Source organism: Lathamus discolor, chromosome 1 (assembly GCF_037157495.1).
Source record: "Lathamus discolor isolate bLatDis1 chromosome 1, bLatDis1.hap1, whole genome shotgun sequence".
NCBI lineage: Eukaryota > Metazoa > Chordata > Aves > Psittaciformes > Psittacidae > Lathamus > Lathamus discolor.
The window spans coordinates 18,308,807-18,380,895 of record NC_088884.1 but is presented as its reverse complement, the minus strand read 5'-3'; the positions used below and the strand labels follow the sequence as shown (position 1 = coordinate 18,380,895).

Here is a 72,089-nt window from a genome sequence, read left to right as displayed (position 1 = left end):
TCACATTCTATCACTGCTTTTTCCTTGTAGCTAGAAATGCAATGGATTTATGAACAGATCACAGGTAATTTAAAATTTTAACAATCACCAATGTTTCATCCTGATTACTCTTTTTAAGCCATACAACTCACATTTTAATGACAACTAAAATTGTGTGCCCAGGTTTTTGCCAACCAGTTTTATCTCCTTGCCTCGTAAGGTGAAAGAACAGATTCCATATGTCAAAATATATGGGAAATAGGGAGGTAATTAAAGAGCCACGTGGCTTCATCAAGGGCAAATCATGACTGACTAATCAAATGGCCTTCTACAGTTTCACCAGTAGACAAGGTAAGAACTACAGATGTCATCTACCTAGATTCCTGCAAGGTTTCTGGTAAGGTTCCTGATGACATTTTTGCTTCTAAATTGGAGAGATATATTTTAACATTTTTGCTGTTAAGTTGGAGAGATATAGGTTTGATGGATGGACTATAAGATAAATAAGGAATTGGCTGAATGACTTCATACAAAGAGCCATAGTCAATTGCTCAATGTCCAAGTGGAAACCCATAATTAGTGGTGTGCCTCAAGGGTCTCTAGTGGGAGCAATGTGATTTAATGCACAGTACAAGACTTGGACTTGTTACAGTGTTACAGAATTCCAGAAGAGGGCCACAAAAGCGTTCAGAGGACTAGAACACTTTTCATATGAAGAAAGGCTGAGAGAGTTGGGGTTGTTCAGCCTGGAAAAGAGAAGGCTCTGGAGAGACCTTATTGCAGCCTTTTATAGTATATAGAGGGCTTATAAGAAAGATGGAGAAAGACTTTTTGCCAGGGCCTGTAGTCACAGGACAAGGAACAATGGTTTTAAACTGAAAGAGGTTTAGATTGGACATAAGGAAGAAATTTTTTTACAAAGAGAGTGGTGGGACACTGGCACAGGTTACCCAAAGAGTTTGTCAATGCCCCATCACTGGAAGCGTTCAAGGTTAAGTTGAACAAGACTTTGTGCAACCTGGTCTAGGGGAAGATGTCCTTACTCATGGCAGGAGGGTTGGACTAGATGATCTTTAAAGGTCCTTTCTAAGTTAAACAGTTTTATTATTTTGTTTCTATATTAAATTTCCACAATCCTACACCCAGCCAGAAGATAACTCAGACCTCTTTTGCAGTGAGAAACCCACTGAGTTCAGGTGAGAATTTTGTTTCACTCTTCCTGTGCTCTGACACTTATTCCAGGCATATCTGTCTTATGTTTGCTCAAAAACCTCCAGGTTGGCATTCTGCTAGATTCTTGGTATAATAATAATAATTAATAATAATAATAATAATAGCAAAGCTTATTTCTGCATATAATTGAGTAGAATGCTAACTTGGATGCAGACTAAATGGATCAGAATGTGATGCAAGTACAAATGAAACCAAATGTGCTGGTATTTTAGCATGTAATTTTTGACACTGCATTTCACTTTCAGTGAAAGAGTGATACCCAGTCTAATTATCTTGGCTTATATTGTCTCAGCCTAAGATTGCTCAGGAGACCTTGAGAACTGTTGAAAGCAATTCAGAAATGAAACATCTATGGTCATATTTCAGTAATAAAAGACTTCAAGCTGCTGAGCAAAAAGGAGGAATTTGTATGTTAGAGAAGCATATATGTCTTTCATTATGCAAAGCACATGTCACCCAACCAGTTACAAAAAAGTCAATATCCCATTTATTTTTTACTTCAAAGCATTTGAAACCTGAAATCATCAGTTTCATCTATGATAAAAATTTGCAATTGATGGCAAGCATCTTCTTACCATTACTTTCCCTTGCAAATCAAGGACAAAACAATAAAATTGCTTCATTCATGTGAATGTCATTTTCTTATTTAGACATCATAATAAATTGCCTTTTTAGTACAAAATGAAAAGTGGGAATGATTATTTAATGAAGACTAATATCCACAAAACAACGTAAGCATATCTTTTCATGATCATTTTCATATTGCTTTTTCAGAGTAATTTCCTTAATTTTCAAACACATTTTCTTCAATTTATCTTCCCCCAGTGTTGCTTAAAAGGTGATAACACCACAGTCAAGGATATTCATTTCTTGAAATAATATATTTAAAAAAGCAGTAATATTAGAGAGAAGATGAACATCTTGGCTTTAGTATCTGACAAAAAATAAAATCAGAGAAAATAAGCAATACTTAGAGTGCCATCTCTTCTTAGATTTGATCTCATAAGATATGACTTTTTTATTGTTAGGAGTTGTCTTAGCCTTTTGTGTTTTGCCAGTGAATGACAACTGCTGGCCTTCAGACACTTAACTTATATGAAAATACACTGAGCATTTTATACTGAAAGCTGCTTACTTTTATTTACTGGCCTTCAGTAACACCAAGAAAACTCAGAACCTTTTAAGAATAATTAAAACTTTCAGAACTTAATATAAGCAAATGTTATAGGACTGTTTTATTAGTTTGCCAAGTCCCACTACCTTCTAGAAGAATAGACAATGAATGTAGTAACATTTTCTTTGCTTTAACTGAGCATCTCAGAAGCATTAAACCAGATTAAAAGTATAAACAGATCCTGATGAAAAAAAAAAACATAGTGTGATGTAAAATATTCGAAATCGTGTTTAATATTTGAAATCGTGTTTAATATAGCTTCTGTGTAAATACTCAGAATGCTTCCTAGAAAATTAGAAGTCTTACAATCTAAAAACAAGCCTGAAAGGACTTATAAATAGAAAGCAATATATAAGTTAAAAGATTCAGCATTAAATCATGATTCAGACACTTCTAATCTTTGAACTTCTGCTCATCACTGAGTTTTATAAATTCACTAAATTATTATTTTTTTAACATAAACGATCCTTTATCCTTACAATTTTCAACTGTATCAACACAAACAACAGTTTCACCTGTCCAGCTACATGTATCTCCAAATTAAACCCTACTGGCATCCAGGAGCTAAAGAAAATAAGTACACAAGCCATGTAGTTCACATGTAGATACTTACAAGCAGACATAAACATCTATATGCTTTAATATGTAAGTTAAATCTTAGTCCAAGTGATATTGTTGCACCAACCACAATTAGCAAAGTCCTAAATAGAAAATCTGCAAGCAAAGATGTTTTTAAACTATGCCTTTTTCATCAAGAAGGTAACAAATTTAATAGGTTTGGGGAATATTAGTTTGTTTTCCATGAGAGGGGAGAGGGAGGGAATAATACCTTGAAACACCAGGCAGGAAGTTCAACCACAACAAGTGCAAGGTCCTACACCTGGGTTGGAGCAATCCCAGGCACAGCTACAGACTGGGCAAAGAAGAGATTCAGAGCGGCCCTGCAGAGAAGGACTTGGAGGTGCTGGTCAATGAGAAAATGAACATGAGCCGGCTTCAGTGTGCGCTCGCAGCCCAGAAAGCCAACTGTATCCTGGGCTGCATCAAAAGGAGCGTGACCAGCAGGTCGAAGGAGGTGATCCTGCCCCTCTACTCTGCTTTTGTGAGACCTCACCTGGAGTATTGTGTGCAGTTCTGGTGTCCTCAACATAAAAAGGACATGGAACTGTTGGGACAAGTCCAGAGGAGGGCCACGAGGATGATCAGGGGGCTGGAGCACCTCCCGTATGAAGACACGCTGAGAAAGTTGTGGCTGTTCAGCCTGGAGAAGATAAGGCTGTGTGGAGACCTCATAGCAGCCTTCCAGTACCTGAAGGGGGCATATAGGGATGCTGGGGAGGGTCTCTTCATCAGGGACTGTAGTGACAGGACAAGGGGTAACGGGTTAAAACTTAAACAGGGGAAGTTTAGATTTGATATAAGGAGGAAGTTCTTTCTTGTTGGTGTGGTGAGGCGCTGGAATCAGTTGTCCAGGGAGGTTGTGAGTGCTCCATCACTGGCGGTGTTCAAGGTCAGGTCGGATGTGTGTGATGGTTTAGTGTGTGGTGTCCCTGCCCATGGCAGGGGGGTTGGAACTAGATGATCTTGAGGTCCTTTCCAACCCTAACTATTCTATGATTCTATGACTTTTAATCTCCTCAACATATACTCTAAGCAGACAATAAGAAAGAAATGCTAAACAGACTTACTGTAGAAAGCATTTAATTTTAAGAATAATAAGTTTTCAATTGAGCAACATTCTAAGATAAATAAGTTTCTTTCATCATGACATGTTTTCTCGTACAAAACTATGGAAGAGCAATATAGGAACATTTATTATTTAATACTTGTATTACAGTAACAGCTAGGACCTGAAAATGAGGAATGAAGACCCCACTGAGCAATCATATAATAACAAAAGTTCCTCCTTACAAAGTTTAGAGACCAGAAGCCAGTAGTAAAATCATATTTTCTGTCAGACTTAGGAAAGCTTCTTATACAAGTCAGGATATCCATCCAACAGTTAATACTTTAGGGTTCTTTCTAAATTCAGGAGCAAAAGTCAAATTATATATATACATGCGCCTAGCAGAGAAGTTTTTTTAACAGAAAGCAGAGCTTTTTTATCTTCTACTAAAATCAAGTATACTAGCATTCTAAGTTAGCTATATTTTACTTAGATTTGCTGATCCATACTTTCAGAATTTATAATTCATGATTCCTTCCCCCTTTTTTTCCTAGCAACTTATCTTGCAGATCAGAATATATATACACCAAGTTCTTATGTAACAGCATGTCTTCCCAAACAATGCTTGTATTGTAAACACAGCTGAGGTTCAGTTATATGTGTAAAATTGTAGTAATACCAAATATTTTTGCAAGTTATCTACTACCTTATTTTGAAATAAAGAATTTTAGTTGTCAGTTTTCATGTAGGTAGACCTTTCAATGTCTTTGGCTACATGTTCCTAAATGTAATTATATTTGTAAGAAATATTTCAAAACCCAGCTATCACTCAGCTGAACACTTTAAGAGGTATCACAGAAGGCAAATTTTTAATTATAAATGTAGAGAATTTTTATTGAATTCTTTACATACACAGGATGTCACTACAAAAATAAGTGCATAACAAAAGAGAATTTTTTTTACCTTGTTTCAAAATCTCAGAACTACATTTTCTAAAACATCTAGAAAATTTTATGTTGCAGAATCTGAATGCTTAATCTGAGATAACTTTAGGTGTGCACACATAAAGACAAGGATGAACTCAAGCCCTTGAAACTTGTTCTTCAGGTTAGACACCCAGAAGCCAGCGCTCAAAGTCAATAATCATTTCTTCTAATTTTTTATTAGCTACTATATCTAACTTATCGATTTACAGAAGTGAAATGTAAATTTCATTCAATCCATAAGAGAAGAAAAGAAAAAGTGTTGAAAGACTGTGTCATGAACTATGGACTTTTATTGCACTAATACAGAAAGAAGGGTACATTGCTTCTGTAGACACTTCAGGATTCTGTTGTATAATGATGAAATATAATTGAAGATGTGTTAACGAAACAAATCTACCAAACACTTTCATTGTTAGTTGAACTTCTGAAGACAGCAATAATATTTCAAAATAATCATCTTAAAACATGCTGCACCTCAATAAAGAGGTTTCCACAGGCAGGATGAAATCCTGATACATTCAGACTCATTAAGCTGCAGTCCTCTGTATCAGTTGTCTCTGGATATGATGGTTTAGGACATTAAGAATTAGAAAATAAAACTATAAACTCACAACCTATAAAAGCTCACACTCTACTTTTAACTATAGGTAAGCAAACCAAATAAAAGCTAATGGTAGCTCTCACAAAAGTCAGAAGGCAAAATTTGGCTTAGAACTGTGAATGAAATATCTTTATGATAATTGCCTAATAAAAAAGCTTGAAATAATGTTAGAAAAAAATAATAACATTAACAAAGGTCTTAAGGTCATTTCTAACCCTAACTATTCTATGATTTATGATTCTATGGTATTATCAGGGCTAGCTTAATAGCGAAATCTTTTCTCTTTATACTAGCATAATATTTCTCAAAACTAATCGCCAAGGAATATTTCAGGACTAATAATCACCAAGTGCTGATTAATAGCCTATTTAGCTCCGACTGAACATAATGTAGCTTCCAGTCATCCAAGTAGTTTCCAGTACGTTCCAAGCTTCACAATAATGTTAACTGACTGACACTGTAAGAGAGATCATCAAATCAGATGGCAATGATTCCTATAGGTCATGTTTCTGAAAATGAGTTCCCACAAGTATATAAACATTAAATATCAGAAGAACAACAGTAGCAGCCAATACTTGGCTTCAAGAAGAAGAGAAACACATAACTGTCTGTATAAAATTTTGCATTCTAATTCTTAAGAATTCATATGAAAATCTTTATCCTTTACTTAACTTCTCATGTGGACCGTAACTTTTCTGGAGTAGATGCTTTTACTGATTTGTAAGCAGCAAAACTGTGCAGGTTTCTCTTGCTTGGTTTCGTTTGGTTTGGTTTTTTTTGGCCTTGTTTGGTTGGTTGGTTGGTTGGTTTGGTTTTGGTGGAGTTTTTTTTTTTTGTGTTTTGTTTTTTGTTCTGTTTTTCTCATACCTATCAGCTTTTATTAACTATAAGAACATTAAAAATGCATTTTGGATACCATCAGTAAAATTTGTCTCCTTGGGCTGATCCTGTGAACTTCAGGAAGCTCAACACAACATACTAGAAACTAAGTTTAAGATCTTTTTCCAGAAACAGACAAAATTTTCAAGAAGTCTGTCAGCTTGAATTTTCAATAAAATCTCTCACTTATCCTATAAAAAGGACTTCATTGTATAAAAGTTTCATTGTATAAAACTGATTTGATTTATTTGACTGGAACATCACTGTTATTATTATCATCATTATTGTTGCTACATTTTTAGTTGTTCTTCAAATATTTTGTTAAAATTGAAAATTGGAAATTAAACAAAATATTTCTATTTATTATTAAATAAAATGATATTTTTAAACAAGTAGGTTGTTTGAAACTGTTATTTCAGTACTACTAAATCTACATTTTAACTTAAAAATTTACATGAAAATTTTACCTATGTCTAATACCACTTTAACAGAAGAAAATATATGTTGACTTAATAAATGCAGCCAAGCAGTTTTGAACACAGTGTGAGCCAAAGAAGAATTGAGCCTTTTAGGTAAAGGTTGTTCTTGTAGTCAGAAGAAGTGTTTGTCTTTGGTGGCAAGTCAGACATAAGCAATGGGACTGTATAGCAGGGTTGGAGCCTAGAAGTCTCCAAGAGAACAAGTAGAACTCCTGAAAAGTAGGTTTTGCTGCTAAAACAAAATATTTCTGTACCAGTTTGCAATGATAGTGCAATTAGCTGTGGGCTCATACATTTAGAAATATTATCTTCAGCTAGGTAGCAGCTACTGCAAAGTTGGCTGTTCTTAATATTCTAAAGCAACCCCTCAAAATAGCAGATTGTTATCTGAAAGAAGTACACTTTTAGAATACTTTAGTGTGGATGTAGTATATATTTATTAATAGATTTGATAGTATTTATCCAATCATTCAGACACATAGATACCACCCACAGCTTTTCTGAAATAACTGAAATGTTTGCAGTGAATCTGACTTTTTTTTTTTTTTAGTCTTGGTGGGTGATTTGTTGTTGCTGTGCTTATAGCTTAAGGAATTAGAACATCATAAGACAAGCTACCTGGAAATTTTCAAGTAAAAGTAAGCAACTTTTAAGTTTTAAAATTTACTGTCTTTTTCTTTTTTTCTTAAATAATATTTTTTCTATAACCTTCCAAATGCATCACAGGGAATAAAAAAGAAACACGGCAAACTTCAGTTACTACAGTGAGCTTTTCAGAGTGATAAACCAACAACAGCCAGAGACAAAATGGAAGTTGCAACAGAATCTGAACTTTGGTGCTTGTGATTTAACACTGTGACAAGCTCATTCCAAATTCTTTCATTCATTAAGTGGAGATCTAAAATTCAAAATAGCAACAAAGAAAATGTCCTGGGTTTACCAGGAGCCGTTTTGCTCCTTCTTAGTAACTGGTGCAAGCTCTGTGTTTTGACTTCCAGCCTGGGCAGAGAGCAGATAACACCAATTGTTTTTAATTGTTGCTAAGTAATGTTTATTCTGGCCAAGGACTTTGTGAGTCTCATGCGCTGTTAGAGACGAGGGGAGGCCGGGAGGAAGCAGGGACAGGACACCTGACCCAAACTAGCCAAAGAGGTATTCCATACCACAGCACGTCATGCCCAGGGAGGTAACTGGGAGTTACCCGGAAGGACACACTCTCTCTTCGGGGGGGTCGAACTCGTTCAGCGGTGGTATCGTATTCTCTTGTTATTTTCTCTTATCAATATTATCATTGGTGGTAGCAGCAGTGATTTGTGTTATACCTTAGTTACTGGGCTGTTCTTATCTCAACCCGTGGGAGTTACATTCTCTCGATTTTCCTCCCCATCCCTCCAGGAGCGGGGAGGGTCGGGGGGGGGGGGGGGGTAGGCGAGCTGTGTGGATCGGTTTAAACCACGACAGAAAAAAAAAAAAACAGACAACCAGCTATTCTGGAACCCTTTTAAGCTAATTTGTATCATGAGACCATTAGAATATTCTAGGTATGAAACCATGATTTTACAACTCAGAAAGCAAATTGGACTTTTTCTGACAAGCTGAAACAATTTCAAACACCTACTAAATTATAGCACTACATAGAAATGCTACGGTGTTTTCTCATTGATTTTAAGTAGAGGTGCAGCTTTTTTAACTAGACTGTTTATATAAAATACAAACCATCATATACCTAAAATTTATGTATTTCTACAAAAAGCAAAATTCTTGTAGCAGTGGTTTGATTAGCACTTTAGAACTATTGACAATGCTATCATAATCTCCAGTGTTTGTAATGTGCCTACCTCCATTTTTTCTCAGGCATAGTTGGATCAAAAATAAACAGGTTATCTTATCTTACTTTTTTTCATATTCCACCAGCAAGAATATAATTTGTTCCATCAGTCAGACACATGGCTGCTTTAAATATAAATTTAAATATAAATTTAAATATAAATTTAGACTCAGACACTGTTTTAGAAATACTTAGGCTTTAAGACATGATGTGAATATCATCACCTACAAGAATACCTCTAGGCTACGACTTTATATCACTTCTTTAAACATCTCCTCTCATTTCCTGTCTCCATTCATTATAATTAGAGAAACACACCTGGTAATTAATGTGATACTAAAGTCAATGCATTGGTCTACAGAAAGTAAACATAACGTTAAGTTGTTCCAAACAAGAGAAGTGTCTTATGCTTCATTTGGAGGCAGTATGTACTTTAGTCCATTATGGAAAGACCTAACTTCTGCAATATATCACCACATGGACACTCGTTCAATAGCTGGACAGTAATTTCCAGTTTGATTTTGTAAGGCCAGTGGCATCCTAAATTTCCAAGCTGATGAGAATTGAGTATTGACCATCAGGTCACATGGCCTGAACATCAGGCAGCACTAAACAATAGTTTAATTTTACAGTTTAAGTGAAGGCTAACTGCATAACAAAAGGAGCAGCTGAACAACCCATACAAGATTATTCATCAGCACAGTCACAAAAGAAGAAACTAGAGTCAGATGTCCTTGTTGTCTTACCCCATACTATTGCATCTAGATAACATCCTCTGCCTTTTTGTCTATAAGGAGATCAAATTCACTTGGGCTTCACACTAGTCAAATTTCTGATGTCAAAGGACCTAAATCTAATCCTTTAATAGTTGAAAATCTGCTGGTGAGCTACAGCTGTCTAATACATGCAGAAGATGTTTGCTAAGGTGTCAACACCTGGCCAGCATGGCTCTGAATGTGTATTGTCTGCACAAGACTTGTATTTAGAGCACTCAAGACATACAGTCATACATATTCCCTCTAGGAGGAAGCTGAGAGGTGGATTATTGTATTCTTGAAATTATTTGCTTCTATTTTTTTGCTTCTTCATATTCAGAATACTATAATTCTTCTTTTACTAGTGCTTCAGTGATCTATCTTCCCTCATGAGCTCTCACATGCATATGCTTCTTATTTTTAACTATTTTATTTTTTACTGCCTGTTCTCTGGTGGCCTTTGAAAAACTCATAGACAAAAGTAAAGAGATAATCATAACTTCTTAGAGGAAAGGAAGAGCTCAAACACAGAAATATGGCAGGCTCAATATAGTGGTTTACCTTCTGCTTCTTATGATTCTTCATAGGCTTCAGCCTACTTCAGTTTTTTGCTTCCTGCTGATCTTGTCTTGCCTTTTCTTTTCCACAAAGACAGTCTTGCACTCCTTCTTCTTCCCCTAATCTCCCAATCTTTGTTCTACTTATCCCTAAGAAGGTGGTTCTGTAATCAAAATTGGGTTGGAAATGGAATAATTTTTAAATATACGTTTTGTATATGTATATGGACGTTTTGTAGCCCAAAAGTACCCAGGACATGTACTTATATGACATGCAGTTAGGAGCTGCTTCTTCAGAAAATCTCTGTATAGCCAAACAACAGAGAAAGGCACTTTGAGAGCCCATCAGTGATGTGATGCACTCTCCGGAGTTACTTCATTTTCGTTTACCATAGGAATAACAGTGAGTTTCATTGTGTGCTTTGATTGTGCAGTAGCATAGTGCTTCTGGCAATGTCTTAGCAAGCTAAGCGTTTTTCAAAACAGTATCTTGTTTCTGACACCCTCACTGTTTCCCTGAAAAATGATAGCAGAATTTTTATAGGTCAATTTATTCAGCTGAGCAGAAATTTGCCTGGGTATGTTCAAAGTGTGCTTGCTTCCCTCATGCCCTCCACCTGTATGGAATAAAGCCAGCTCTAAAAGGCATTAAAATCTGTCCTTCTTCAGAAATACGAGCTGACAAATCATGTTTGTTTTTCATTACCGAATACAGAGATTAAAGTAGAAAAAAAAAGTACTTGGGTACTTTTCAAATACAACTGCACAACAAGAGTAGCAACCATATAGCATTTCTTCAGAGACTGAACTCTTGCCTGCATTCTAATGGAGAGCCTGTAAGAACATGTGTAACATTGCCATCTAGTGGTTTCAGCTGTAGCAACGCATTTTAACAAATGGAAGTATGCGCAGCCACCTCCAGTAATAATAAACTATTTCCTCTTTCCTGATCTTCACGATTTATTATTTGGCACTCATATTTATTATACCTTGTCCCACATTTAAATTGGAATTGCATAAGAACCTTTTGAAAGGGCATCTCACACAGTTTAAAGGACTGACAGTAAATAAATGAGGCCATTACTGGAGGAGGCTAGGAATAAGCTCACACTGCATGTAAAAAAAAATGAAAAAGTTTCTTCTTCTTAAATTATTATTTGGCTGCATACTGCTACATTTTTAAAGGTGTTTTCACTAAAAGTGAAAGACGGCTTCTGGGGAGCTTTTCGGTCACATAAAGCAACCCACTTAAGAGAAGGAAAAATTCATGACTCAAGTGGACTTGAATATTAGGCAGTAGTGGCACTGACATTTGACATGAACAAGCTGAAAAGGGGGTATGCAACCATTTAATACAAATGGCAATCCATCTCTTGAATAACAGTTCATAGCGCGCTTAAAATTCAATTGGTCTTCGGATAAATGTAGGTTGTATAAGATCAAGCACATCCTCTATCATCTGCTAGACCACCTTAGGATAGATGCCTAATTTTAGATAAATTTGGATCAGCTGATTTCCACCCAGGAAATTGTATTGATGTAAGCATTCAGAAAACTCAACAGATATGATCTGGAAAAAGAGAAAGATAGAAAACATGTATGATTGTCTGCACAGTGTCAGAAGGGTATACACATGTTCTTAACTTTTCTTGCTTCCTTGATGTTCCAGCTCAGCACTCAATTTATCCAGATGTTTCGATGGCTTCCTTATTTTCCAGAAGTAGAGGGCTCTCCAGACTAGAAAGGATTACACTATAGCTCAACTTCCCACACACACCTCAGCAGTATGCACTTTCTACATAGTAAATTAAGAGTGGATATGTGCCATGAAGACATAATTGATATATCTACGCCTTCAGAATTACACATACTGTCTTGTGGTACATTAAAATAGACTAGAAAAAAATGAAAATATTAAGGTAATTTGTTAATGTATCCACTGATTTTGTAGGTCCCTATTGCAGAAACGATGCATGAAGGTGAAGATATTTCTTCTACATCAGACAATTAAGAAAAATCCTCAGATTTTGACGGCACATTACTTATGTGCTGAAGCGAAGATTGCTCTGAGTAATTTCAAGTAATTTGGGCTTTTTTTGCTTGGATTAGCATTTACTTATCTTTTAATTTATTCCTTCTTCCTTAATGCTCTGGAAAACACTAAAAATTCTTGGTGCTTGGACTTTTTCTTATCTCTATTCTGAATAATTTTTTGACTGAACTGCAGAACCTGATACAGTATCTCCAGGAAGCAACAAACTTTTATAATCTGTCACTGCTTTAAACGTACAGTGTGAGTACATTTAAGGCACTCAAAAATCTTTCTCAGAATACCAGAATGCTACTTAAAGGGCTTTCATTCTACTTTTAAAGAAGCATTTTATATAAAATTGTATGGTTTCATAAGGCACAATAGTTTTGAGTAGCTACAAATTTGAACACTTTGCAATTAAGAATTGTAGTACCTGGAAGGTTAAATAAAAAAAAACATATTTTTTTGATTATGACTTATAATAACACTTTACAGAAGCTATTCAAAATTGTCAGTTAAACTTGCACTTCTATAGGAAGAGATAAACATTTCCTTTTAACTGATTTTCTGTTGGCTTTAAGGCTTTCAAAAAAAAAATCACTAGAATAGATCTTGAACCTTTATATTTATTTTTCTCCATCAGCAGTTGTACCACCTGCTAAAACACAAGCACAAATACAAAATTGTGCCTTATAAATATCTAGAATTTACTTAATCACAAAAAAATTTACATCTGCTTAGGTGATAGTTATAGTACATGGTGTTTTGCCACATAAATGAATAAAGTGAAATTCAAACAATTTGATAATACAAGGTGCAAAAAATGCAAATTAACATTTCTCTGTAATCTTTCATGAAGAATGCATCTGGCCCCATTTAAGGTAATGATAACTTCTAGCTAAAGCAGCCAGTTTATATTCAGACAATGTTATCATTATTCAAGGGAAAGTATTATATATTTTGGGAATTGAGTGCATGAACAAAATTTGACAGTGAGGTAAATTATCAAGCCAGTGCCCAGAGGGAGCATGATGTAAATAGGAATCATGTCTTTAATTCAGTGTTCGCTGGTATGATAGCCTGCCTCTAAACCAGCTGAAATCAGAAATTTCTTAGAACCAAATGAAAGGTTTAACCCTAGTCTGCAACAAATGCTTGTTCATCCTCCACAATTCAGAGCAGTGTGCACTTACCTATCTCCAAGACATAAGCCTTTAGTGGATGAATCACAAAAGTGAAGAACCAGTGTCAGAATCTTCCCAGGGAAATTCCTTTAAGCCTCTCTCCTGCCTTGCCTTGGGATAACCTTCCCCATCCAACAGCTATTTTCATCTACATGAACAGTTTTTTCTCTTCCTATCACTTTCCTTTTCTTCTAATGCATTCACTAGGCTTCCTTTCATCTGTGAGGTGGCTATTTTGTCACAGTCTCATGAGGATGGCTGAGGATCTGTGGAGTATATATAGCACTCCATGGAGGTGTTTTCATCTGCTGACCATGACTAATGGAGAATTCAAAAGGTGGGGAAAATACAAAGAGCATAGAAATCTATGAGTAGAAGCAATAATTTTCCTTAATGATGTCCTGGATTCATCTCAGGATGCATTTAACAATTGAACAACTATTTATCTTTATTGTTCATTTACTGCAGAACCCTCTAAGACCTCAGTCAAACCCAAGCCCTGCTCATGTTGATAATGATAGCAATAAATGCTGTGGATGTACAAAGAGCTCCAACAGACTAAGGAAAAGAAGAGCTACTAAAAATACTTCACAGAAATGAAACTGAAAACTGAAGTGCCTTGGTCAAGGTCTGTAGGATCACTTCTTCATTAAGAGCATTTTCACTGTGAAATAACTGCAATGTTGTAAACAATCAGCTGACTACACATTTCTAGATGTTCAATGAACTTTTTAGAAGGGTGTTAGAGTAACACCTCTTCTTAAATAAACAGTGATAATGTAAAAAGGAAGTTTTTTTTCATCTGTATATGAAACATTAATAATTTCGTAGTCCCAAGCTGGGACTACTGCACCCAGGCTGGGTGCAGACTGGACTGAGAGTAAGCTAGAGGTGAAGGATTTGGGAGTGCTGGTTGACAGAAAGCTCAACATGAGCTGGCAGTGTGCTCTCGCAGCCCAGAAAGCCAACCATATCCTGGGCTGCATCAAAAGGAGCATGACCAGCAGGTCGAAGGAGGTGATCCTGCCCCTCTGCTCTCATGAGACCCCACCTGGTGTACCGCATTCAGCTCTGAGGCCCCCAGCACAAGAAGGATGTGGACCTGCTTGAGTGAGTCCAGAGGAGAGACATGATGATGGTCAGACAGCTGAAGCACCTCTCCTGTGAAGACAGGTGGAGAGATTTGGGCTTGTTCAGCCTGGAGAAGAGAAGGCTCCAGGAAGAACTTAGAGCAGCAGTATCTAAAGGGGGCCTAAAAGAAAGCTGGAGAGAAACTTTTTACAAGGGTATGTAAGGATAAAACAAGGGGGAATGGCTTTAAACTGAAAGAGGGTGAATTTAGATTAGATATAAGAAGTTCTTTACTGTGAGGGTGATCAAACACTGGAATGGGCTGCTCAAAGAAGCTGTGGCTGTTCCATCCCTGGAACTCTTCAAGGCCAGGTAGAATGGGTCTTTGAGCAGCCTGGTTTAGCGGAAGGTGTCTCTGCCCATGTCAGGAGGTTGGAAACAGATGATCTTAAAGATGCCTTCTTTGAAGGGACCATCTGTCAGGGTCCAACTGGAGAAAACCCCAGTGTTGGAAATATTTCGTTTGTGATCCCCAGAGTGAAATTAAGATGCAAGCAAGGTCAAGTACCATAATTAATCAGTTTCTTTTAAAAAGTTGATTATTAAAAAAATATAATTATTATTAAAAATATAGCAATAGGATAGATTGGAAAGAATATACAAATTAAGTAAGCCTTCAACAGTACAGAGAGAGACAGTCACCACCATGAATCCAGTGGTTTCCCGAGGGTCCTTAGTCATTGTCTTCAGTGGTGGGAGTCCCCCAGGATCCATAGTCTTCATCAGTGGAGGGTGTCCACCACGGTGATTACCCTTTTCCCCTTTTAGACTGTGCTGTGGTAGTACTTCTGTTCTTAATGTCACATACTGCACATATCTGGTAGACCAATTTTGCTGGCCTTGCAGCCAGGTCTTGGACTGCACATGTCTGTAGGAATCTTTGAGATAATAGGAAGCAATTCCTCACATCAGTCCTTGAGACAATTGATGGAAGAGTCTTATCTCAGCTCCTCCCACCCATCTCTCAGACAATGGGTGATGGAGTTCTATCTCAGCTTCTCATACCAATCTTTGAGACAATGGACAGTGGAGTCTGCCTTCAGTTCAGTCTCTTACACCATCATATGATGCTAGGAAGTGTAAATAGAAAAACTAGAAGAAAAAAATAAGTGTTTACTTCAAGTAATGAATACTTTAATTAAAAAAAAAGACATGTACATAAATCTTTCTGCAAAATTTCTAATGTTCACTGGATATTAAGTTTTGTTTCAAGCCAGTGCTATACATGTTACTGCAATAAATATGCACAATAATGATTATCATTCTGTAGTTTTAACGATCCAGCAGAAAATATGCATTGGTATTGCAGTGTTATTACTATAACTCAAATATAAACCCAGGCATCATAAATAATGTTTTTGAAAGAATATGACTTTAGAAATGTTACTAATTACGTCAAGATCTTGTATTGCTCAGAATAAAAGATTGTTGTGAAGTAAATTATCCTGAAGGAGGAAACTTAATGCCTTAAAAATGCAGTGAATGCAAAGACAGAAAAAGAGACTGTTATTCTTCAAAGTTACAGTATCCAGAGTAGAGAAGAAAAAATATATTTTTGTTTACTATTTGGATCTGCAGACTGACATGCAAAATCAGAGCAAACAGACTCTATGGATTATTAATTTTCTAGTGTTATGTGTATTGGCTTTTCACTTTTCAAAGGGATGGACTGGTAAACAGGAAATATTATTGAGTGCTCTTCTGGCTGCCTGACATACTCTGATGGATAAGCAAATTACACCGACACTTGAGAGATTGTCTTAAAAATCAAAAAGAAAATTATCAGGTGAGAATCTGAACATTTTAAGCTTATTTTCATACCTTTACTTAAACAACCATACTCATCTAGAAGTTACTGCTTTTTTATAATACAAGTATTCTGAGCTTTTACTTGTTTTCCATAACATGTTTTTTCTTTTATTCGTATAAATATTTTAATGTCCTGTTATTTCCCCTTATTCAGTGAAAGCTATTATTGCATTTATCAGAGTTTAAAAATATCACTATGTGGTGCCTTGGCCAAATCACAAATTGAACTTTGACAATTCCAATTGTTTTCAATTGGAAATGAAGAAACTAGAATAATATTGAAAGGAAAATAGATATTAATCCTGTTCTTGGCTCCTGTTATTATAAATCTGACAAAAGGATGGGAAAAATGGATAAATCAATTCATCTGGCAGAAAAAAAAAAAAATTATTTTAACAGTACTCAAGGATTGTTGGAAAAAAGCTCTTGAAATTTTAGGTGCAAAATACTTACCTTTAGTTCCTAAGGCAAAAAATGTTATTTCTCAGGTTATCTAGTATAAAGGATTACTCCCAATCAGTCCACTCAAAAGCTCTGTTGCAGAGGAAACTCATCATCATCAGTGACTATATTCAAGGCACCCAGGGCTGTCTACTTGTTTGATGCACATCCTCAGTCCAAGAAAGGCTTCCCAGCTGTAGAAAATAGTTTGATGACATAAATGCCAGGCTGCAGGTCCTGGTATCCTTCAAATTAGAGTTACAAAATGCAGCAGGGAGTTTTCACGTAATCAAATTGATGTCTCTGTGGTTTGTTATACTAGAGACTTCATCTGCTGAAGCAGCCTTGTGTGATTCTGTGGGGGTTTGTGTTTTACTCATGCACACACACTCCATATAAAACAAACTTTGTAAAAATGAAAAACAGAATACATGTATTTGTTTGTCATATAATCAGTCACATCACCCATCTTGGAACTTGAGAAAGTCCAGGCTGTAAGTGTGTGCTACTACTAATGATTTCTTCTTTAACTAGATTTTAATAAATTATTGTGGTATAGATGATTCACAAGAAGGAATGAAATCTATTTTACATCCTTATTATTTCCCTATCAAGAACCACAAAAGCTGCCTGCTTGTCAGCAAAGTAAAAAGCTAGACTATAAATACATGGGAAGTATAATCATGTGGATATGACAATACTACAGAGCAAGTGAAATCACAGTTTAGCAGTAAATTGCATTGTTGCTGTGCAGGCATTAAGAATGTCATTATTTTTCTTGCAGCAGTAGGGCACCTTATTTAAAAAAATCCTCCTTGCCCAAAGACACTGTAAAACTGTTCCACGGTGAACTAAAAGGCACAGTTCTACAATTCTTTGGCCCTTCTAAAGAAATAACATATTTGAGTCTAAGCCCTGCAGCCCAGACAAACTCTCAAGCAACCTATGCTCATGAAGAATAATGAGATTAGCTCTGAGCAGCATGAGAACCCCAAGTGACCAGATGCCGCAATGGACCAGACTGACTACCATGTGCTGGTGAAATATGGAGAAAACTCAAGGCCTCATGGGTATTTCAGCAACACTATAGCCTCTAGCTCTGTGTTAAATGGTGGTTAAGTGTTGAACCTGTGGGTGATAAAGTATTTTGTCTGTTGTTCTGAGCAGCCCATTCATTCCCTATTGTGCATTTTATGTAGTGCTCATCTCTTTCTATGAGTGCCAGCAGCAAGAAGGCAATGAGCAGGGATGAATGGTGTGGAGGCAGGTGATGGGATGTATGAACAAGCAAGTGCAGCACTGGTGAAGAGACTTGAAATGCCAGAGATGCATATGTGTGATTTTCATCTCTTCTTGCTCCTGAAAAGGCACAGCTCTAAGGGTAGATTGGATGGCTCAGCTCAGAAAACTAATTTAAGCACTAAAAAAAAAAAAAGAGGAAGAGAAAGAAATGGGTATCCTAGAATGGACAGCTTTAATAGCTATTGACAACTATAGGGACAATTAAGGTTAGACCTTTATAAGATCACCCAGTCAGATCTTATATTATACACATTGCTAATGTAGAAATTGCTGTCTTTTTACAACTGTATGGTTTTTCTTTGTTCCTCTGTCCTCTATCCCCTTATATCTCTCTTCACATAAATCCTCAGTCTCAGTATTTGCAAATGGGAAAGGATTAACATATTTAAAATATGACCTTTTTATCAGGTTTGAAAAGTGGCTGGAAGAATTCATCTGGCTTTTTCTGGACTAATGAAATAAGAAATGGTTATTTCTAGGAGCTATATTACACCACCTAATATTAATGTATCTTGTCAGTAATATCCCCTTCTGGTTAATACAGCAACGGCTACGTCTTCTGCAGAGCTCAGGATATTTTCAGCCTCCCTATAGACAGTCTAAATGAAGAAGATGTACTGATAAACTATTCTCTTAATTTTTTGAGATGTACTAATAAGGTAGTCTCTGCTTTTGTTCTAACCCACCCATGGATTGTCATTGTTCCCTGTATATTTTGTCTTCATTAAGAGTCATGTAAAAAAAAAAATGGAGCTGCCAGATATTTCAGCCTAAATTTAAAAACAATGTAATACTGAATATTTTAACCTGAATTGAAATATTCAGAGGTTGTAAGTACCTGTCAAAATATTTCCTAAAGCCTGTGAACGGACAAGGTTCAGTACCTTTACACCTGTGCATCCAAAACCCTCCTGTTCTGTTAGATAACCATCTTTAGAGTTTGAGCAATAGTTTCTGTCCTAGCTACTGTCTCCAGATCATGCAAATGCTGAGTATATGAAGTAAGAGGTCTGAAGTAATAGATATGCAGAAAGGAGTCTACAGCTTTTAATCTGCCTGGTAGTGAGGCAGCAGCTATTGAAAGGCTATCAAGGAAAATCAGACTCAGTCAGCAAACCAGGTTACTTGGAAGAAGCAGTTGGTAAATTACTTACTGAATTGGCAATTGCAGTTAAGTAGGGAGCCTTGAATTTTACTTCTTACTTTCCCAACCTATTAATTCATGTATTTTAAGGATAAAAGATATCACAGTGATGATCTAGTCTGACCTCTTAAAAGGCACAACACAATGAACTGCATTGGCAATTTCTGTATTAACAATTTCTGGTTTATTTACATCATATTTTTAAGAAAGTTATCCAGTCTTAGTTATTTAAATGATGAAGAACCCACTTCATCCCTTGCTGAGTTTTTCCAGTGATTAATTACTTTCATTATTAAAGTTTCTGCTTTATTCCTAGTTCAAATTTGTCTAGCCTCATCTACTAACTATTGGAACTCATTACACCTTTCCCTATCAGATTAAAAAGGCATCTACGATCAGAAATGTCTTTCCTCTACAGTTACTTAAATAGCATAATAAAGTCACCTTTTAACCTTCTCTTAGATAAACTAAATAGATGGAGTTCAATTAACAAGCCTCCATGCTGCCTTCAGGAAAAAGAGCAGTGATACTTTTTGGCACGCTTTAAGGAAATATACCGCATTAATTCACAAGATTTTTTGTTTTTCCCAGAAACATTTTGTACAGCTGCATGTGATATTTTTTCACTTACTGACTTCCAGCAGAAATACAAATAAAATTTCTCAATTTTTAGGACGCAGTGGCACAGGTTCGGTTTCACAAAAGCACTGAAGTGTGGTAACGTTGGTTGTATGCTAAGATAACTTTTAGTCAGCCATCTCTAGGATGAGAATTAGCTTTTCATTAGAAGGTGTGCTCACGAGATCCTGATGTTATTCAAAGAGAGATCTGGACATGTAGAAATGGGATTCACAGACACAAGCAAGCAGAGTAAGAAGACAGCTAACAAAGAGACACGTTTCTATGGGTCTGCTTCTCACAGGTTTACAAAGGTCTCTGAGAGTGGGATTGTAACATAAAGCCTCTCCTGGGTCTATATATATAAGTCATCCACTTAGGGAAAGACTTTGAAGTATATAAAACCCAATTCCAAGAAAGAAATGAAAGAAAAGAAAGGAAGGGAGAAAGGAAAGAAATAAAGGGTGAGAGAAAGAAAGGAGGAGAGAAAGGGAAGGAAGGAAGGAAGGAAGGGAGGAAGGGAGGGAGGGAGGGAGGGAGGAAGGAAAGGAAAAACATTTCTAATCTACTATGCTAGAAACAACGATAACATCCATCCTCATTTGAAGGATGAAGCTAAACATTCAAGCTTCACAGAGACAAAGAAAAAACTGAGTCTGCACATGAGTGATGAGGGCACTCATCTGGCAGGGAGCAGCCATTGCCTTATTCATGAATGCTGTTCAAAAAAGTTTTAATACGAAATGCCTTAACAGGCCTAGAAGCAAGAACTCTTTTCAGAGCTGACTGCCCTTATTAAGGAATTATACAGTCTTTCTCCTTCTCTGACTCCATGTTCTCCTTTTGATGAAAATTTATATATATAGTGTTGCCAAATATGATTGTATACCTATATAATATATAAATATAAGTTATTTAGAGGATAAAGTATATCCATCTGTGAATTATACCATGTCCTACTATAATCACACCAAATGCTTCTGTGAATCTGGACCACGTGATTTAAAGCCAAAGTAACACATTTCCAACACCTATAGTTTATTTTCTTGGAGTACTGAATTTATGTTCATCAATGTCAGAAGTGAGTGCCTTCACCTTTGAGTGCAATGAAAATGAAAGTTGATTATCTCCTAGTTGAATCTGCTACTAAAAACTCTCATTCTTTCGGGGCACCAAAAGAATGGCTTACAAACTTTACAAACCATATAAAGTGCATGCCACCTCCTTCTAATGCCTCTGGAAGCCATAAGGATATGCAGTTCTTTGTGGAAGCACTATCAAAACCTCTGTCACATCCGTGCAAAGCAAAGCATAAATAATCCAGTTTTAATTTCTGCAAAGCTTTTCTATTCAATAATGATTTTTTTTTTTTTTTGGTGGCTTTTTCCTTAAAAGATTCCAGTTACTTAAGTCTTCTGCTAAAACTGAAATCAGAGCTTTTTGCTATACTTTTTTAAGACCTTTCTGTTTTCTGGGTCACATCCTTCACATAGTCGAAAGTATGAAGATTCAATTAAGCTCAGCTGGACCATAATTATTACTCTGTCCTTTGTCCTGCTGGTTTAGAAAGAATAGCCCATTAAACCAAGTCTCTCTCTATTTATTTATATATACACTTGCTATGCCTGTAGTATGGCTGCAGACCATACAATTCCCAGTCTCCCTCCTTCCATACTATAACTTTAATTTTTTCAGTCATAATATTTAACAGTAATGGATTCAATTAGATAGCTGGATCACCATGTCTTGTAAGTAGTAATTATGAATGTTTTCAGCTAAGCCAACCAGTGTGCCAATTTTTAAAGGTTGAATGAAAATGTATCTGGCAGATTAATTCTCATGTATAACCTCTTGCCCTAAAATCTTCAATCTGCATCATTTTTTTGGACCATTCATGTATTAAAATTGCCCAGCAGTCTCCCATCATTGTTCAAATGATTTTTACCATGCCTTATTTCATACTTTATTTTTGTAAATGCTTCATAACATATAGTGCCTGTGGAAGTAAATGTGCTATCACTGAGTAAATGACTTTGGAAATTAGTTGGAGGTTAATTCTTTGCCTCATTGGCCCCCCAGAGTAGCCAAACTGTAATTGATTTTGATGGCATTCACAAAGTGCCTTGGCCTGTTGAATAATGAAGGAGCACTTACGGAGACAGCCACTGAATATAGCAACAATTATGCAGGGTATCAATGAGACATCACTAAAAGTTTAATGCTTCCGCACTTAATCAACTTTGCCCTACCTTTAACAGCTTTGTTGCTTTAGGAAATCTGAAAAATTTCAAGTGTCAGTGTGTTGTATATGTTTTACATCCATCAGTTCAGAGAAATGATCACTGAGGGCAAACATGTTTAGTCCTGGCACATTTAAACAGCTGTTAAAGCATAAAAGAAAAATGGTAGACAACTATTGGTGCTGAGAAAATGTCAGGTGCTGCATGCAAGTGCTGCATGGAACATTTGTCACTTACATGGCCACAATACCCTAGAGTGAGATGACAGCATAATCTTACTCTGTTGTTTGATTACTCAAAGGTAACATGAGAAAGGTCAGATTATCTTTTAGTCATAACAGATTCAGCCAATCAACTCTCAAGTAATTATTTCTTAAGGTTTTTAACTGTTTTATATAATTTGTTTTATGACTGACAGTGGTGATTATATGTGTCTTAACAATAATTTATTGAATTTTTTTATGCTTGTGTTAAATAATTATTCAAGCGCGTAAGATGAGGAGAAGCTGATGAACCTAGACTATACTGTCATGATTTGTACACACTTCCTAGCCACCTTTTTAACTCAATGTTTGAGTTATAAAAAAATGCCTGATTTACGAAGCTTGCTTGCATCAGTCTACTAAGCAGCAATGAACAGGAACAGGACATTAAGGTCATAGTGGTATTTAAAAATATCACACAATGCAGGATGAAGAGGACTTTTAAAGGCAAATGCAATATCATTCCTCTAAAGACAGTTTTGCTATGGATCATTAAAGTTTTTGGACAGGAGCTCAGTGTCACACATTATTTCAATGACCCTGGCAGTTTCACCCCACTTGCAACAAAAACATGGTAGATGTCACGTTTCCTGATAATAGCATGGAATTTGGGATCTCTGTGGTTTAAGCAAGTTGGCTTTTCTCAGACTAGTTTCAACTATCTCTTTTTAGTGTATGCACTATACATCTCATTAAGAGCCAGGCCTTTCCTGCACTTTCAGACACTCAGAAAGTATAGCTCTTGTTACTTTTGACTTATAAATTACTTCTAGATATGTTTCATAGTGCCTCAAGAAAAAGTACTTGCCGTTCCACTTTGTCCACGACACATTTGGTCAGGTTTTACCTTTGGGTGCCTTGTAAAATTACAATCCCATTTTCAACATACTTATTTAAAAGGTTTTCAAATCCTATACAAACACAGACTACACCTGTTCTTCTGCTGGAGAAGGGGGACCGAACTGGATCCTGAAACCAAGCGGCACACTATGGCTTAAATTCCTTAGATCTAGCACCTACTATGGCAAACTTGTCTTGGCAAGAGAACTAGTTGGAGGTTAAAGAGTACAAAGGAATGGATTGACACATAAGCTTTGTGAACCATTGTTTGTGAGTTCTTGAATTCCATTTATTCTTCTCGGCTTATTTTCACAGACATACTTGTGAAGCCTATTTCTGAGCTTTAGTCATACAAGCAGTCAAAGGTATTCCTCATTTGAGTATGTCTGCAAAGTCAGTAAGTCTCTAGGAATAATTTTGATTTCATTATCTCTGATAAGACCTTTAAAACCATTAGTGGGGTCTTTCAAATGTGAATTTTATACTGAATGAAACAGTTGATAGAACTGAAGAAAAATTTTTTTTCCTGCAGGATTTACAGGTCAATTATTATGAAAATTTATATGGTAGATAGTGGGTTAAACAGAGAATATTGGGGGGGGGGGCAGGAATTGAAGCTGTTGGCTGCCAGGGAGAGATGTATTCTATCCCCGTCTCTGACATGAAGTTCAAGCATGTTTCTGGACTCAGTTTTAAATTTCTGCACATTCTTATTTTTCTGACTCCTGCAGCTAAGACACTTAGGCTCTGATTTACAAATATATCAAACACATTTAAATCCGGCTGACATAAAGTACATTAGTCAGTAAGTGTTCTGAAAAGCAGACCGCAGGTACCCTAGAGTGAATGTCCAGACCAGCTGTAGCTTATGACAGTTTGACTTTTAAACTTTTTTAGGCTTTTTTTACTTATAATTTCATATATATAAACAATCATACTGGTTAAAAAAAAAAAAGTCCCGTAATCTCAATATAAACTTGCTCTTGTCCTTTATACAATATATGGTACTATTACTAATGCAAAAAGTAGAAAAATAGTTTAGTTAGATCCTTTTTCTGTTCTTTAGCCTTTCAGATGCTAGATTATTCGTATGCATGTAAGGAAACTTGCAAAACCATGTATTTTTATTTTCCCTAAAGTGTTATTCTTGAGTGCCTGTTGAAAGTTAATTTTGTGAAAGCTCATTATATTAGAAGATATTCCTCTCTCCAATGTTTCTCCAATATTTTAATCTGAATGTGTTCTGCTAAATACATGTACACTTGAAAGAAAAAGGACAAATCCCTTGTCTCTCCTCTTTCACATGACAACCTTCACTCCCATTCTATAGCAGGAAGTTTTCTTATTCTTTTTTTCTGTTGGAAGATGTGAGTTCTTGAGCCTAATTCTCCACATTACTGCAGAAGTAGCACAGGTGCTTAATTCAGCCTTGTAATCCACTTAGTCAAATGCCTAATTTTAGCTCTTCTGATCATGCCAAACTTTATGTACCTTGTTTTATTAACTTCACAGATATTCCAGCATTTTGACACTTTAATGTCTTTAATAATGTTTGGCAAATAACCTTGTCAAAGACTTTTTCAAAACCCAAATATACTGCGTGCCTGGTTCCTCTTTGTCCACATTCTGTGATACTTTTAAAGAATTCCATCAGATCAGTAAGGTGGGATTTCCATCTATCTGTTAATTTGGTCATGCTGCCTCTTTTCCTATACACCACGTTTATCTGTGCATTCAGCTACCATATTCTTTATTGCAGACTATATCATCTAACCAGGGGCAGAAGTCAGGCTTGCCAGGGTGTAGATTGTAAAATTCCCTCTAGAGTACTTGCTGTAGCTGGGGGCTATACTGACAGCTCACTAATACTCTGACACAGTTGACAGATTACATTCCTGGCGAACCGCTCTGCAATTTCACATTTGAGTGCTGTTCTGGTGAATGCCATCTAATTGTGTTGATTTGTTAAGATCTTAGAGAAAAATCTGTTTGGCCTCATACTTTAGGCATATTTATTTCAAACTAATCAAAATTCTCTGACCTGTTTAAAAAAAAAAAAAAAATCTGGTGTGGGATTCTCCTCAGACTACTTAATCAGTAAAGGAAAAAAAAAAAAAAAACAAAAAAAAACCCAAAGAATTTACTGAGCTTCTTTGCTGTGATAATATCATTTCTAAGTACCCTTCTTAGTTTCTGTCATTAGGCAGCTCCACTGTTTGCTACCCAGCTTCCTGCTTTTATTGCTTTTAAGGAACCTTTACTGTTAGCTCAAGCATCCTTTGAAAAGTGTTCAAATTCTTTAGTGCTCTTGATTTCTTATTTACATCTGAACTGTCAGAAATCTGACCTGCCAACATTTGTGCTTCATACATTTTGCTAGTGATCAGTCTGTGGTTGGTACCATAATCAGCTGAATGGGCCATTTTGGCCCTTTGGAAATATTCGTCCAGTAAAAAAAGTGCTATTCATTTTACTTGCAGTATTATAATACATATTATAAATGTGTAGCATTCCACTATATAATGGATATTAACATTAGAAGGCATCAACTCTAAGTTAGAGTCAAATTAGGAATTAAAAATATAGGTCTTTGAGGTGGTCTTCAAAAGAGCTCCTGTTGTGGTTTAAGCCCAGACAGTAACTCAGAACCACACAGCCACTTGCTCACTCTCCCTCTCTTTTCCCCCCTTTCCCAGAGGGATGGGAAGGAGAACTGAAAGAATGTAAACCCCACAGGCTGAGATAAAAACAGTCCAGTAACTAAGGTATAATGCAAAACTACTACTGCTACCACCAATAATAATAATGATAAGGGAAATAACAAGGTGAGAGAATAAAAAAATGAAAAGGGAAGGGAAAAAAAAACAATAAACACAAGTGTTGCACAATACAGCTGCTCACCACCTGCTGACCAATACCCAGCCTGATCTGAGCAACAGTCTGGGCCTTCTAGGTGACTCTCCCCAGTTTATACACTGTGCATGATGTGCTGTGGTATGGAATACCACTTTGGCTACTTTGGGTCAGGTGTCCTGTCTCTGCTTCCTTCCTGCTTCTTGTGCCCCTCCTCACTGGCAGAGCATGAGAGACTGAAAAGTCCTTCATCAGGGTAAGCACAACTTAGTGGCAACTAAAACATCAGTGTGTTATCAGCATTGTTCTCAGACTAAAGCCGAAACACAGCATTGCACAATCTACTAAGAAGGAGAAAATAACTGTTACAGCTGAACACAGGACACCTTCTCGCCTCAAAATATTACAGCTGTGCAAGGACTTACTGAGAGATTTAGATCATGCATCCCCTATAAGATCAGATTTTCCTGATGGTGGAACAACCAGGAGCTTGTTCTTGAGCATTCTTTATGTGGGTCAGCTCAAGGCAATGGGCCCTTTACCTATGTGCAGACCTGTGGAGCTTATGTCATGAATTAATAACCTTTCCTTATATTTACTTTATTGATCACTTATTCACAACCTACTAAACCTTTATTTTTGAAAGATGTCTGCAAGTGAGTACCTCCATCTGCTGCAGATGACTGACAAGTTGTTCATGTTCTTTCTCATAAAAGTCTGTGATATATTGAGTATAGAAAGTTATAGCAAATCATTAACATTTTTGACTGCGTGATACTGGCTTTGTTTTGTAACTCAATGTCCTACTTTAGATTTAGTACAGTGAACCATTTATTTCTAGGCTTTTCTAACATATCAATGGTATTCCTCCCCAGAGATACATAAATATTGAAGAGAAGTTTAGTGGATAAATTTTCATATGTTGCTGTCTTTGTCCCTGAATTCTCATTTGAAAAATTTTATTTCTGCAACTTTTTTGCACTAAAATGATTTCATAATACTACCCCATAATAAAACTGAACATTTGGAATATTTAACAATATTTTACTTAGATCAAATCAAACCCTATTGTATCTATTGTAAAGGGAAAGTGTCAGGGATATAAATCAATAGAACATCTGTGATTTTCACCCTGCATTTCCTCTATTATTCCTGGATGTAATTGTAAAAAGGCAAACACTGGACAGGATATGTTATAGCCACGCTTGAAACAGAGTTTAATTAGAGCAGTCGTGTCACAACATAGCTTACATTGTTTTCTTTCTAATGTCTTCTAGAGCAATTCTACTAGCAATGCATACTCAGTCAAGAAGCTTTCAATTTGAGGTACTAATGTAATCTGCCATGATTAAATTTGAAAATACTGGGCTGCATTTCTACTTGCAAAGTAGCAAATGTTTGAAAATACTTCTGCTGCCCTACAGGTCAGATCTGTTTGTTCTCATGAACTGCGTTACACCTTAGTTACTAGACTGTTCTTATCTCAACCAGTGGGAGTTACAATTCTTTCGATTCTCATCCCCGTACCTCTGGGAGTGGGGGGAGGAAGGAAGGGGGAGTGAGTGAGCGGCTGCGTGGTTCTGGGTTGCCGGCTGGGCTTAAACCACGACAAGTTCACACTGAATAACTTCAAAAGGTCAGCAGTGGCATGTGGCATGGGTAATCAAGGTGACTGCTTAGTTATTCAGCACCTAGAGTCCCTCGTTGAGGTGTATACTGTGGAAAGCCTGAGCAATTCTTACAGCCTGTCTAGACTGCTTGTCCATTTGGTCCAGAAGCAGTGCAACCACTGAGGCTGGAAAGGTAATTAGCATTTGTCTGATGTCTCTATTTCTCCATAAAAGCACTGAGGAGGCTACAAAACACCACACAAGCATCCCTGCCATGCCTGTACCCCATATGGAGGATGTGCAGGGAGAGAAGTTGTATGATCCATCTTGGATGGATATATGATCCATCTTGGTAGGGAAAAAAGGCTCATATCTGTGAGAGATCATACTTTCCACTGATGTCCTCCCACTCTCCCGTTTCTGCCCTTTATTGCCTTTCAAGTAACCCGTGGCTTTTACTTCTCTAGCAGCATAGTAGTTTCCCTAGGACAAAATGAAGTAAACTCAAACTTGGAGCTTAAGAATTCTTTTTTCCTCATAAATAAATTTCCTTTATAAGAGGCTCTGCAGACCTAATCACTAATGGTTGGTGACCCTACTTCCATTCATTTGTGTCCTCATACATATGATGACCCTTTCGATACCCTCAAAATACAGTAGGTGCTATGGGCATTCTTTATTTTCAGTAGTCTTGAAGTATCTTCATTTTAAACCTATGACTCTTACCTTCTTCTTGTTTTATTAGTTACTTTCTTCCCTTTGGATGCATGATTCCATGTCACCTTCCATCTTGGAAAGGCTTTTGATCTTAAGTCTACCATGAGACCAGTCTGTTTATTTAATTGTGTCTGTGTTTCATTCTACAGTGGGACTCATTTTCCTTCCCAACAACCAGGAAAGCTTTTCTCCTTTTCCACTTTATTTTTTTATTTCATTTAATTTATTTATTTATTTTTTATATATATACTATTTGCATTAGGATGCAAAGCATTTGGATTCATTTACTCTATGGATGGAACCAGGTGTGCTTAAACACAGCTATCCACATTTCCTGCCTACTCCAGTTACATCACACACACTGAATCATTTCATTTCTACTCCCAGTCTTTCTGAAGATTATGATCTCATACACTGCTTATTGTTTTGGATATAATTTAGAATGCATTTTGACAAGTTAACATCTCCTAAATATTTTTTTCTGGCTTGAGCCCTCAGACCCCTCACCACTCACCTCCCGTTCATTTTCTTGTACCTCCTATTCTGTTTTCATTTTCCTGCCTCCCTGCTACAACCTAAACCTGTTTCCCTGTTCCCTTGATTCTCTTGCCCTTTAATTGCAATCAAATAAACAATAGGTGAATTTCAAAACACACTTGAAGCACTTAAAATTTATCTTCACAATTCAAGTGATAGCTTCCCTCCTCCCCCCCGCCATTCTCCCCATGCCTCACATCCTCCCTCATGAGGATGGTACCAGCATTTCTGCAAGTCCCACTAAGAGTCCTGCTAAGAGGTGGCTGATGTGTACAGCTAGAGGTCAAGTTTATAGATAAAGTGTGTCACTTAGAGCCACTGCAGCCAGTGGAGATGAAAACCTTTCTCACCAGAAGTGTGAACAAGTCATTAGTTCCATCCATGACTGATTTATGCAGCTGAACTCTTCCCATCATAATGTTTCTAATACTGATTTTCCAAAGAAACTGAGGGGATTATCTGGGATAAATGCTGAGTGACTAGGATAAGTCAGAGGGCAGGCATAACCCTAGGGAAGGCTAACTTGCATAAAAGAATTTGAGACGAATGAGCTCAAAGAGATTTGATGGCACATGGGAATGCACATGGGATGTCACATGGGAATGTTGAGAAAAAAAGGTTCATAGCTCTTTTTCTGATAATCCTACACTAAAATCTTTACCTCATCCAGTATCTCTAATTTAATATCCAAAAAAAAATTCTAATTTTTCAAATCCCAGAAAGAGCTAAGGGATTTTAAAGCATTCAAAAAGTTTTTCTTTTTTTCATCATAATAGAATTTTCTCAACCACAGTAGTACTAGGGAAGCTATAATTTAAAAACATTTCCTTATGATTTTCACTGTTTCACTGATTATGTTTTCTATACAGAAATGTTGCGATGAAAAATTGCTCATAGTGAAGTAACTAACCAGCATAAGATCCTACATAAATCCTGTTTGTGCTGGATGATTTGTGACCAGTTCTTTGGTCAATAACTCTATCTATAGACCTACTGCCCTGTGTGATCCACATTATTTGAGAGGGAAGTCAAGTTTACATAGCACAGAAATTGTAACACATTCAAGCCCCAGGAAATTTTCCATGACCAAAATATTATTTTGTCTCTCTAAACAGAATGTAGTCATATTTAAGACCATAGTGCAAAAAAGGGACTAGCTTTAAACTTTTTATCTTATGTACTGGGTACACTCAAGTTAATTTGTTCAGTCAAGAAGAAGGAAAATTATTCCTTGTAGAATTTTACACTATCATGGTGATAGTGCTTCAGTACTGAAGATGGCTAATTTAAAGTTAGTTCATAGATCTTCACATTCCCCATGATGTCTACTGGGTAGGCTTTGTCTAATTGGGGAGACAACTTTTACATTTTGAGTATGGATGATTATCTAAAATCTCAGATTTCAAATGTTTGTTCCGTTTGTGTGAATATTTCTGTTAACATCACAGCACAACTGATGCAAGTAAAGGTCATCATGTATTAATGTTTACAGAATAACCACCAGTCTAACTCAGGGTGTGCCTTACAACCAAACACTAGTCCACCCAGGGCTGGCTAATTCCTTCTGGCTTCAAAGATATCACGTTGAATAGCTAAAATCTGTGATTTCTAAATTCCACTTCCCATGCTTGTTGCTTGTCTTGGAGATGAAACTACAGAAAACAAGAAATAGAAACTTAATTTTATTAGAGCCAAACATGCATTCCCTTCTTCACTGAAACCCTTAAACAGAGCACACCAGCAGCTGAGGATGAACAATCTGAGAACAATCTATTTCACAGATGGTGCCTCTTACAAAGGTTCATTGCTCCAGAATCAGACCGGCTGAAGTCTTCCAAGTGCTTTTGAGTTGAAAGTTAGAATTTTCAGGTTTGCATTTTGAGAAACTAGCATATGATAGGGAAAAGTCATTGATTTAATCACATTAGCTCCTCTGGTGCTGTTTGCAACCAACGTTGTGCTTGTCAAATTGTCCATAAAAACTTTTTTCAGTTTCTGCATAGGTACATATGATATTTTATACAAATTCAGTAACAACAAACCACTCACAATTCAGCTACAGAATTGAAACCTTTTTATTAAATCTACTAAACTATTCAATATTTACTTCAGGTACCACTGCAGCACTGTGTGTTATCGTCTTATGATCCACTGATAATTGCTATTTATGTAAAATTATTCCTTTTTAAAATATGTAAATGTTCTAGTGTCCCATCTGATATGCTGTTAGATACACATTCATACTTTGTCATGTTGTACAGCACTTACAATCATGGTTCAGAAAAAGCTACCTTATGATGAACTGCACTTTCAAAATAATTTTCAAATGCATATAACAGCTTTTCTTGCATTTTAAGGTGGAAGAGGTCAGATGGTTTCAAATATAATTGCAAAATGTTTCCAAAAGTCAGATTTCAGTTTATCAGCCAATGCTGTAAAGATAGGTCCTCCAATACCCCAACAAAAATCCATGAATATAACTTCTGTCAATATACTGCAATATAAAAATAAGCCATTTAATAACCATTATATCCCTATATAGCAGTTATATTCACAAGTCTATGCACACTCATCTCCATATTCATTATTATTCAAAATTAAATTTTTATATTTAAAAATGTATGAACTAAAATATTTTCAGAACAGTTGTTAAAAATGTGCTGCTAAAGTGTGCTCATTTAACAGGTCTCCTTTAGCTTCATGAGAAGGGGAAATATATATTATATGTAAGAGCTTAGCCTCTCAACCTGACAAAGTAATATATACACATAGATTTCTGGGTGAGCTTTTTAAGTCAATCTCAATGGTCCAGTAGGAATAAAAATTAAAAAAAAAAAAAAAAGTGTATAAAATATCTGTTCATAAAATGTGCAACACAAAGATTAATGAAAAGCTAAGCAGAGGGGAAATAAAAAGCAGACTAATTATTTGGTGCCATATGTCACATCAATGGCTGGGGACTGTATTTTAAAGATCCAGGATTCTGAACACAGTTAATGAAACTGTGGTTATAAACAACTAAACACAATCTCTCAGTTCAGAATGCCTGTTAATATATTTAACAAAACCCTTAAATATACAAATAGACATATCTGTAAGAAGGATGATAACAAATTATTGGCACTGTCTTTTTTTCTGGATAAATCTGCTCTGCGTGATTGTCCCTTCTATTTACTTCACAAGAATTCTACAGAATTAAAAATTTTTGTTTAGCACCCAAATGCTAAATCTTATGAGGCAAATTAGGAGAAGTTTCATGTTGTACAAGGAACCGTTGGCAAATTAGGGAATTTTAGAGTGGTTTTATGTAATTTATGTTTTTATTTCAAAAGTTAAAGATAAGGCTTGGTTTAATTGAAACAACTCTATTTAACAAAACATTAGCAAAAAATGGAAGGTACTTGAAAGTCTCCAAATCTTCTGTATTATTTTTTCTTGCAAAACTGCTGAGATAGAAATTATTTGATTGCTTTTATTATTATACTTCAGACATAAATTATATTGTTATTTACTATTCTTCATAGTTAGATCCAACAACAGTATGCATCTCGAAATACATGTAATTTTCATTTCATTGCTTTACTTTCTCTAGTGAATGTGGATTATTTTGAGATCACTTAGGTTTTTATAAACATATGATTTTACGCGCCCAAAGGTGAAATTTTGTAGACAGAGTCTCTTATACATGTTTATGTCTGGGTTTCCATAAGACATTATTTGCATTCATAGAAATTAATATCACTGCTTTGCAGGAGGGCAACAGATTCAGTCCGTTAGCCCTCACAAGCAGGAAGAAAGAGAAGGATGCAAGCTGCTTCAGTCCTGAGGCTGCAGTAGCCACAGCAGCAGCTGTTACACAATGTGTTCTTAGCATGGATGAAATAGGTCAAGCTGAAGGCTGACTAGTCCTTGGAAAGGGTGCAAAGTGTAATGCGTAAGCACTTCATGACTCTCATGGGCCAAGAGCACATCTCTGCTTGAATGTTGTGACATGAGTTGCTGTCACTTATGACAGTGTTCTTGCCTCTTACTGAACCAGTACTTAAGGGCAACATCTCCTTAACTGCCCGCTGGTCATTTACAGATAATTGCTGCACAGCTCATCCAGCTCAGGACAGACTGACTGGACCTAACTGTGCTTTAAGTGTGTGATGGAGAGCTGGCTGGTGAGACTGGAAAGGGAGAAAACCATTTTACCTCACTGTCACTCTCTCATCACACTCCACTCCATTTAGCCAATTTCCTTTCCACAGCATCTCATGAGGAATGAAATGCTCAAACTTGCACATTTTTGCTGCCTAGGAAGGGTAAGTGCAGCAAAACAGTGGAAACCGAGGCGTGATCTGAGTTAAAGCACAGCCTGCAGCCTCCAGAACTCCATGAATGAAAGCAAGACAAGGAAGCAGCACAGTAAAACACATGGCAGTTAAAAGCTAGGTGGGATAAAGGACATGGTTGCCATTCTAGCAGAATGATTACTTGGTCGTAAACCTCTGGGGTCTTTTACAGAATCCAGTTTAACTTTAGAAAGAAATCTAATTATGAGGCTGTTAACACTCCTAAGTAGAAGTTAAGCTCAGCTCTATAGAAAGACAGCCAAAGTGCCTCTGCTGCCAGGTCACTAATTGGTCATTTGGGGCACTGGGATTGCCAGAGTTGACATGGTGAAAAGGAAAGGCAATTCATGAGTCACTGATAATTAAGTAGGGAGGAAGGAAAGGAAAATCTGGTTTACCACTGGTTTGGCGGCTTCAGTATGCTTGCCGTGGCCCAGCAGAAAGCAAAATGCCATGCTGAGTCAGCAATGCATTTTTGGTGTGCATTTCCACAGAAATTCAGTGCAAACAGAGGTCTGCTAACAGATGTGATGAGAGGACCCAAGGATACTTTGGCACTCTATGTCAATGCAAGACAGCAATATTTCACTATATCAAAGAACTTTGATTTCACACCTGCCTGAAAGCCAAAACATGAAGTCCCAAAACAGATGTCACTTTTGGATTATGTTAGCCTGAGTAGTAAGCACGCATTAAAATTGCATGTGTCAGAAATGGCTGTGCTTCATACGTTTAGCTTGTACTCATCAAATTACTTTCCTGCCTAACATTGTGGTGTAACAAAACCGAGAAGAAATCATTAGAAAGTGTGAATCTGATAATCAGAAAACATGCTGGCCTTATTAGCTATAAGAAAAAGACCCTGCTCCCTGATCAATTTCTGCAAACTGTCAAACATCACCAAACATGACAGCCTTTGCTTGGCTCTAGGATCCTATTCACACTGTAAACTATTTGCCTGGGGTTCTGCAAATAATGAAGCTGGAATAAACACTGCAGCAAATGAACCTGTCTCTCTCATAAGGTGACATCAAACTGGACCTCCACACAAAATACAAGTATTATTATGGAAATTGCATCTTGACACATTGATATAAGAAATACTTCCAGAATATTTGGAATGTTATCTAAAATTATTTGTCTTGGGTCAGGAAGAGACAAACATGCCAACGGAGCAGCAAGGAGAATTGCTGTACTTTGTGGGAAATGTCCTTTTCTTAAGCTCACTAATCTACAGTCCCTGATAACTGACAGGGCACAGACAGAAATGTCTGCCCTACACATCAGCAATGCATGTGTACCATCTCAGTAAAGCTGCCACTCACACCTTATTCTTGTGGGGTAAAAGGTGTTGATTTTCAGGATCAGGATCTGAGTGATGCTGCTCTGCTTCACCATCTGTCCACTGATTACCAGCTTGCTTTCACTCAGTGAACTAGCCTTCATAAGTACCTGTTATTGCAGGATCAGAGATATTCAGAAGCCAGATGTGAGCATTTCAATGGTGCAAAAGACCCAGTGTTTCTGTCTAAAAGACTGGTCCCAAGGGGCTGAAAGCTGAAAGAATTAAAAAAATTGCTCACTGTGTGTGGTGCAGATGAGCCACACTTCTGAAAAGCTAAACATTATTCAGAAAGCATGGTGTAAAGCCCATAACAGAGGTGATAAAAAGCATATTAAAAGATAAAGATAGAACACATGTTAAAAATTAAAATACTTCTGTTTGATACAGTTTTAAGAAGGGATGATTCCCAAGTGTGTATATTTTATGTATGCTCATGCACAAAAACAAGCAAAGAATATTCAGGTGAAAATTCAGTTAAAAAAGATTAACCTTAAAAATAGTGCAAGTGGCTGACTTATGGAAGTGCTTTGGTCCTCCAGTAAACAACAGCAGGGGAGCATTAGACATTGCTAAAGCATTTGACAACGTCCCACACTGGGAAGAAAGCAAGTGAAATTACTGGCATCTGAACTACATTAGTGTTTATTTTCTATTAAAGGATGAAAACTATTATTACAAGGAAGACGTTTTCTCAACAGGATGCCTTAAGCATAAGTTTAAGCCAAGCTTAACTGTCATTTTTTTCAGGCAAAATGTAGTATTCAGGAACTGAGTCATTAAACTGAGAAAGAAGTTCCCAAATATTTATTGTGAATTTTTCCTTTTTACATGCACCATTTAAAAGTTCATTGGGCCAGAGGCAGAGAAACAAAGCATCAAAACGACTATACCTGTCTGTAAACATAGTTTGCACCCATAAGCTAAATTCTTTTCTTCCCCCAGAACAGTGAGTTCTTCTAGACTGAAGACAAGGATCAACTCCTACTAATTCCCTGGTACCTCCTGAACAAAGCCTGAGCTTTACCAAGGACAGATAATACTCCTTGACAAGAGATATCACACCCCAACTCACACCAGCAAACTGATGGCCAGCCAGTCTCTAAGCAACAGTCACCTTGAAAGCCAAAAAGCTGCCACCCCCACTTTTTCTTCTACAGTTTTATTGCTGAGCATGACATATGTATGACAGGGATATCCCTTTCTAGGGATATCCTTACTGTACAGGGATAGCCAATCCAAGTCAGCTACCCCAGCTGTGCTGCTTCCCAACTTCTTGACAACACTCAACCTGGGTTGATGGGTAGAGTGGAAGAAAGAGAGAAAGACTTGACCCTGTGCAAGCACTGTCCAGCAATAGCCAAAATATTAGTTTATTATCAACGCTGGTTTAGCCAAAACTCCTGAACACCATATAGGCTCCTATGAAGAAAATTTACTGCATCCCAACCAGTCTCAGTACAGTGACATATTAAGAAAAACTAACTCTTGGGGGTGCTTGACAATAAAGTACTTGCCAATTACTTGATCATTAAAAAGGTGTCACAATTCTCCTTTGTTCCCACAGCTGAATGCCCCATGCTGCTGGATTAAAGAGGTTTTAGGTTGTTGGGGTGGTTTTTTTTTCCTTTGTACACTGGCTAACTGTGTATTTTCTGTTAATAAATGGGTCATAAAAGTAAGTTATTAATAATACAGGGTTGTCACAAGTCACCTTAAGTCCTGATTCCAATAAAGTAGTGCGTTTTGTATCAAGCCATTAATAAGAAAAAAATCATGGGAAGGTATTTAATTATTCCCAATACATAACTGAGAAGTTTTTAACCTTCAGGAATTAATTTCTTTATAAGCAGCTAAGTCACAAAGTGGTCAAAATATCTCTACTGGGGGGATGTGAAACTTTCTTCCTCAAGTTGTTCAACTTTCTATTGACCTACTTTCACATTTATGGAGAATGGCAGGCAAAACTAAAGAAAATAAACAGTCATACATCTGCAGAACAAAATCAGAGGTTGTCCAGCAACTTTGAATTTATATTTTTTTTCTACTTTGTTGGTAGAAAAACCAGTAAGGTTGTGGGTAAGAGGTAAGTTAAAAAAAGAATTCTCAAACCAACACAAACACCAACAGGTGCTCAAACCAGAACTTACCCTTAGGTCTGCTAACACCTCAGAATACCCACAAAAGCAAATGTAAATATTTTGGTGATATGTGCAGTAATGCTTACCTCCAAAATGTTTCCCAGCAAAGAGTCCAACACAGTAGCATGATTTTAAACTAATCATTTGTTATATATGCCCTTGTTTTAAGGGAGTCAATTATCCTGAACTTATCTTAATGAAGACATTCAGTTACAACATGAAAAGAGGATTTATCCCAGTGTTTCTGCTGTTGGTTATCCACTCCATCAGCTGGAAAGAAATTGATGATCTACTATGGAGACTTTTAGGTACAAAATGCACAAAAATCTTTTCATCATTTTACTGAAAAAAAACAGAACACAATAAATAGGGTTTAGTTTTCATGAAGGTTTCCATGCTTGTCAATTTTAGTAAAAACTTAAAGCAAGCAGGTCAAAGTTTTCATCTTTATTTGGAATCTTGTGTGTTTTCAAGGCATTCAATGAAATTTCTGTAAGACCTCTGCTGACTACAAGAAGCACTTTCTTCAGAAACCCCAGAAATATTAGCAGCTGTGCAATAGCAGACATGGGAGTCTTTAGCTAGTATCCTTGAAATAAGCCAACAGACCTTGTTTAAACTACTTTAAAGTAAGTCACTGTTCCAAGAAAGGTAAATAAGGATTGATTTAATAGCATCAAAGAAGAAATCATGCAGAAAATAGAATTATATTTACAAACCTCAGTAGATTCCATGAAGAATTATACTTAATGCAGCTAAATTTTATTATTGGCCCATTTGTCCGACTTCTCCAAAGAGAGCTACTTCAGCTTTACATAATCTACATTCTTTCGATCCTAAAAAAATCTGGAGGGATGCATTTAAATGAATAAATGAATTAAAATTTATATAGAGCAATGTTCATAAATTTTATGGATCTAAGAATAACGAATAAGGGATAAATAATTCATGGCATTTTATTCTGTCACACACTGTCAAACTGTGACTATAACAAATTTCCTTATTTCCATGCAGACACAAATCACAACATGGCAAGAGTGAAACAAACAAGCATCTTGGGCAAGGCATGGTGATCATTCTGTTGGTGGAAATAATTTTAAATACTGTCACAAACAGCAGATGTAGCCATTCAAATAATAATATTTCATTCATTCCTCATTATTTGATCTGTCCCATTTTTCATATGTTTTCACTTACAGTAATAGATTTTACAGAGGGATGTTCTACTAAATAGCACAACAAGGAACTTCATCCACTTATTCTAGTGGACCATCAAGGACCTCTGCCTTTTCATTATAGCATTCCTCCAAGAATACATGTATATGGGAAGTTGGGTATTCATTCCGCTCATTTCCCAAGTTCTTAAATACCAGACAACTTTCAAACTAAAGTTCTATAGCTACATTAACGTGATCTTGTACCAAAACTAAGAATGGACCTTACTAGTGCAAGTTGGTCCACACTGGATTCAGCTCAGCTTTGTGCCTACATGGCATACTAATTTGTGCCTCTCTACTGAGTCAACCACCTGCCTTACAGGCTCTGGGTGGCAGTGGAGAGAGCAAGTTCACATCTATGCAGGTAAACCTTCACTAGATTCCAGCCTTTTTTTGAGCCTACAATCAAATGTAAGTTGTTAACTCTTCTCATAATTAAAAACATACCTTTTATTTCTAGCTTGAGTGTGAATGCTCTCAGCTCCAAGGCAGTGACCTTCTTTATACATTTTTTCAGTAATCTTACTTTCAAAAATCTATTTTATTTATTCATACGTGGTTCCTCTAATTTTCCCTTCAGTGAACTAAAAAGCGTATTATACCAGTTATCATCAGCTGGCTGGCTGACTCCCTACTTCCCTCAGACAATTATTCCAGTCTCCATCCTTCACTACGTTTTTAAGAAAATATGGCCTTAGCCATCTTCTGTGTGCCTTTCACTTGGGAAAAGCTCATCCATTCGCACCCTTGTCTCAGAGTAAAGCTATTCCCTAAGTTTGTCCCTTGTCATGCTTCCTATGAAAAGTGATCTTAGGTCACCTCCCTATTTCCTTCTCTCTCTCATCTGTCTGCCTGCATCTGCTAGCTGTCCGTTACTCTCAGCAGAGTAAATTAGCCTTTGCTCAGGCCTCTGGTGCCTCTGCTAGATTGCTTTGGGTACCTTTGTCATCTTATTAGAGTAATAGAGGCATATAAGTATTACATTGCATTAAAGCAGACTATCACAGAATCACAGAATCCCAAGGGTTGGAAGGGACCTAAAAAGATCATCTAGTCCAACCCCCCTGCAAGAGCAGGGTAACCTACAGTACATCACACAGGAACTTGTCCAGGCGGGCCTTGAATATCTCCAGTGTAGGAGACTCCACAACCCCCCTGGGCAACCTGTTCCAGTGCTCTGTCACTCTTACAGTAAAGAAGTTCTTCCTGATGTTAACGTGGAACTTCCTATGCTCTAGTTTACACCCATTGCCCCTTGTCCTATCACTGGATATCACTGAAAAAAGCCTAGCTCCATCATCCTGACACCTACCCTTTACATATTTGTAAACATTGATGAGGTCACCCCTCAGTCTCCTCTTCTCCAAGCTAAAGAGACCCAGCTCCCTCAGCCTCTCCTCATAAGGGAGATGTTCCACTCCCTTAATCATCTTTGTGGCTCTGCACTGGACTCCTTCAAGCAATTCCCTGTCCTATACCTAACCAGCAATGCCAAAGTGTATATAACAGTAGTTTGAATAGAAATACCACCTTGCTTTCCATCTGCCTACTCCATCTAGCCTAACTAAACAGTGATTTCAACAGTTATGACATATAAAAGAGAGCTATCAAGCTCAATAAATACAATTATGCTTAATTTATTTACATGTTTTTTTATTCTTCTTGTAGAAGTTTTTATCATGATACATATAAAGCAACAACAGGTTTTTTTTTTTCTTTGTACATACCATAGTATCTTGAACTGTGTGTGTTCATGCTACTTTGAGATTAAGAATAATTTGTCTGTATCAGTCTGTGAGTGTGTGAGCTTGTAACTATGTATTTATAGTCAAAGCTGAAACACCTTCGAAGAAGATTCTTTTAAATCTATAATCACAGTTTATTTCAGATACACAGAGGTTAGCAGACTAATCACTGAATGAATAGCCTTACAGGATAGATTATAGAAAATCACTTGTGTACAGAGAGTTTTAAAATTTTGTGAATCAGTCCTAGAAATTATTTGACAAAAAGAAAACTTAAACGTTCATCCTCTTTGCAAATAGATGTTAACTATTTACTACTATTTTTATTCTAAGGCATCCACTTATCCAGTAGCTAAATATTTCCCAAGATCATTTGTAGTTTATTTTTCATAAGATATTTACATAGATGCTTTATGTATTCCTAGCCTAAGAAAGGATTTCATTAGCCAAGTAACATACTGAAGTACCAGTAGAAGGGCCGAATTGTGCATAGACACAATTAGAAAAGCAAAATCTCGGCTAGAATTGAAATCAACCAGAGATGTCAAAAACTACAACAAAGGGTTCATCAGGTATGTAAACAACAAGCAGAAACAGAAGGAAAATATTGGCACACTATTAAGCAGGAGAGAGGAATTAGTCACCAATAATGCTGAAAAGGCTATGATTCTCAACACTTTCTTCACTTCTGTCTTTACCAGCACTGTTGGGTCCCAGGCCTTGGGAACGAAAATCCAGCTTGATGCAAACACAAACCTACTGTCAGGGAAGGAAGAGTTTGTACATGAACTATTACAGGAGCTTGATCTTACAATCAATGAGCCCTGACAATATCTACCCGAGGGTGTTAAGAAAGCTACTAAAAGGTTTAGTAGGGAGTTTAAAAGGTTTAGGGGAGACATTATTACCATGTTCTAGTATTTAAAGGGTGGCTACAGAGAAGATGGGGGTATAAGAACCTGAATACAAGAGAGTTTAACATAGTTAATGCTACATATATCTAAATTTCTTTCATATATACGTTATTTATTGTGTGAAGTAATATAACTGCCCTCTGAAGATGGGTACCAAAACTAACATTTTGGAACTCTTCCAATGAGAAAAAATATGAAACACAAGTGAGCAATATAACTATGACAGAAAGTGGTAAGTTTATCAGACTACTTTTTACCAGGGCTTCCAGAATCTGATTCTTATAGTATCTAAAGTACACAGCTACAACACCTAAACAGCAATCCTAATTTAGACATTGTAGCTAATATTCTTCATTATTGTCTAGACTACCCTCTTTCACAAGAGGGTTCAAGCACTGAAGTTCTTTGTTCCAAGAGCTTCTTGACCTTAGACTCTCCAGTGATGCTAAATTATACTTTTCTAAGAGGCAAACTGAAATCAACGCATCATTGAATGCAAAGTCCTTGAATCTTCATAGAGATTTTATCTATGAAGACAGTGTGGCTTTTGTGGAGTCTTTGCTTTCATTATTTGGCTCTGGCTGATCATAACATTCTGTTTCTCAAACTACAAATAAAGTTCTCTTCAGGAAAGCAGAAATTCACAGAATTAGGGTAATCCATTTTTTGTTTTGATTTGGCTTGGTTTGGATTTTTTTCTTTTTGTTTTGTTTTGTGAATAAAGTTAAGGAAAGGTTGCAGAATCTGGCCTTTCTCATAGCTTTTCACAGTCTTATTGCTCTCTTCTCTCATTAATAAAGATTTATTGTCAGGGACAAAGGACATGTGAGAGAAGGAGAACAAGACAAGAAGACCCATGTGGCTTCATCTTAATCAGATCTGAGCTCATTCTGTCTGCAAACACCAAAGGAAAGATTTGTCCCATACCTTCAGATTACAGGTTATAACATCAAAATGCTGTTTATAACTTCAGCTTACTAAGTATTAAATTCATGCAGCTCTAGCCATCAGAAAATTCCATATCTGGTCTAAGGTTATCATTTAAGAGCCCTCTCTAGTCAATGAAAGTGAAGAGGGGTGATTCGTCCAATCTGCCTTTAGGCAAGCTCTTCATGTCATGGTAACATTCGCTCTTCAATGACCACAATAGGAGGACTAGACAGACAGCTGAGGCTAGATGCATAATCTTTTAGACAGCTACTGTCAGGGCGGCGGAGGGGGGAGGTAAGTGGGGGGAGTGAGAAAGCGGGCGTGGCTGAGTTGCCAACTGGTCTTAAGCCACGACAGGGACCAAAACTGGGAAGGCTGCAGCAGCTCTGCACCTTCAAATCCAACCAGCAGAGATGCTGAGCGTGTGTTCCCAGCAGGCACAAACACATGGGAGTGCACACACACACCTATACACCACACGCATAAACACACACCACTGGCAACACAGGTCCATGACAGGGACACACTCAGAGCTCTCACACACACGAACAGCACGCGCAGCCTCATCCAGTCACAAGTGTACACACATACACTCACACACCCGCTTGTGCTCCCAATACTGCCCCATCATGGACACATGAGCATCCAAGCCCTGGTCCCACTCCACCTACAGACCCCCACACACACATGCACACACATGCATGTGCAAGAGAGACCCACAGACAGGAAGAGGACAGGACAGACTGCCCTGCACATAGTCAAGAGTACTGACCAGCCTGCAAGCAGCCAGCCCTTTTTATCTCCTTATCCTGCTGTTTTCGCAGACTTGGTCCCAAGGCATCAAGATCCATGCCTTTCCCTGCCTCTGCTTCCTCTCCTAAACACCTTGTAGGAAATCCTGTGCAATCCCAAAATGCTCTTAAATTGCATCCTATACTGTGTCCCATCCCCCTGGGAAGTGATGCACCTCAGGGGTTCTCCAGATGGCCACTTCTGTTGATTCATCTTCACAGTTTCACCTCTGTATCATGGAGCTGAGGATCTCCTGGGGTAGCCCTGGGAGCACCCTGGACAGCAAGCCCCCTTCTCTGAGGCCCTAGTTTGTGTTCCTACCCAACCTCATGACCCTCTGCCTGCTCCCCTGGGCTGGTGGAGACATGACTCTGAAAAACTCCTGTGATGGGCCTAGGATAAGGCAGGGCAGGGTGTTGAGTGTCCCGCCGTCTCTCTGCATCCTTTATGGAGCTGAGCAGAGGAGCTTTTATCACACAACCTAACACTCTATCCCTCCCTCACAGGGCTGAAAAAGTATTTTATAGAATCATAGAACAGTCAGGGTTGGAAAGGACCTCAAGATCATATAGTTCTAACCCCCCTGCTATGGGCTGGGACACCCCACACTAAATCATGCCACCCAAGGCTTTGTCCAGCCTGGCCTTGAACACTGCCAGGGGTGGAGCATTTACAACTTTTCTGGGCAGCCCTTTCCAGTGTCTCACCACCCTAACAGGAAAGAATTTCCTCCTTATATCCAATTTAAACTTCCCCTGTTTAAGTTTGAACCCGTTACCCCTTGTCCTGTCACTACAGTCCCTGGCAAAGAGTCCCTCCCCAGCATCCCTATAGGCCCCCTTCAGGTACTGGAAGGCTGCTATGAGGTCTCCATGCAGCCTTCTCTTCACCAGGCTAAACAGCCCCAACTTCCTCAGCCTGTCTTCATACGGGAGGTGCTCAGTCCCCTGATCATCCTCGTGGCCCTCCTCTGGTCTTGTTCCAGCAGTTCCATGTCCTTTTTATGTTGAGGACACCAGAACTGCACACAATACTAAAAAGGGAGGTCTCACAAGAGCAGAGTAGAGGGGCAGGATCACCTCCTTCGACCTGCTGGTCACGCAGCGATGAAGATGTTAAACAAGACCGGTCCCAACACTGATCACTGAGGGACACGACTCGTTACTAGTCTCCAGCTGGACATTGAGCCATTGACCACAACACTTTGTGTGTGGCCACCCAGCCAGTTCTTTATCCACTGAGTGGTCCGCCTATCAAATTGATGTCTCTCCAATTTAGAGACAAGGATGTGGTGTGGGACAGTGTCAAACGCTTTGCACAAGTCCAGGTAGATGACATCAACTGCTCTACCCCTGTCCATTAGTTCTGTAGCCCCATCATAGAAGGCCACCAAATTGGTCAGGCAAGATTTCTCCTTAGTGAAGCCATGCTGGCTGTCACCAAGCACCTTCTTGGTTTTCATGTGCTTCCAGGAGAATCTGCTCCAAGATCTTGCCAGGCATGGAGGTGAGGCTGACTGGTCTGTAATTCCCTGGATCATCCATTTTCGGCTTCTTGAAAATGGGGGTTATATTATCCTTTTTCTAGTCATTGGGAACTTCATGTGACAGACATGACTTTTCAAATATGATGGCCAGTGGCTTAGAAACTTCATTCGCCAGCTCCTTCAGGACCCATGGATGGATTTCATGAGGTCCCACAGACTTGTTTATGTTCAGGTTCTTAAGATGTTCTTGAACTAGATCCTCTCCTACAGTGGGCCCAAGGTCTACATTCTCAAGGTCCCAGCATCTGCCTTCCAAGACTTGAGTGATGTGATCAGAGCATTTGACAGCGAAGACTGAGGCAAAGAAGTCATTAAGAACCTCAGCCTTCTCCAAATCCTGTGTAGCCAGGTCTCCTGAGAGCTTCTGGAGAGGGCCTATGTTGTCCCTAGTCTGTCTTTTATTTGCTACATACCTATAGAATACCTTCCTGTTATCTTTCACATCCCTAACCAAGTTTAATTCTAACTGGGCCTTAGCCTTCCTAACCTGGTCCCTAGCTTCCCGGACAACATCCCTGTACTCTACCCAGGCCGCCTGTCCTTGCTTCCATTTTTTATAAGCCTCTTTTTTCCTTCAAAGTTTCCTCAGCAGCTCCTTATCTATCCAAGGAGGTCTCCTGGCCCTCCTGCTGCACTTCCTTCTAGTTGGGATGCAGCACTCCTGAGCTTGTAGCAGGTGGTCCTTGAATATCAACCAACAGTCTTGGGTCCCCCTGCCCTCCAGGGCTATATCCCATGGAACCTTACTAAGCAGGCTCCTGAAGAGGCCAAAATCTGCTCTCTTGAAGTCCAGGGCAGTGAGCTTGCTGCACACTCTTCTCACTGTCATGGGGATTTCGAATTCGACCATCTCATGATCACTGCAACCAAGGCTGCCCTGGAGCATCATATTTCCAAACAGCCCTGCCCTGTTGGTAGGCATGGGGTCAAGCATGGCACCTCTCCTTGTCGGCTCCTCTATTACTTGCAGAAAGAGTTTTTCTTCCACACAGTCGATGAACATGCTGGATTGCTTGTGCCAGGCCTTACCATCACTCCAACAAATATCAATGTGGTTGAAGTCTCCCATGAGAACAACGCCTGCGAGCGTGAGGCTGTTCCTATCTGTCTGTAGAGTCCTTCATCCACAGATTTCTCTTGATCAGGCGGTATGTAACAGATCCCAAATATTTTGAATATAAGTTGGATAGCATAACAAAACACAGACTAGCAAACAAAAAACAGACTAAGGACAAAATAGGCCCCCTGAGGAAGCTTTCGGGAGAACTGGCTACGCAGGATTTGGAGAAGGCTGAGGTTCTGAATGACTTCTTCGCCTCGGTCTTCACTGGCAAAGGCTCTGACTGCACCACCCAGTTCTTAGAAGGTAGACGCAGGGGCTGTGAGAATGAAGACCTTGGGCCCACTGTAGGAGAGGATCTAGTTCAAGAACATCTTCAAAATCTGAATGCGCACAAGTCCGTGGGACCTGATGGAATCCATCCGCGGGTCCTGAAGGAGCTGGTGAATGAAGTTGCTAAGCCACTGGCCATCATATTTGAAAAATCATGGCAGTCAGGTGAAGTTCCCGACGACTGGAAAAAGGGAAATATAACCCCCATTTTCAAGAAGGGGAAAATGGAAGACACGGGGAATTACAGACCAGTCATTCTCACCTCTGTGCCTGGAAAAATCTTGGAGCACATTCTCCTGGACAACATGCTAAGGCACATGAAAAACAACAAGGTGCTTGGTGACAGCCAGCATGGCTTCACTAAGGGGAAATCCTACCTGACCAATTTGGTGGCCTTCTATGATGGGGCTACAGAATTGATGGATAAGGGTAAAGCAGTTGACGTCATCTACCTGGACTTGTGCAAAGCGTTTGACACCGTCCCACACAACATCCTTGTCTCTAAATTGGAGAGACATCAATTTGATGGATGGACCACTTGGTGGATAAAGATCTGGCTGGATGGCCGCACACAAAGAGTTGTGGTCAGTGGCTCAATGTCCAGCTGGAGACTGGTAACGAGTCGTGTCCCTCAGGGATCGGTGTTGGGACCAGTCTTGTTCAACATCTTCATCGCTGACGTGGACAGTGGGATTGAGTGCGCCCTCAGCAAGTTTGCCGATGACACCAAGCTGTGTAGTTCGGTTGATACGCTGGAGCGAAGGGATGCCATCCAGAGTGACCTTGACACGCTTGTGAGGTGGGCTGATACCAACCTTATGAAGTTTAACCATGACAAGTGCAAGGTCCTACACCTGGGTCGGAGCAATCTCAGGCACAGCTACAGGTTGGGCAGAGAAGAGATTCAGAGCAGCCCTGCGGAGAAGGACTTGGGGGTGCTGGTCGATGAGAAAATGAACATGAGCTGGCTTCAGTGTGCGCTTGCAGCCCAGAAAGCCAACCGTATCCTGGGCTGCATCAAAAGGAGCGTGACCAGCAGGTCGAAGGAGGTGATCCTGCCCCTCTACTCTGCTCTTGTGAGACCTCCCTTTTTAGTATTGTGTGCAGTTCTGGTGTCCTCAACATAAAAAGGACATGGAACTGCTGGAACAAGACCAGAGGAGGGCCACAAGGATGATCAGGGGACTGAGCACCTCCCGTATGAAGACAGGCTGAGGAAGTTGGGGCTGTTTAGCCTGGTGAAGAGAAGGCTGCATGGAGACCTCATAGCAGCCTTCCAGTACCTGAAGGGGGCCTATAGGGATGCTGGGGAGGGACTCTTTGCCAGGGACTGTAGTGACAGGACAAGGGGTAATGGGTTAAAACTTAAACAGGGGAAGTTTAGATTGGATATAAGGAAGAAATTCTTTCCTGTTAGGGTGGTGAGACACTGGAATCGGTTGCCCAGGGAGGTTGTGAGTGCTCCATCACTGGCGGTGTTCAAGGCCAGGTTGGATGAAGCCTTGTGTTGGATGGTTTAGTGAGAGATGTCCCTGTCCATGGCAGGGGGGTTGGAACTATATGGTCTTGAGGTCCTTTCCAACCCTAACTATTCTATGATTCTATGATTCTATTCTCTAAAATATAAATACAGGATCGCTTAAAGAATATTCGAGAAATAAATTCACATAAAAAAAATTATATTAATTTGCACATTGAAAGTTTTATTAAAGAATTCTCTATTCAAAAACATTTTGGTTTTTTGAATGTAAAGTGGTTTAGACACCCTGAAATTATTCATAGAAGTTCCCTTGAAGTATAATGGCAAAAATAGCAAAGAAATACTTCTAGTTAAATACCTTGATGGGTGTATTTTCCTGGCAATCTTAAAAGGTTTTTTGTTAAAACAATAATTTTTATTATTTTTTAATCAGTTAATGTGTGAGAGCATACAGGTTATCTGGAATCACCTGAATAGATCTTCACAGTGAGTTAAACCCCAGTATCACTAGTCTCCTAAAGAGAATTCACTGGACTAAAGAAACATTTGCAGTTTCCAGTACTGAGCTCCTGTTTGTGATCTCACATGGCTTACAAAGATGCTACAGTCTGGATTTCAGTGCATCAGTGCTTAATTAAGCTAAATACATTAAAAACAAGAGTAAAGCTTCTTGCTCTCAAGAAATAAAAAGTCATCAGTGAGTGGATTTTTTTTCTTTTTAGTATAAAAGTTGCTTAACAAGAAGGTGATGGGAGCTGTTTTTGTTACTGTTTAGATCAAATCTGAGCCAAAAAACACACTCATTGTTCGGATCTGAAAACCAATTTATTTTTCTTTGTGAAGCCTGCTGTACCAGGCCCTGTGCACCCAGCAGGGTTTATTGAATATGTCAACAATGACAATGTAGAAATTATTAAGAAATAAAAATGGTGGTTGAATGTCCCACAATACATTTCTAAAAGTAAGGCGTGAAAATAATATCATGGAGCAAAAGTGGAATAAAGTTTCCATTGCACAACTCTGTCATACTCATTGTTTACAAAAATAATTACTACAAAGTTCTGTATAATTAGCCTGCATATGCGTAGCACAGTTTTTTTAAGCATTAATTTAAAGATATCCTGTGATTTTCTCAACTCTGGAGTCATCAAAATAAAGACAAACCTATTCAAAGTTATTTGCACACTTGAGTTAGCTCTAATGAGCCACTCGAATCTCTTTGGCTATGCAATTTTGAGGCAGAGCAGGGACAATATATTCAAGTTTAATGATCACTTTTATTTCTACTATGTGTTAATGGACTGAGTTCTTCATTAACGCTTGCTTTACCCAAGTAAAGAATGTATTTCCCTTTCTCTGGCCAAGTAAGTTAATTTGAATGATATTGCATTTAAACTAGTAAAACATTACAGTGATAGATACAAGACTACCTTCAAGTGTATTCTCCTCATGTAATTCTCCCGTGTGTGCATATACACTTCAGTTGATATACCAACTGGCAAATACTGCTGAGAGGCAAATAAAATTACTTTTTATTATTGATACAGCACAGATTCTTCCCCTGAAAGCCTCTTGTGGAGGGCAGGAGTGGCATCTGAAGCAACAGATTATCAACTCAGAGAGTGAGAAGCCAATGTTAATGACAGAAAATATCTGTGAATTAAAAAAAATCACAGTATCTGATTTTCTAAAAAACTAATCTGCAAGGAACAGTTCTAGCAGATTAAAGGAAAAAAAAACAAAACCACCTCTCTTGAGTACTAAAATTGTAAAATATTTTTCTTATTTTTAATTTATTACTATTGGGATAGAATAGCCTATTTGAGGTGTCTTTTTTATTATTATTATTTTCCTTTGGGAAAAATGCTATAAAATATCTCCGTTGATTTGTTGTCATCTGTGCTAGATATGGAAAGACATTTTATCATCAAAACACAGTTTCTTAATACATTGTATTGAAAGCATTAAATCCTGCATGCAGAATAAGGATATTAAAAACAAACAACCAAACAAAACCAAAGTATAGGAAAGTGCTGCTATATTATATAAAGATTCTTCCTTTCTCTTTTTAAGAATTCAGAAATTCTGTATTTCTACAAATTTTCTCTATTAAAAGCAAATTTCTTTAGTAAGCAAAATGAAAACACAAAGACTAATGTGTCTTAATCGTCATATAGAATGGCTTTTGATATAAATTTATTTCATGATTTATGGAGGCAGTACATCTAGAAATTATTCTGTCCATTTCAGTCAGAAATTGACTTTGGAAATTTGAGGCAAAATTTAAAAATATTTTGAAAATAATATTTAATCACATTCTGTCCTAACTTTTGCTTCCATAAAGGGATAATTCCAGACGAGGAGACAAGAAATACGTCCAATTCTGCAGAAATGCTGTATAATGGGCTACTAACCTTTGATAATCATATATTCAATTGGAGCAACCTTGAATGGTAAGATACCTGAACTTTTGCCAAAGCAAGCCAGGTCTTTAAAGTTTTATTCTGGGGGAGGGTAACTAGGAAACAGATCACCAGACAGGAAACTTTGATCACTGGAGGAGATTCCTAGGGAATTTACCAGGCAAAGAGGATCTCAGTGGAAGTGATTTACTGAGATAAAAGAAGCTGGAGCAGAAAAAAACCAAAACAACAAAACAGTAGAACATGCTTTCATGTTAGTAAAGTCCTTTCTAAAGCAAAAAGATTTCTAAAGCTAAAAGAGCAATGTGAACAACGGACTTTCAAGTGGGTTGTACAAATTAACACTGATGAAAAGAAAAATATTTTCCCAGTTGACCAGAAAAATGATGCTTCAGGTTTTTCTCAGAAAAAAATTAGCCAAAATAAACCTCCCAAAGTCCAGCTTTATTTTGAATCTCACAAGACTCTCATACATCTTCACATTTAACACAAAACTTAGGTGTGTGATTTCTTAACATCTTTTTTACACTTTTACACTTCAGGCTGATTTTGAAATGAGTAGTTCACTTATCTATCTGACTGTTTTTCATAGATGAAACTGTTTCTGAATTCATACTGGTGAATAGTTTTTATCTCTTTCAGCTGTGTACTTTCAGTAAATTTGCTGTTTGTTTGACTAATATCACCCAGCTTTAACCACATACTCTTGTTAACGCTTTCATTTTTATTCTACATTCATTCTCTACTTTTTGTTATTTTAGCATGTTTAAATCTATTTCCTTCTCCTGAAATTTCTATAATAGCTCAGATTTTTTTCACTGTCAAAGGAGCAGCTTATATTGCATATTTCCAAGTTAACAGTAATGAGTTAGCATAATTCACATTTCTGAAAAAAAAACCAAACCAAAACAAAAAAAAACAAACAAAAAAACAAGCAAACACTACTGATGTTTTATGTAAGGTGAGTAACTTCCCAACAAAATGCAAAATTAATCTGTTTTCAGTTTAGAACAACTTCTACTGGACAACAAATACCATCAACAACATGCCTAAAATTTGCAGGCCATTACTACCATACATCAGAAAAACATTCTAAATCAGTCACTCTTTTGGTTGACTTGAAATCACTTTAATATAGAAACACACAGCCCAGCTGCAACAACTGGAGAGTCTTTTAAAGTTGCTAGGAAGGCTTGGTAGCATTACAGAGATCCAGCATCTCCTGAGCAGTGGGAAGTCAGGAAGTAGAAGCTGCAGATCAGGAAGTTAAGCCAAGGCAGAGATCTTTTTGTCCCATTCACGTCAGTTCCATTTGGATCTGTGAGCCCAGTTCACAGCTGCGCTAGCCTAGAGAGATGAAACAATTTGAGCTGGAGGGCCTGTTGCTACAGTGCTACAATCAAAATGAAAAAGAAATTAAGCAGTTTCACTTTTTCTCTTTATCTGCTTCTATTAAATCATTTCCTCCAGATTTGACTTAGCAGACTCATAAAAACATGTATTTTGCCTGGTGGATATTGTCAACACAATTTCATGCAGAGAGTAAAATCATCTACCTTCAAGGGCTGGACTTCTACCCTCATTATCAAATTACAAATTCTGAACAAGTTATTTTGTTTGCAAATTTCCTTAAGAAAAAAAAAATGGTCTTAAAAAAACCTTTAAAAGGGACAACTTGACCTTTGAGAAAATACAGTCTTCTACAGCCTTAAAACAAGCAGAAAGAATCTGCCCAGGGTAAAGGTAAAATTATTGACAGAGTTTTTTCACCTACAGTAAGAAAAAGAAAAACATTTTTCATTAACAATATAAAATTATATCTTTCAACTGAAACCAATTTTAATTATTAACATAAATAATTATGTAGGACAAAATTTCTCTCTGCCAAGAGCTGTTGTAAGCATTCTGCACTATGTAATGATTATACTTGCTGTCTGAGAAACAGTAATTCAGAAATCATCCTACCATTTTTTAGGTCTATAACAATGAATTTCGGCTATTTTAATGTTTTTATTCTGATTTTCTCCTGAGCTTACTGTAGATTACTGTAGAACTGTAGCACTCTGAGATGAGATGTTCAAAAGTTTTGCAGTATTTTTTTCTCAGAAGCAGGTGTTAGACAGAATCACTAGTGTCAATCTCAGAATAAAGCTGCAACTTTCAAAAAGTGCAGTCTTATAGGCTGTCCTAGTTTTGGCAAACTCAAGCTTTTCCAAAAATCAAAATTAATATTATTATTTTAAACAATTGGAAAACAAAGACTACAGCATTCTTCAACCTGGTTTGCAAACTTGTGAGCTTCAGAGCACCATGTTCACCACAAACTAGTGACAAAGACCCATGAAAACTCCTTGCAGTGACTCTGGAATAACCAAATGTTGCATAGTCTTCTTTCTACCTCTAATCTGATTTTCATTTTGAAAGGTAAAGAGGAACAGGTCAGCATATTTTCACATCATTCACCTAGCCTTGCTGAACATTATTCCACTTTGAGTTACCATAATCTGATCTCAGAAACAGATGGTGATCTCAGTGCAGCTTTTTTATGGCTATCACTGATTTACAAAAATAGAAATGAGGAATGCAAAGATGAGATCTTTCCTTTTGACTGTTCCTTATTTTATTTCCCACATCATATTCTTTGAACCTTTCAATTGCAAAGAGTCATGTATCTCCCAGTTCTCTGTTATATCTCTGCCTTTTCTCATTTATTTTTCAGTTATTTCTCTTCTTATCTCTACAGCTTCTCAAGGCTGCAGTATCTCATTAAAACAAAATTGAAACTGTTAACCTTCCTATTCTCAGTAGTTTCTCAATTACTTTGAAGGACACAAGAATGCAGTCATATACCCATCAACTTTTAGAAACCAAGATTAACTTTTAGAAATGTTGAATATTTAAAGCAGAACTAGGCAATGCAATTCTTGTTCTGTCTCCATCATGCTCTAAACAGTCCAAGAACACAGAGTGTGTTCTAGACTTGGGTTCAGAGCCAGAAGGGAAACCTTGAAGTGAACAGAAGTGAAAAACAAGGTTGGGTTTACTTTTCCATTCAGCACAATCCCAAATAAATCAAGTTTAATTTGAGAATTACATTTGCAGATTACTCATGAAATAGACTCTTTTACATACCTTGGAGAGGATGATGCTAAGTTACACCTTTTGGTTGACTGACAGCAAAAATGAGTCTCTGGAAGAGACTGTCATTCTTTCTCCACCATATTGTATAAATACCATTCTCAGGCTGTTCCTCTGACAGGGTGGATATCCTCCTCTGTGCTAGTTTGCTGATCAAATTATAGAGATGCTGGCCACCCAGTCAGAAATCAGTCTGTTTCTCAGTATAATCTTTCAAGACTCTTTATTCCAGGACTACACATGATGTAGTTTTTGTCAGTACTTTTTGCTGAATTGTGTGAAGCTGTGCAAAGTCTGCTCTGAGGTTTGGTTCCCATGTCTCTAGGCAGAATTCATTGCAGCACAAAAAGTATTAAACAATCACTGTGGGAGAGAAAAAGTATCAGGCAAAGAGCAAATAGGACAAAGAATAAATCGAGAAACGATCTCCCTAACAAAATGCTCAAACAAATATTAGAAAAGAAGATCTATGAGCATTCAAAGATTAACAACAAAGTCAAGAATATTAGCCAGTGCAAACGTTTGAAGTATAAAAATGGAAAGTAAATTGAATGACTTTGAATAAAATTACTCCATCAGTTGACAAAGGGAACTAAATGAGCTGAGTATAACTTGAGTTTGGTAGAGCTTTTTACACAATGTGTCACAAAATTAGACTTAGAGATTTAAATAAAATTATGTAGGAGGAGCATATTGATGTAAGGTAATTTTAAATGGAAGAACATTGTTTTAGGTGAGCTCTCCTGTACCTCTGAAATTTGGATTAGGTCCATTCTGATTTAATATTTCTATTCATATTCTGAAAGAAAAGGTGAGGTGGCATATTAATCATTCTAAAAGATGATAATTAACTAGAAGAAGTTACAAGTACAGTGGAGGGGGAGATACATGAAGGAATATAATGCATTTAAGAGTAAACAAGTACAGAGGAGGAGGAAATGCGTGAAGCAATAGAATGCATTTAAGAGTAACAGTGAAATGCAAAGAAAAATATAATTCCTCTAGGGACAAACACTCCCTAGGAATAATTTAGATAATATAACTAAGCCAAAATTTCCCTTCCTAGGGCAATCAAAAAAACAGTTTGTGAGTCTAATGCTGTAACAAGTATGGAGTTCAGGCTGTTTGGTTAACTCTCACTCACTGAGAACCCAGTTCAGACTTCAGCTGCCTAAGGGAACTTTAGCTTTTCACATCCCTGCTCCAGCAATTTCTCTCCTAAAACTGAGTTAATTAGTGACAGATAACCTTCCCCAAGCAAAGTTTGTTACACCTTTCCAGCTACTTTTATATGCAACACTCTTCCAGGGACTGAAACACAAGCCCTCAGCGAACTGACAAGCCATATCTAATTGACCCCTGGCATGGTTTGCACTGTTGCTTTGCCCTGTGGTTTCTCTTGAAACACGAGAACTACTGGTGGCATAAGATTGTTTATTTGGAGAATGTAAAATTAGGGGTCTGGCTGCCTTCACCTATTGATTGACTTAGTCCTTAACTAAACTGTTCTCCAGTGATTAGCTTGCTGTGAGGAAAACCACTATCTTCTGCCTGGAAAGACTGTGTTCAAATAACTCAGTTTTTTTAATGAATTTAATCATATATTTCATATAAAACATATAGCCTCTCACTCACATGTTACACAAGCGCACAAAAATGATTAATGCTTTTGATTCATTGTTGATTCTTGTCTGGAATGTGACCCTTCATCCAGTCGCCATGAAACTAATCTTCAGTGCAAGCCACTTAAACTCACACCCACTGAATTATACCCTTCTGACAGATATTGCTATCCAGTAGGCGAGAGCTAACTCAAATAAATCTGGTGTGTAAACTCCTCTACTCTCACATTTTTCAGCCCTCAAATGGAAGCAGAGTGTCGTCTATCACATATTTCTGAATCACTATCCTGATATTTGTAAACAAATTTCTACCTTGGAAAACTTGCTACCTGGCTGGGAGAGGCCTGGAAATAAATAGGCTCTTGTGGTTTAAAATCCTCCATGCCCTCCTGAACTTCTACTCTGGCTAATATAGTCTGCATTTTGTCTAAAAGCAGACTTTTAAAAAATCAAATCAATATATTGATTGCCTAGATCTGGGCTATACTCCATTAAAATTTGACAAATATTTCAAAGTAGGCAGCTGCAATCAGCAAAGTGCACTGAAATTTATATTCAATTTACATATCATAACTTATACAGAAAAATAAAATCTGTATTCTTCCAAAAGGGGATACCTCAGCTTCATTTTGGCAGCTTTAACAAGTGGTGAGTGATGCATTTCAGCATATTCAAGGAAAAGATCTTTTTATATCCATACATTACTGCTGAAGTCTCCTTCTCTGCTGAAGCATACCAATACTTAGCTTACTTTAGCAAGTGCAATGTGTTTGTTTGTGTTATTTGAAAAAAGTAATTAAAAAAAATCAAATACTTTGCTTTACGCATCTGCAGATAGTCTGACTTTTGAACATACTGTCTTCCTGCCTTGGGAATAAGGCTTCCACAATTAAGAATTTCAGTTTCTTAGTCTTTATTTTTAGATACTTAGCCCTTATACTAATTGGACATATTTGTAGACAGTGCTTTAAATTCATTCAATCACTCAGATTAAGCACAAATGCAGTTATTTAGGTCTTCTTGTTGCCAAATCTTTTTTCCCTGCACTGCATGTCACTGCAGTACATGTGAGAGCAATGCACGTACTGTACATGAGTATTTTACTTTGTTGCCTTATGATCCCACTACACAATTTTCATTTTGTGGGCATTACCTTTGTTAGTTTATCTTTAAAATTAATTCTACTTTCCATGACATGAAGTGAGCACAGCCCAGATGATAGATAGCAATTTAATGAGATGTCTCAAAGTAAAAATCTTTATTGATGTGTCCCCTGTCCTTTCTCTAGGGGTCTCTATCAGATGTTGCTCATCAATCAGGCATAAAATTTATTTGCCATCAACCATGTCTGATAACATTTCCACCCTTGTCATTAGTAAAATGTATTTTCATATATTCATGTACACTGCCTTAGCTAAAATGTAAGTGAATGTTTCCTTTTTATTTGTTTATTTATTTATTTATTTATTTATTTATTTATTTATTTATTAAGTGGCCGAAACCAAGAACCTTGCAGTATAATTCTTCAAGTCATAGCTCAGCTATGATTTTCCTTTAATTTCTCCTTCAGGATAAGTTAAGGTTGCTTAAATACACAAAAGATGGAATGAACTGGATCTTCCACTTTTATTCTGTCACACTGTTAGCATAAATCTCTCTTGAAAGCCACCATCAGGCTTTTCCTCAGCTCATGGCTCCTTTTTCTGGATTCTCATTCATTACCTTTTTTCCCTTTTGCAGGCTTAGGTCATTTTCCTCAATCCCAAATTTTACCTATTTGTCTTTTTACTACATCTTCATGTTTTCCAGTGTTAGAGCTTTCTTCAATATCCATGTACCAGTTTCCCTATTAAAAAAATTAATATCCAATTTGTCCTCAGGTGAACAGTCGATTTATCTTCTGCTGCAAAGATTAAAAGCAGGGATTCACCAAACCTATCAGCATCTTTTTGTCTATAATATGCTTACTTTTGATGCTTGCAGCTTTAACCAGTGTACATCAGATGACATACCTTTTCCCAGGAATTATATAAATACCTCAGGTTGTGCTCTGTTTCAAAACAGATAGTCACTTTATGTTATGCTTCTTAGAATTTGCTAGTCAACAACAATCATGAAAGGATGGTTCAAATTTTCTCACCAAGGGTTCATTTTAAGTCTAAGGTTTTGTTCCTCTTGTAGTTTCAGATTTATGAAAACCCTTCAGTGACAAACTTCTAAAATGTTGGCTTTATTTTTATTCTCTGGTTAAAATACATAACACAGAAGTTTAACTTTTACCGACATTGCATTGTTGTTCACATTTCAATAGCAAATTTTCCATTATTCACAGAATAATGTGTGCAAGAAAACAAATTACTTTGAAAAAGCAATTGTTGTAAATGCTAATATGAAAATAAAAACACCTTCAATTTATCCTCCACTTCACTAACATGAAGAGCTGCTTAAAATTCTTCTACTTATCTTCTTTATTTCCAGGAATTCTATCTCTGATGGAGCCAGGACTGAAGAAACAGTTTCTTCAGTTTAATTTACACATATTTATTGTAGTTTGTAGTGCTCAGGAAGTATCCTGGACGTAAGTTTCTTTGAAATGAATTTTTCTGTGAATACAGAATATGTATTAGAACAGCATAGGAAAACCTGGATTACTGCAGTCCCTTCCCAGATTGCAGTGAGAACCACAAAGGCTGTTTTGATTTGCTTATGTATTGTATCGGCAAAATACTATGGAATAAGATAGGAAATGGAAAGTAGAGGGAGTCATTCTGTTAAGTGATCGATGCTTCTGCTTTTGCTATAAGCCACAGGAAAGTAGTTACCAAAAGCATCTGTAAAGCTGCTTTTAAAATGAAAAAGCTCCTGTCATGGTCAGTAACTTCCCACCCAACCATGGATTTTATCAGCATGCCCTTGTCTCATCAGAACTTTGCTAAGAAAACAACTTTCTTTATCCTCCATTTAGGGGCATCTAATGATTTCAGATTAATTAGCAAATTAGGCAATAAAGATCTATCTTTAAAGATGACAGTCCCACTTCCTAAGTCCCATCACAGTTTATTGCATTAGGGTTTGAAGGATTCATTTCCATAACACAGCATCTAGCAATCAATTACAATACTTTAGATATTGAATTTATCATAGAAGAAGAAAACAAAATATTTTTATGAGATGACTGAAAAAAATTAGGCAGTAAAATGCCTATACATTAGTGGTTTTCACTCCAGAATAGCATTTTCCTAGCTTTCCCACATTACTGACAAGAAGCTAAGGAAATAGCACTTGAGGAAGTAGGCAACTGAGTAACATAGCCTTCAAATCAGCTATGCTGTGAACAAGTGCTGTGTCGGGTGTTCTATAGTAGTGGTCAGAATGGTGACACCTGAGGATGGCACTCTGCAACTTAGCTGTGCTAGCCCATGGTACAACACTATAGAAACCATGAGGCAGCTTCCCAGTTTGACATCAAACTATCTCGGTGTTTCTCTCCTGCAAGAACATCCAGTTGCTGCATCATTGATGATGTGTTACAAACCCACAAGTGACTTCCTAGTAACTTGTTTTATACCCTTGGCCATAGCTTTGCCAATGATTTCTCTCATACGAAATTCATTCATTTAAGCAATCTTGAGCAATGGCTGACAGGAAAATGCTGAACAAGAAGTTAAACTAGAAAATTCTCTCTTTAGTTCCAACGTCATTTCATCTATGACTGAAAATGTTAAGATTTGGTCCAAGTTAGAAGCCAGCAAAAGTTTCAGGGGTAGTTCCAGTTCTGTGGAAATTAAATATTGATGAAATATGGGTACATTTTTGGTTCGACTTCAGTCTGTTCCTTTGGAACCAAATTCATTAATCTGGAGCATGGTACTTAGAAATAATAAAAAAAAAAAAAAAAACAGATCAGAAAAGTATGTATAGTAGGAAAATCTGTCTTTCTCAAGAAAAAACAAACAGACAAAAAAATTAAACTAGCCTCACAAATGCAGTCCTCACAATAGACCTCAAGAGAGGACCAAAAGATGTTATCCTTCTAAAGGCTTTTCATCTCTGTTTTCTATGATTCAGTATTTGAATTAATTATGATAGGTTTTATTACTATGATATTTTAAGGCTAAAAATGAAATGGGAAACTGTGCTATCATTTGCATTGCCTGATCTCTTTGGTGTCTTATTAATGAAGTATTACTGAAACATTACTGAAACAAAAGTTCAAGTAACTATAGTGACTTCAGAACAAAATGGAATATCTACTTTCTTTCTCTTGTGTCATGACACTATGCAAAAAGTAAAGCAGTCTCGTTTTATAGCTTATGCTTGTTTTAACTTGTTTTTTATTACGCAGATATGAAGCAAATATGTCAGTAGTGTAAACTTATGCTGTTAGGAGTGATTTCCATGACCAATGTCAGCAGTAATATTATTCTGGGAATAATCCTAGCAAAACAACACTATATATTTTTTACGTTTCAGCAGCATGGCTTCTGTAAAGACAGGACACTGTGCTAGAAGTGCTGGGCGCATATGGAGAAGAAAGAATGCAAGTTAACGTTTGCATTTGGCACGCTCAGTAAGATTGATTTGTGAAAGAGGTAGACAAGCAATGCAGCCATTAATAAAGACGCTTCACTATAGCATATGATCTTCAAAGCATATACTTAAGATCAGATCTGTTTATATCACCTAATTCTGTTACTAGTCTTTAAACTTTATGGCAAGTAAGTTAGCTATGAAGATATAATAATAACACAATAATTTAAATACAATAACACACCGAACCTTAGATATATAGAATCGTAGAATCATAGAATAGTTAGGGTTGGAAAGGACCTCAAGATCATCCAGTTCCAACCCCCTGCCATGGGCAGGGACAATTCACAATAAACCATGTCACCCAAGGCTTCATCCAACCTGTCCTTGAACACCACCAGGGATGAAGCACTCACAACCTCCCTGGGCAACCCATTCCAGTGCCTCACCACCCTAACAGGAAAGAATTTCCTCCTTATATCCAATCTAAACTTCCCCTGTTTAAGTTTTAACCCATTACCCCTTGTCCTGTCACTACAGTCCCTGACAAAGAGTCCCTCCCCAGCATCCCTATAGGCCCCCTTCAGGTACTGGAAGGCTGCTATGAGGTCTCCACGCAGCCTTCTCTTCACCAGGCTAAACAGCCCCAACTTTCTCAGCCTATCTTCATATGGGAGGTGCTCCAGCCCCCTGATCATCCTCGTGGCCCTCCTCTGGTCTTGTTCCAGCAGTTCCATGTCCTTTTTATGTTGAGGACACCAGAACTGCACACAATACTCCAGGTGAGGTCTCACAAGAGCAGAGTAGAGGGGCAGGATCACCTCCTTCGACTTGCTGGTCACACTCCTTTAGATGCAGCTCAGGATATGGTTGGCTTTCTGGGCTGCATGCGCACACTGCCGGCTCATGTTCATTTTCTCATTGACCAGCACCCCCAAGTCCTTCTCCGTGGGGCCGCTCTGAATCTCTTCTTTGCCCAATCTGTAGCTGTGCCTGGGATTGCTCTGACCCAGGTGTAGGACCTTGCACTTGTCATGGTTAAACTTCATGAGGTTGGCATCAGCCCACCTCACAAGCGTGTCAAGGTCCCTCTGGATGGCATTCCTTCCCTCCAGTGTATCAACCGAACCACACAGCTTGGTGTCATCGGCAAACTTGCTGAGGGCGCACTCAATCCCACTGTCCATGTCAGCGACAAAGATGTTGAACAAGACCGGTCCCAACACCGATCCCTGACGGACACCACTCGTTACCAGTTTCCAGCCGGACATTGAGCCACTGACCACAACTCTTTGTGTGCGGCCATCCAGCCAGTTCTTTATCCACCGAGTGGTCCATCCATCAAATTGATATCTCTCCAATTTAGAGAGAAGGATGTGGTGTGGGACAGTGTCAAATGCTTTGCACAAGTCCAGGTAGATGACATCAACTGCTTTACCCTTGTCCATCAGTTCTGTATTCCCTTGTTATGTCATTTGCAGAAAGCTTTTAATAGTACAAATATTGATGTTTCCCAGGCTAAGACATTTTTTGGATATCATCCAACTCCCTGGAGTTCTAGGTAAGAATTTCACTCCTTTGCTGGAAAAGAGTTCACAGAAGGATGTTAAAGAGTCAATTGTTTCCTTAAATTACCAGTGGTCACCAGAGAAGAATAGTTTGAGTCTTATTTAAAAAAAAAAATGTTAAGATCTCTCAAAAAAAGAAAAAAGTATCAAATACTAGAATTTTAATGGCCTTAGAATAAATAGAAATAAAATTAACCTGAGGAATATCAAAACATATGTTTTGCTATATGTTAGTCACAGCTCTTAGTGTAATATTTAAAAACTAATAAGGGCCAGAAACACTTAAATGGCTAACAAATTTATGCACAGAAAAATACTGCTAAATCATTATTGGTCAAAAGACTAAATGAAAATAAGGTTTCCCAGATTATATGAGAAAAAACAAAACAAAACAAAACCATCTGCATTTTGTTTTACAGACCAATATACAAACCTGCTTGGTACTCTATGTTCTTCTAACCTACAAATAAGTTGTGGTTGATCAAGAAATCTTCTAAGATCAATTGAAACAAACTCCAGCCCAATGATATACATAGTAACTAAGGTGTACATGAGTCACAGATGAATTTGTGGGAAAACAATCCAGCACAATTTCTTAAAAACACAAAACTAATACATGCCTTCAATTTTCTTAACCTCCACACTTCTGGTGCTCAGTAAAGTCCCAAGGTAAACTTTTTATGCGCTCTATATTTATTCTATTATTTGCAAGGAACCTGCTACCTGTCCCCCATTAGAGGCAGTGTGGTAGGCTGCACAGGCTTTTGATGTGAGCTGATATGGCCAATCTTATATTATTTTGGGACATTTCATGGATGATTTTTTAAAAGTTCCCACAAACCAGAGTGCCTTCAACAACCACATTTTCTTTTGTCAGCTGAAGAAAAAATCTCAGTGTATGATCATTTTGGACAAGATACAGTTGCATGTTCTTTACATAATATTTATCCTCTTTGGATACTTCTCTTTCAAATTTTAGGATATTTTTAAAATATTGTATGAGGAAAAGATGGTGAAAAAGCTGCATTCATTTTCATGGCTCTGTGAACTGCTTAAATTAATCCCACATGTGCCCAAGCTGTTTTGCTGATATTCCTGCTGTTTGCTCTATGCCAGAACAGGTAAATACTAACAAGTGTGCAGCCATGCGTTTTGTGAAGAGCTGCACAGCTACCCGCCATGAATGAGCAGACATACATTCATTTCTTCCTGATGTGGATTTATTTAGCTTTCAGCCCTGTGTATAGATGAACAAGGACTTACTCCTTGATGGTTTTAGGCCATCTACTCATTCGGATGAATTTTGCACTTTTATAGATATCTTTTAATATCTCTAACAAAATCCCCCACCTCCTCTCCGCATTTTTCTCATTTTTGTCTTCTTTATAATAATGAATCATATAATTTTGCAGTACATTGTCAGCTCTGAAAACAGTGAGAAATCTGTCAAGAACAGATGTAAATGAGATGTAATGAACATCTGAGATTTATTTTAGCAGTCTGTGTGATATTAAAGAGATAAGGAGGCAAAAGAGAATGCTTGTTTAATATATATAGAGGGAAACAATGATAGGCAAAGTGGAGAGCAATATATAAAGACAATCTATTCCCCCAAACACAGTCTGCTTAGATTAACACGTTCAGTCAGACCTTTACTACCAGTAACATTGTGTCAGATGTGACATTTTTAAAAATGGAAAGGCAGAATTTGTTCATGAAAATCCCCCAAAGTTATTGGCAATATTCTTTATTCAGGGCAATTTATATGCGTGGTTCTTTATTTAAGAAAGTAAAATGCACAGATCTTGGCTTGAAGATGTTATGATGCTGAGCCCTTCTGCACTAAATCAAGTGAGCAGACTTCTGCCAGAGACACACTGATGTTAATGTGTCTCCACATGAGACCAGGAATTTGCTGCTACAGGCAACTTGCAAGGTCATGCCTATTTTAGAGCCCACCATAATAAATGGAATAAACCATCCTATTTGTTTCAAAGGAATCAAAAAGAACACAGCTCTTCACACATATATTTCAACAGCTATTCATTTTAAAAGATGTTGTTTTCAAAAAATAGGTGTATTTGTTAATTACAGCTGCATATTGCTTTCAATTGCTACATTTTATTCACTTCTTACAAATTAAGATGTGATGCTTGCACTGTTCAGCGGGTGCTCATAACCCAGGGGTTTGACAGAGGCTGGTTTCCTTCTTACAAGAATTTTAGTTGCTCACAACTGTTTATAACGGCAGTCACCCAAGCACAGTCAAAGCCAGAGCACAGCAGAGTTCCACACAGCAGGAAATGACGCAGGAAAGACAAAAGTCTGGGAGAAAGCATAACTGGCAGATAAGGATAGAGCAGAGCATGTGAAATAAAACAAGTCAACAAACACATGTAGAATGATGTGGCAGCAAAGACCTAACAGGCTGAATCAGATAACAGATTCATTATCGACACAGACAACATAGGGACAAATGAATCATTAAGATGCATATGAAGTGTGTGGGCTTGAAAAACAAAATTTTGGCTATGGAGAATGGTGTTTTGGACTTAACAATAGTGTATATGTTCAAATGAGGATTGGGCATGAGTGAAATAATTCCTTTGAAAGACTTAAATGATATTACAGGGTTACTACTCTTAACTAAGCTTCTCTTTACTAAAAAAAAAACCCACCAAAACCCCCGAAAAACAACAAAAAAAAAAAAAACCCAACAAAAAACAACTAAGCAAACAAACACCCCTCTACCCCCACCCCCCATCTTTTGTCAACTCCTCTAAGTATGGTTCTAAGTGATTCTCTCTGGTTCGTGATAATAATGCAAGCATGGTAATATACTGAATTAGACCAAGGACATACAGCAGAAGGAAAGCCAGTGCTGAGATACAGAGAGCTAAAAGATAGTAGCAGAATAATAATGTTTGGTTTATGGAAGAAAAGCAAACAACCAAGATCCTCCACTTCTGAAACCAACAGATATATCAGCAGATTTGAAGTAACCCATATAATGCTTGTATCTTTTCTGCATTTTCTGCAGGCCTGCTGTAAACCATATATTGCTACATCTGTTGAACAGGGAAGTTCTTACGTACATATGAAATACGAATATTTGCATTTGGTTTCAGTTACAAGGAAATCAGATTACTAGATGCGTGTCACACTGACTCAGCAATGTGCCAAGATTAGAAATCTTGTTAATATTTTATTATAAAGCAACCCTGTCAGACTCCTCTATTTGTTTTCTTCTGAATTCCTTTCATTTTGTATACTAGCAAATATGCTCCTGAACAAATGATAAATAATAAGAATCTAAGGTACTAGTAACTCTCTGTAACCATGGTAAAGGCAGTTTTCTGACTCTTTATTATGAATTTGACATAGCTTTTTTGATAAAGAAAATTATCAGGATTTCAAAGCACTTAATGTATTAAAGATTGTGCAACCTAGTCAGAAAAAATCATTGCAAACTGCCTGTTTGAAAGTCCTAAGCTAAGCATCACAAATACTTTGTTATGGAGTCCGGATGTGGAAGCTCACAGTAATATTAACTCTACATTTATCAAATCTTTATTTCATGCTTTGCTCTCTCAACAGCTGTGTCAGTCATCTCTCGCACAGTCTGAATACAGCCTAAGTGACTCTCATTCGCTGTATATTACACGATACACCTCACTCAGCTTGTTATACAGAGTTAGGTATCTTGCCTCAGCCAGTTGTCTTTGCCGATATAGAGAAATAAGCACCCTGGCAGGATAGGTACAGCTGTTTTAAACAACTGTTTTGATAATTTAACTATCATCTGATAATGCTTATCTCTCTTCAGCAGTTGTACTGAAAGCTGAAGACTGACTTGGACTTGACTCCCAATTACTGTTAATTAAAATTAGCAAAAATAAGTTCACTTTTATTGACACAAAGTGCAAACAAAATGAAATCTCTAGATTTCCACTTATTGAGCTACGAAAGAACAGTTCTTCTGTTTAAATATTTCTACTCAAAAGAAAAAGAAAAAAAAGAAAAAAAAGAAAAAACAAACAAAAAATAAACAAAGTAGAAAACAATAATTCCTCAATTTTATGTTGTTTCTCTATGGAACACCAGTGAAGAGTGTGTGGAAATAAATGTAACGAGAAAAAAAAAAAAGTAAAAAAAAAAGGGAAACAAACACAAATATTTGCTGGTGCCATGCTTAGATCAGCAGTCTTACCTACACTGTTCTGGTGGCTTTCAAGATGAAATAGGCTGAAAGACAGAACATGATGAACAAGCATGATCTGGTACAGTGTATACAAGCAAGGTCAAACCTCCATTACAAATAATATTGAACAGGCTGTTATTTCTACTCAGTTTCAGTTTTAGAACATCAACAAAAATGTGAAAAAGTGGTCTTTTTTTTTCAAGTTACTTTATTTAGCTCCAAAACTTTTTATAGATTTGTACTTTTCCTAACACGTTTTCAGCTTCATAACCGCTGTTTAATACTGTGCTTTAAAACACTAGTGCAGTTCAGAAAATCAGGGACAACTTTCTAGAGGCTGTAAGATGAATAAGTATATACATACATACATATGTATTTATATATAAATATGCAAAGACTGTAAACAGACAGCATCTTTATAAACTGTACATCAAGGTCTCCCATGCAGCACTCTATAAATTTCTTCTTCCTATTCTAAATTACTCCTTCCTATCATGTCATAGCAAGCAGTTCTTAGCATCATACACACTTCAAGCCTGTTTAAAGAAAAAAAGTAAATAAAACCTTTACCATGTGTGTCCTGGGTTCAGCAGTAGCAGTCATTTTTTTTCTCCTTCTTAGTAGCTGGTGCAGTGCTGTGTTTTTGACTTTCAGACTGGGAACAGCACTGATAACACTGATGTTTTTAGTTGCTGCTCAGTAATGTTTAGTCTGACCAAGGACTTTGTGAGTCTCATGGTCTGTCAGGGAGGAGGAGAAGCCAGGAGGAAGCAGAGCCAGGACACCTGACCCAAACTAGCCAAATATGGAATGCTCAACAATTTCCTTTGAGCTTTGGAGACTTTGAAAATAGCTCATGCGAAACAATATCCTCCACAGTGAAGAGCAAATCGTTATCCTTCAGTTCATCAGATTATCATCATACATGTCTCTAGAGCTTTTATTTCAATTACCTGTTAAAACTAACTACTTGAAATCTGTACACATCCTCAATGAAAGTATCACTCCCCTACCAAGCTTAAACCATCATTTTTTCAGGAGATACAAGAAAATTTGTAGCTGTATGCGTGCTTATTATACTATCCAATCTATATTCAAACTTCTTTCTTCCTTCACAAGATATTTTTAATCAGGAATGTGCACAGCAGAATAATTAGTTCAAAATGACAGCTTTGGTAAAACTAAATGTAGGCATGTTTTTAATAACTTCCAGAAGCACTCTGAGAGGTTTACAGGGAAGTTCCACTTCACAAAGTACAAATTCATCTTAAACAGTGTTACCTTGAGAATACATGTGATGTGTGGAGTGAATTTAAAGCAGAAAAACAGTAAGTAAAATATTATATGTATTAGCATAAAATAGTTGCTTTTGTATGCAGTAAGGAATTAATTTTGTTTCAATGCAAAGTTTCACTTAGCAGATAATCTGAGAGACGTGTGAGTAATCTATGAATGTGTAGAAGTTCAATGCATTGTGAGATCCAAAAAGAATCATCTTCACAATAAGGCTATTATGATTTACATTACATTCAAGGTATCTTTTGTGTTGAGTGGACACCCTTTCCTCTTATTTCTGTCAGCTGAGTGCATACAGTGTTTTCTGGCTGTCACTAACAAGCTAGATCACGATAACAGTTGTCAAGTTTATGCTGCCTGACAATCTTCATTTCTCACCTCCTTGACATACTCGTTTTCCTGCTCTGACAACTTTCTGTCGAGGGTCTGAACCATAATAAAGATGAAGCACATGTCTATGAAAGTATGAAATTAAATCAACAACTTTAGTGAAAAATCCCTTAATGGTAACTTTTATACTACCGTATTCCAGTGCCAAACAGTTCTAATTTAAAGCACTTACCAAATCACCATCATTGCTGTCAGTATAGGAATGCACAAAGCCCCTGAAATAATGTTACTTCTATCCCAAAGTTAGTGCCACTTTGTACACACAAAACATCTGCCATTTATGACACCTAATTAGATGGGGACACGGAAACCCATAATACCCTTTAAAAGGAAATTTAGCTGCAGCATTAACTATGGAAGGAATCCATACTTTATTCCTTAAAGAGCCAGTCAACTATTAATTAATTCTCAGGATTAATTAATTCTCTCCTTCCCAATTTGAGCAATAACGTCTTAATGGAGTAAATACAGAAGAAGGAATTAGAAGGCCAATGTTCAACTACTATTTTTATGTTAACATCAAAAATTACTGTTTCTTAAAAGAATTCGCTCATTGAGAAAACAGGAGTAAGTTTGTCACAGCTTTCACCTTCATAGGCTTTGAGACTCAAACAATGCTTATTAGATGATATGAAAACCTCAGATAAAATATTACAAAAAAACTCAGATTACCTAGGTCATGCAATTAGAAGACAAAATTCAGGCTACTGTTCAGAAAATGGTATATCTTTGTCTTTTCTTATTCCTTTCTGAGGATTTTCAGTGGCAGGATACTGATCATATCTTTCTGTCTTTAAGGAAAATCCCTGAAACTTCGCCCACTCAATATAATAAAGACACTAACAAGGAACTATCATATGCTAAGGCACCAGAGCTCATTGTTTCTGAGCATACACGAAGAACTTCAGTTAACACTGATAGTGATCTTTTGCCAGCTACTGGGCTGACAGACAATAGGAAGCCAAATCCAGTTTTCTTCTGCAGTGACGCAACATAGAGGTACGCTTACAGGGTAGATTACTAAATTTGCTGGGTCTTAACACACTATAAATTTAGATGTTCTGAAATATTAAAAACAGCTTGTAAAAGCATCAGCCTTTCTACTTTTAGCTGTGTAAGGCATACACCTACATCTACTCCAAGGTAGTGGTGTGACGTACCCTCTACAATTCATGTCAGAATTCATCACGCATTAAGGCTGATGGGATGGAGACAGCTCTGAAGTCCCCTATCCTATCTGGGAGTAACCCTAAAAACTGGTGTTTGAAAACCTCCTACTTTATCTTTCAGTTATGATTTTGTTATCTTTCGGTTATGATTGATGAGATGAATTTTAGTTTTCTCTCACGCAGAACTCCCAACATTTGAGAACATGATGGGAAAAACTGTTCCATAAATAACAACCCTAAGCCCTAAATCAGAAAAACATCAGGAGAATGGACTGAAAAGTTTTATGGTACCCACTGCTAGTTACTGCATTCTTTTCTTCAAAATCTGTGTTAAATCTCTCAAAAAATATCTTAGAGAGGAAATGTTCCTTCTCACCTACAGACATTCTTGTTTCTGGGAATTAAAGATGCTACTGATCTTGATGAAGAAAGGCAGCTAATCTAAGGCAGCTCAGAAACTCATTCCAAATCTAGCTTTTTGGGATAAATTTGCAAAATAAAACAAATCGGAATCAAGCCAATATGGGGATAATACTTGTTCAACTTTGCAGCATACTAAAAAATGAGATATATACTATAAAGAAAAGTCCTTTAATTACCTTCTATTCAGGGGAAGGAGGGGGGAATAAAAAACAACTGTGCCTCACTATTGCTTCACTGAGTTTATGATCCACTTACTTGGATTTTACATTGCATTTTCATTACAAGTTACGTTACAAGTTACGTGTTCATAAACACTGTAGAATATAAGACAGAAAAGATAGGAGATCTTTGTACGCAGTCACAGGCAAAAACACCAGATGGATGAACACTGAAATCCTTTGTAAATGTGTCAATCTAAATAGCAGTCACACAATTTTCTCAAACTGTTTAATTTTTAAACTAATTAAAAATTGATAACATGGGGAAAGAAGCTATTCTCACCAGAAAACATTTCTCGTCATTTTTCTTTAATAAGTTTTTTTCTGTCTGCTGAATGAAGCTGAAAATTAAACCCCAATATTTTAATAAAACAAAAAAAAAAATCTAAGTTTATAAACTGACTTGTCTTCAGAAAGGTTGCAATAAGCCAATCTTTCTTTCACTATGTAAATGGCAATGGGAAATTTTCTCTTTGAGAATGGGATAAAAGGTTTTCCAAAAAGATGTTTACACACACAACTAAGGAACAACTCACGTTTGGGGAAATAATGTCTGCAATCAGCAGCGTCTCCTAGTGACGATGTAAGAGCCTAATCCTCAAAGCCTTAAAGTCATCTGCAGTGTTTTTAGACAGATGTGAGATAACTCTGTAATGTAATAATGTCCTAACACACTTTGCATTTTAAAATATTCAAGCTTAGCAGCTGTAATACCATTCACTCAGATTCAAGTGAGTGAAAAATAAAGCTCACAATCAGGTATCTGCAAAGGACCATGTAGACAAGCTCAACAAGGTTCCTCAATTCTTGTCTGCCTCAGCATGTCATGCACAAGTGGTCTGTTCTGTGCTGAAGAACAAAATGTGGGAGCAGTTGAGCAGCACAGGAATCTGCAGTTGCAGATGAGCAAAGCCAGGGATCCTGAGTGAAGCCAGTGAACAATGTTAGAAATGAAGCCCAAAACACTTGGTGTGTGACAGTACTGTCAAAGTGTGGGGTATAGCTTGTGAGGTTAATTGGTAGACAGACTGTATATTTTTCTCTCCATATGAAGATAAAGAGATCTGTATTTTCTTGGATGTAAATAAGACACCTTCCTGTAAATTAATTGAAAAATTACACAGCTCACATTCACTGAACATTTTATTCCTGTGCCAGAAAAACATATGGAGAAGCTCTGTAACAGGGCAGTTTGGTAAAAATAAATGAGACTATGCATGAGCAAGATTTGCAGGATCACCTCTCTTCCCTAACTAAAAAGGTAAAAGACTCCAATATCATATTATTCCTGTAAATTCATATTTTGTCTGCATACTAAAATAATGATGAAGCCACCAATTCTTTCATAAAAAGATATCAGCCAACAGGACATTGATTTAAACAGAGTACTGTCAAGACAATTGCAGAATTATAACTGGCAAGTTTAATTTTATCATGCAGCTGGCAAAGGCAGAAATTGTTTACAGAAGTTACAGGTTAGATGAACTGTTATTCCAAGCAAATGCTGGGGGAGATTTGGAATTCCTAGATATTATAAATACAGAAGTAACTGTGGATCACGAAGCTTTAATTAGCATTACACACCCTCAATAACCAAGTGTTGAGGGTTGGCACCTCACTGCTTTCTGCTTATTAAGTTGGTTATGACTTCTACTCTGCTTGTTAATTTCATTCTATTTTATGTAAGATTATAATTTAAAAAACACAATCACTTAACACACATTACTGTTTAAAAGGTGTTTTGCTAGTTATTTGATCCAAACACTAGTTACAGCTATGTGTGACTTACCTTTCCATTCCATTTAAGGTAACATTTTACTTTAGACTAAATTGCCTCAGAGACAGTCTAACTTGAGCTGATATTACTTACAGCAAATTTTATAATACTACTTACAAGACAGTGCTATAATAAAAGTATTTCTTTTATCATCACAATTGCTGTAATTAAAATATAAATCTCACCTATTTTTCTATATTTCCTGTACATAGACCTTCACTTTTACTTAATGTCTCATTTGTTTATCGTTCTAAATCTTATTTGTCTTCTCAAACAGCTAACATATTACATGACAATTTAAGAAGAGTTCCCAAGGAGCTTATATAGCTTTACCTTCTAATTACAATTAGATATTTTATAGACCTACAAAGAAAACAGACCAAAAATGGGACACCTGGCTGTCAAAAGCAACTTTATTTTCATGGTACACACTGTAGTGGGTCTGGTTGGGAAGGAGTTAATTTTCTTCATAGCAGTCCGTACAGCGCTGTGTTTTGCATCTGCGACTGAAACAGTGTTATGAACAATCTACAACTGAACAGAGCTTGCACAGTATCAGTGCCTCTGCTGTTTCTCCCAGTGGGTAGCAGGCAGGAGGCTGGGAAGGGACACAACCAGCAGAGCTGAATAGTAGTTGATAATTTTATCAATGACAAAAAAAAGTAAGAGCTTATAATCTTAAAAACTGCTGCATAACCTATCTTAGAAAAAAAGCAAACTGTAAAGGGAAAATTTAATAATTAAATAAATTAGTAATTTATAAAGTTTTAATTAAATGACTACAAATGTATAAATTTGGTTTTGATATCTGGAGTGTAGTCTAAGCTATGTATTTTAAATAAAGTGATCTGGCTTTGGCTGGGATAGAGTTGATTTTCCTCGCCATGCTAACATGGGTCTACGTTTTGGATTTGTGCTGAAAAAACTGTTGATAAGGCTGGGGGATTTTAATTACTGCTGAGCAGTGCTCACACAGAGTCAGTACCTTTTCTGCTCCTCACCCAACCCACCAGTGAGCAGGCTGAGGGTGCACAGGAAGCTGAGAGGGGACACAGCCAGAAGAGCTGACCCCATCTGACCCAAGGGATATCCTACACCACATGATGTCATGCTCAGCATATAAAGCTAGAGGAAGAAAGAAGAGGGGACATTTCGAGTGATGTCTTCCCAAGTAACAGGTGTGATGGAGCCCTGCTGTCATAGAGATGGCTGAACACCTGCCTGACCATGGGAAGTGGTGAATAAATTCCTTGTTTTTCTTTTCTTCCATGTGCAACTTTTGTTTTACATATTCAACTGTCTTTATCTCAACCCATGAGTTTTCTCACTTTTAGGATTCTCTCTCATCCACCTGAGGGAGGGTGAGTGAGAGTGTTTAGTTGCCAGCTGGGGTTAAACCACAACACAGAGACATTATCACTGTGTGATTACCATGCCAAGTGCAAGGTCCTACACCTGGGTCAGAGCAATCCCAGGCACAGCTACAGGATGGGCAAAGAAGAGATTCAGAGCGGCCCTGCAGAGAAGGACTTGGGGGTGCTGGTTGATGAGAAAATGAACACAAGCTGGCTTCAGTGTGCACTCGCAGCCCAGAAAGCCAACCATATCCTGGGCTGCATCAAAAGGAGCGTGACCAGCAGGTCGAAGGAGGTGATCCTGCCCCTCTACTCTGCTCTTGTGAGACCTCCCTTTTTAGTATTGTGTGCAGTTCTGGTGTCCTCAACATAAAAAGGACATGGAACTGCTGGAACAAGACCAGAGGAGGGCCACGAGGATGATCAGGGGACTGAGCACCTCCCGTATGAAGACAGGCTGAGGAAGTTGGGGCTGTTTAGCCTGGTGAAGAGAAGGCTGCATGGAGACCTCATAGCAGCCTTCCAGTACCTGAAGGGGGCCTATAGGGATGCTGGGGAGGGACTCTTTGCCAGGGACTGTAGTGACAGGACAAGGGGTAATGGGTTAAAACTTAAACAGGGGAAGTTTAGATTGGATACAAGGAGGAAATCCTTTCTTGTAAGGATGGTGAGGCACTGGAATGGGTTGCCCAGCGAGGTTGTGAGTGCTTCATCCCTGGCAGTGTTCAAGGCCAGGTTGGATGAAGCCTTGGGTAGGATAGTTTAGTGTGAGGTGTCCCTGCCCATGGCAGGGGGGTTGGAACTGGATGATCTTGAGGTCCTTTCCAACCCTAACTATTCTATGATTCTATCATCTATCAAGGAACTTATCTTGTGTATTACTTAGAATTCATCTACAATTGGTGTATTTTTATTCAAATTTATCTTGTTTATTTTTTTGCTTCTTCATGCTTTTTCACAGCATTGATTTCAACAAGGGGCTTTGTCTTGCCTTCAGGCTGTGGTTAATTCGTGGTCATTTTAGTTATCACAGACCTATAATCGTCAACTTCAATTTGTTTTCTCTTGTCATGAAAGAATTGATTTATCATCTAGCTCCACAGTTTTAAAATAGTATCAATTTATGCATGAACTAAATGAGACGATGTGCATAGATTCATTGGGTATTTGTGCATTCACTGACTTTTGGTTTTAGTGGGGAGAAGACTGAGGAATTCTATATATGTAAAGCAAATAAAGGCACTTAATTGAACAATCATTTGGGGTCATATGTGTGTAAATGTG

At 37.5% G+C, this 72,089-nt stretch overlaps 1 long non-coding RNA gene across 2 annotated transcripts; it reads left to right on the top strand.

The window, feature by feature from the left end:
* The first annotated feature begins 13,279 nt into the window (after positions 1–13,279).
* Positions 13,280–58,520, top strand: LOC136007063 (uncharacterized). Of its 2 annotated transcripts, XR_010609449.1 has the most exons (5): positions 13,280–13,690; positions 13,822–13,981; positions 16,147–16,270; positions 49,040–49,148; positions 58,352–58,520. It is a non-coding gene; the product is annotated as an uncharacterized LOC136007063 (long non-coding RNA). The 2 variants fall into 2 exon arrangements; XR_010609454.1 differs by lacking the exons at positions 49,040–49,148; positions 58,352–58,520 and adding an exon at positions 35,483–36,230.
* Positions 58,521–72,089: the final 13,569 nt, after the last annotated feature.